This window comes from Cryptomeria japonica, chromosome 10 (genome assembly GCF_030272615.1).
Source record: "Cryptomeria japonica chromosome 10, Sugi_1.0, whole genome shotgun sequence".
Taxonomy (NCBI): domain Eukaryota; kingdom Viridiplantae; phylum Streptophyta; class Pinopsida; order Cupressales; family Cupressaceae; genus Cryptomeria; species Cryptomeria japonica.
This window is the reverse complement of record NC_081414.1, coordinates 629,297,544-629,369,632: the sequence shown is the minus strand read 5'-3', so window position 1 is coordinate 629,369,632 and position 72,089 is coordinate 629,297,544. Positions and strand designations below refer to the sequence as shown.

Genomic DNA, 72,089 nt, shown 5'->3' with positions numbered 1-72,089 from the left:
TGCCCCCACCCCCTCCACCTCCTCCTGCTCCTCCAAAACCTCCTCCACCACCTCCATCACCTCCCCCTACATCACTTCTACCTCCTCCTCCTCCTACTCCTCTGCCTCCTCTCCTCCTTTGTTGTTGTCTCCTATCATCCTCAAAAGATGGTACCGGCTCAGCTAGATCTGAAATGCGTGGAATAAGATGTGCAGTACGATACTGCATGTACTCCTTTATCACTCCTGCATCCACAATCCCTAGCCTCATATGCCATGGTCTTACCTATAAGGTCTGGAACTCATCTAAGGCCTGATCATACGGTAACATTGGCCCCCACTGGAATCTCTCCCGTACCGCCCGTGCATACTCCCCTAATCCCCTCGGCAATCCATGCCTCCAACCGAACTGCCTCATCACTCTACCTGGTACCTGTCTCTCTACATTGTAGGATGTCCTACCAATCAAAAACCATGTCATAAATACATACAGCAAAGCCTCTGCATCATCCTCCCATGGCTCGCACTCAATATATGGCCTCCATATCACCACATCAAAATCATCCAATGCCCACCGCCACCACTCCAACTTCCCCAAGTGGGGCTGACTCATCATCCCTCCATACATGTACACATAGGGCTGATCTGCCACCCTAAATCTCAGACACACCGGTCGTGTAAATGGCAGGTGCTCCCACGCCCAGATATGTAGCAAAGTAATGCCGACCCCCAGAGAACTCGTATCCTGGTATACCACCTCATGCAGATCCCTATATAAGTGTGACAACACGCATGGTCCCCATGCATAGTAGATCCCATCCGTCACCATGCACTCAATAACCTGGCCCCAACCCATGGCCATTCCATGCGATTGTCGATCAGGGCACAGCAAACCCCCGACAATGCCTGATAATACCGCTGGTAATTGCTCATATAAAGCTGCTATCTCCTCCCACGCAATCGAGCCATCATGAATATAGACATCCTCTGCGAACATCCGTTGTATAGTTGTTGTCCCTACACCTCGGTCATACGTCACCAGCTCCCCTTGGATATGGATGTGCAATATCTACCACACATCCTCCAGTGTAACAGTCATCTCTCCCATCGACAAATGGAATGTGCAGGTCTCATTGTGCCACCGCTCAACTAATGTTGTCACTAGTCCGTGATTTGTCTGAATCACAGGCATGTGCATCATGTCATATAACCCAATCACCGCGACACAATCGATCTCTACCTCAGTCAATTGATCTTGCAGTTGTTGCGTGGCCGGATGCCGCTCCCACATCTGTAAAATGGGAAGATCCTCCTACACACACACATCAACCTCATCATCAGTTGTTTTGTTTCAAACTTTCTTAAGTTTAAACCTAGACTATCAACAAATACTTTGATCAAGTATCCTCGGGTCTCAACAGGTAAGCGATCATGGCAAACCTAGACTACAACAAGCATTTATCCTAATGACCTAGTCTCAACGGGGCTGCTATGATTCAAAACAACTTATCCATCCGTCCACCCAACACCGGCATTAGGAGATCATTTTTCTAACACTGGGGCATCTTTTTTTTTGGACAATAGCGCTATTGTGCTGACAATCGCACTAAAACCACTACACACTAGCACTACAAGACTTACACGCGCACGCCATAACATGACGATAGTGCTACAAAATGACTCAATCGCGCTAAAAATACATTAGCGCTAATACTACTACACGACTGCACTACAACAACTGATAGCGCTAAAACCACTAGACAATAGCGCTATAGCGGCACAAAAGGGCTATTCTACGTGACAAGCACGCTAAAACACAGTTTTAGCACGATTATCTTGGTTGGACTTGGATGCTTGCAAAAACATATCAAAAATGCATGAAAAGAAAAAATTCAAATTTGCGTACTACTGGTCCGTAGTCATCTGGCCACTGGAATCAATAGATCCGCTCTAGCTGATGATCTGCTATAGGTACCGGCATGTTGACTGCTACTCACTCTTTCACCAAAAGTCACTATCAGAGCTCTGAATCGTTGTGGAGATGGATGCAAATGACCCTGGTTTTACCCCTTCCTCTCCATATATACCCTTAGCCCTAAACCTAATTTTACCCTACTCACCACTGTGGTCCCCGTGAACTTTCAGCGTCTCTCATTTCTTCATTTTAATCCCGATTTCTTCCATTCTTTCACCGTTATTTCTATTTTCTTCTCTTCTACCTCCCCGCCAATTCTCGTTCTTTTTCGAAAGATCACCCGATTTTTCAAAAAAATTCGGCCCATCTCTCGAGGGGGCATACCACCCACTAAATTAACATTTATGGGACATATTTCTTCACGTCTATTTTTTCTTTCTTTGAAACAACATGATAAGCCACACCATATCAAAGAGGGGCAAATGTAGTCACATAAATGTGTCCATTTAATTAAATGAATATTTACTATTTATTTGATTATCTAAACCATCAGTCACCAATTAATTAAATTAATATTTAATTAATTCATCCTCAATCCCTTCTCCTATTAATTAAATAAATTATTCAATTTATTTAAATTAATTCATTAAACCAAATTCACAATCAATTAAATGAATAAATCATAATTATTTAATTTAACCCCCCTTTCTTCTTTTAAATAAATAATAAAATATTTATTTAAATCACTAAACAATTCTCCCCTCACTTGCATTCTCCTACAAATGCAAGTTGCAACCACAATTGAAATAAATTAATTTTATTTTAATTAAAATCCTATTTTCCCCCACCCACCAAACCCACTTGCAATCCTAAATCCCCTTCTAGACCCTTCTAACCACTTTCTAAGTTCTTCTAATCATTTCCAATTAGCCTAATCCCATCTCCTAAATATAGTCACATTCCTAAGCAACTTGAAGTCACTTCTCAAAGCCTCCAAAGTCTTTGAAAAACATTTAATGCTTTATGTGTTCAACAAGCTAACCCCTAAAAGTCTTCCAAACCACTAATGGCTCTTACATGACCATTAATGGATCTTACATAACCATTTATGGTTAAATCCACTTTCCCCCATGGTCAGAGACTTTACCTCTAACTCAACCCTCATTTGACTCATGGGTCTCTTCAAACATTTATTGCTTTGACCATGGTTATCCTCACTAACTTTTCCACAAAAGTTTATCCATTGGATAAAGACATTATTTATTGGATAATGGCTTTATTTATTCAACTCAACATTAACCTTACCTCCCAAGTTAACCCTCAAGTCATGTCAAGCATTTAATGTGTATTCCCTCCCCTCTCAACCCATCTTTTGTTGACATTTATCATCCTAGGATTGGATTGAAAGTCCTCACATGGATCAGAAACCCATCAATCCTGGCCCTTGTTGAGATTACTCAATCTCAACCATCCATTGCTCCATTTTTCCTATAAATAGAGCTCACACTCCTCATTTTCAAATCCTCAAGCACATCTATAATCCTGAAATCTTGTATGCATCTAATTTATAGTGAAATTTAGAGAGCATTTAGCATAATAATCTACATTTGTCTTTTTGGCTAAAATTAACATTAAATAATTAGATAATATCTCATTTTAGCTTGTTCACATTTGTATTCTCATAAGCTTTCATTCTACAATCTTGAATCTCCATAAGACATCCAGAATAGTGCAAAAAGCTACTGAGAGCTACACTCATTTGGGAACTTGGAGAGGAGAGGAACCAGGGAGGACTAGCTACAAACATGGTGGAGGGTATTTGGAGATGTCTTATTGCATTTCTTAGATTTGTCAAGCTTTTTATCTTTTGTTTTGTGTCTCTCTTGATATGCTTGCTTAGGATAATATTTGATTTGTGATTTTTAACACTAACACTTGGTTTGTTGCTTGTGTGTTTGTGTTTGTCTTAACAATATCTTAACAATCTTTTCTGTAGAACATCATGTGTGTGTGTGTGTGTGTGTGTGTGTGTGTGTGTGTGTGTGTGTGTGTGTGTGTGTGTGTGTGTGTGTGTGTGTGTGTGTGTGTGTGTATCTATGTGTGTACATATATATATATATATATATGTGTGTATGTACATATATATCTACACACATACATATATGTTCATATGTACACATATATATACATACATATATATACATATAACCACACATATATATATACATACATATATACATATGTACATATATATATGTATATACATATGTACATATATGTATGTATATATGTATGTATATATACATACATATATATATACATATATGTATATATATATATATGTATATATGTGTGTGTGTGTATTGTATACATATGTATGTACGTGTATATATATGTATGTACGTGTATGTATATATATATGTGTGTATATATATATATATATATATATATATATATATGTATGTATGTACATGTACATATACATGGAAATGCATGTATATTTATACACATGTATATATAAACATGTACACACACACACACAAACACATATATATGCATGTATGTATGTATATATCATCATTAGGTAACCCATGTTACATCTATATTCATTTTTTAGTATTCAATCACAATAGGTTAGAATGAGGGATCATGATAGGTTGGCGCAAAGCAATCATCACATGAATCCCAAGAGAAAACGCACCCTCTTGGCCCCAAGTGACGGGCATATTGGATATCCAACATGGGGTGGTCTACCTAGTTAGGTGCTTGTATCTACCCTCCCTATTCATGTCTCCTTATTCATCTTCTTATGACTGTGATTTCTCCAATAATCAACCATCATAGAGGTTGGAAATGAAATTGCAATAGGGTACCCGAAAAATCCTCCCATCTAAGGCGCCCAAGAGTGGACACTCCCCCTATTGGCCCCAAGTTGTAGGCACATTGGACACCCATCATAGGGTGGTTACTTAGACGTTGACCTCATATCTACTCCCCTTTCTTGCACTTCCTCTTCTTTTCCACATGATTGCTTGTTGGGTTATAGATATATTAATTATTTAAAGCAATTTTCAGTCTATTGTGGTAATTTATATAGATTTTATTTGTTTCCCTCTTTGAATGCTAAACATAGCTCGAGTGGATAAGTGATATTGTCAAATGGTTCAATCTATATTTGATTGTTGAATATTATTTGCTCTCTTATGAGAATCGATGTCAATTGTATTGATTTCCTTGATTCTTTGATTGATTGCTGCAATAGACTAGATATTACATATTATTGCCTATATCTAATATATGAGAGGTTATGTAACAAATATGTTATCATACTAAGTACATATTATATATTGATCTGTGATCATTATGTATAAGACATTATCATGTTGCATATCACAAAGATGATTAGGAAACCAAATCGCTATATAGGATCGTTGATGATTTGATCTTAACTATTTTCAAAAGAGAGTAAAAACATGTAAGGTTGCTCTTATTTGATTGCCTAATTGAATCTTGCTTGGATTGAGTTCTTGATTAATGCAATAATTAGTATAATGCCTCCTTATTCCAAATCATAATTCTTATTTTAATTAATTTCCATGATTTGCTCATACATACATTCCCATTGACAATTCTACATATGCCTCCCTTTAAATATCTGCTTATAACATATTTATGCATTTGTGGTTATATTGAGAATTCTACTTCTAGAACGGATTGATATATCTTTTTTTTGTCTCCTCCCACTCTCATCTTATCTTCCTTTTATACCACTTCACTCCTCTTCAAGAGGGATGACTATTCAAAGGGGTTAGCCTCTCATTAATAATAACTTTGATTTAATTTGATTTGTTTAGTCGTCCCCTTGAATTAATCCAAGTCGGCCTACCATCTTAAAATGTGATTATATTTTATTTTTATTTTTATTATCTTTTTAGGTAGACCCTTCTTATAATTAATCACCCCAAAGATTCATTGTCTTTATCCTAGGTTGGCCTCTTGCATTTATTTAATCACCCATATTTAATTACATAGACCTGTGACTAATTTTCATGATTGTTGTGAAAAGGGTTTATGATTGTTGCAATTAGGGTTTAACATAGGGGTATGACAGTCTACCCTTCCCAAAATTTCTTGTCCTCAAGCAATTGGATTGATCATAAAAAGAGTGGTTCAAGATGACTTATATAGAAAAGGGTTTGATGTATGCAACTTATAACCTTTGTGGGATCCCAATTCATAACTCATCTTTCATTGTGCTAGTCTGATATTGTCACAAGTTGCAAATTTGATTCAATACATATATGTTTTTGCTTTTATTCCAAATGGGAGTTATTGGGAATTGATTAAGTTTGTAAAATTAAGACAAATTTTTCCACATATTAAGATAGCTATTAGAAGCATGACACATATTTATGACCTTACATAGAATAGCCATCTAGGGTGAAAGGGGAATACAAAATAGAGATCTTATGGTGTTATGAATATGTTTGCTAACCCTAATTGTTTTTGTAATAGTTGTACCTTAATATTGACATAGTGATAAATCACTATCTACAATCTGAATCTGTACTTTATTAGATATACTATTTTGACTTAGAGACTAAGATGCCTTGTTATGTAAACTTGTCACAGGTGTGCCCTAGAGGATGGTGTTGTTATTATAGACTACTTGTTACATGATTTCAAGACTATTGTCCTACGACTAGTGCATTGCTATTATTCATGTTTGACAACATAAGCATTAAGAGATCTTATACTAAGCATTTTCATAATTGTTAAGCATAAAGTAATCATAGATACACATGGAGTAGACATGTTGGGAACACATTCAGTATGAACCAAACATGGAGCATACACATAAATACACGTGAAACATGAAACATATATGCAAGACACAAATCATATATGCAAATACACATATTGTCATGTTCAACAATTTCTCATGTTGTCTTACCATTGTTATTTAGTCGTTGTCATATTTTTGGACTAAGTTAATAGATCCCTTCTCATTGACAAGAATGCATCCATTGCTTTATATTTATCCTATGTGCTGATAGGATCAATGCTCTGATACCAATTTTAATGTCCCCTTTTTGGGATTGCCCTAAATATGCCCTAGAATCGCAAATTCCATTAAAATAAAAATTGTAAAAGTGTTAAAGATATAACTTTACAAATTGAAATGCCTTTTAGGAAGTAACTCTTGATTTAGGTCCTACAATCATATCAGACAATGTTGTATATATATAGCCCATAAATCTAATTATTTTAATTAGGATTAGTAATCACACATATGAGTACCAACATGTATAATCATCATCATTAGATAAACCACATTACATCTATATACAGTTTTAGTATTCAATCACAATATGTTTGAATGAGGGATAATGATAGGTTGTCCTAAAGCAATCCTCGCACAAATCCGAAGAGGGGACACTCACCCTCCTTGCCCCAACTTGCAAGCATATTGGACATCTAGCATGATGTGGTCTATCTTAGTGAGGTGTTTGTATCTACCCTCCCTATTCGTGTCTCCTTATTCATCCTCTTGTGACTATAATTTCTCCAACAATCAACCATCATAGAGGTTTAATAGGAAATCACAATAGGGTGACTGGAAATCCTCCTATCTAAACCCAAGAGGGGACACTCACCCTCTTGGCCCCAAGTGGAAAGCATATTGTACATCTATCATGGGGTGGTCAACTTAGATGGTGATCTTGTATTTGCTCCCCTTTCTTGTACTTCCTCCTCTTGTCAACATGATTGCTTGTCAAGTTATAGGTAAATTAATGATTTAGAACAATTATTGATTCTACTATTGCATAGCACTATATTTGTAGAATATCATATTATTGTAGGTTATGTATTTTCATTTTGTTGAGGTAGTTTGCATAGATTCGATGTGATGTTGTTTCCCTCTTTGAATGTTGAACATTGATCTCTTGGATGAGTGTTATTGTTGAATGGTTCGATCTATTTTTATTGTTGAAGATTCTTTGCTCTCTTATGAGAATCAATTTTAATTATATTGATTTCTTTGACTCCTTGATTGATTACTACAATAGACTATATATTATATATTATTACTTATATCTAATAAATGAGAGGTTATGTAGCAAATATATTATAACGTTGCATGAATATTATATATTAATTTGTGATAATTATGTATAAGACATTATCATGCTACATGTCACAAAGATAATTAGGATACCAGATTGTTGTATAGGACTTTCGATGATGTAATCTAACTGTTTTCATATGCATGCAACTTACATGTAAGCTTTCTCCGACTCGATAGCCTAATTGGATCTTTCTTGGACTGATTGCTTGATTGATGCAATAACCAATATTATATCTCCTTATTCCATATCAAAATTCGTATTTTATTTTCATTCCATGATCGTCTCATACATACATTCCCTTTGACAATTTTGCATTTACTTCCCTTTAAAGATATGCTTATAACATATTTATGCATATGCAGCTATACTTTGAAATATGCTTTTAGAACGGATTGATATATCTTATTTTCTACCTCATCCCACTCCCATCTTATCTTCCTTTTACACCACTTCATTCCTCTTCAAGATGACTATTCAAAAGGGAGGCAACTATTCAAAGGGGTCGACCTCTCATTAATAATAACTTTTATTAACTTGATTTCCTTATTCAGCCCCTTGAATTAAACCAGGTTAGCCTCCCATCTTAAAGTGTGATTATATTTCATTTTTATGTTTATTATCCTTTTAGGTCGACCCTTCTTATAATTAGTCACCCCAAATATTCATTTCCTTTATCTTGTGTCGGCCTCTTGCATTTATTTAATCACCCATATTTAATTACATAAATCTATGAGTAGTTTTCATAACTGTCGTGTCTAGGGTTTATTATTATTGTGACTAGGATTTATGATTGTTGCGGTTAGGGTTTAAGACAGGGGCATTGACAAGCATTCTTCTTATTTCACAGGTCAGAAGCCTAGATGCTCAAATGGACACAAATATTCTCGTTGACTTTAGGTGAATTGGAGACTAGTGGGTACAAAGAGGTGAAAGATTGCTGAAGTTTTGCAAGTTCAATGGCTATTCTAGAGAAGGACCTTCAGGATGTTAGTTAAAGGGAACCCCACCTACATTCAGGCTATAACAAAAAACACTAAAAAGAGTGTTCTTGAGAAGAATCCTAAGGTGGGTAGGAAGAAAGACCAAGAAAAGGTGAAATTAATTGGTGAGACGTTTAGTTGAGTCTTGTTCAATGAAAATCATGATTCCCATTTCTCTACATCTCAAAAATGATCATTCTTTCATGGAATGTAAGGGGCATGAATAGCATCCCTAGACAAAAGGCTATTCAAATTTTGATCTGATTTCATTCTCCACATATTGTCTTCATCCAAAGAATAAGATGCCTGTGGAAGGCATGTTGAACTTAGCTTTGAAGATTTGAGCTAGAGGCCAATGCCAGTTCATTGAGGCTCAAGGCAATTTAGGTGGTGTAGCTTATCTTTAGGACCCACACATATTTATTCTTTTGTGGTGGAGTTCTAGTACATCTTTGATATCTATGGTTGCCTCAAGTTTGGAATCAAGTGAAGTTAATGTCGTCACCAATGTTTATGCTCCAACTAATCTCTTGTGAAAGAATTTACTATGGTCTCATATCATGATGGTTAGGTCCCTTGCCCCACATATTCCTTAATCCTTGCAACGGATTTCAATGTTGTTTCCAAGTATGGAGAAGAAGAGGGGATGTGTTGTCGGGCTTGAGAATTTTTCCAAGCTCTTGATAATATAAATCCGTTGAACTTGGTAGACATAAAGCCAATTAATGGAATATTTACTTAGAATAATAGGTGGGGTGTAAATGTTATCTCTGAGAGGTTAGACAGGTTCCTTATGTCTAATTTTTGGGTTGGAGAGTTGAACCACTAGCTCAGAGATTCTTGATTGGAAAGGCTTGAATCATTAGTCGATCAAACTTTCAACTACTTTCTTTAGAACCTCTTAAAATCCTTCTTTCAAATTATAACTTATGTGGCATCACTCTTCTTTCCAAGAGTTTATATTAGAATGGTGGGATGAAGGGAATCCTATGTTTCAGACAACATTGTTCTCATTTGCCAAGAGGTTCCAATATGTCAAGTGCATGCTGAAAAGATGGAATAGGCACTGCTATGGCAATGTTTCAATGGCTAAAGTGGTTGCACAATCTCATTTGGATAACATAAGTCGTGAAATCCAAGATCATGGTTTAAAAGAGGAATCCTTTTGTTTAAAAGCAACAATTGTGAAAGAATTGGAGGAATGAGAATTGCGTAAAGAAATCTTTTGGAAGAAGTTTCTTATTGACTGGTTTTTCCACAACTCTGTCAAGGATAGGAGGCAAAGGAATCCCATTACCTCTCTTAGGTCCTTAGAAGGGAATCAACTCTCTTTATTTAGGATGATTACGAGAGAGAACATTCATTACTATTCCACTCTATTCACTAAAGATACTCTTTTATTAAGGGAAGAAGAAAATCTTATTTTGGAGTGCATTCCCTCATTGATTTGTAATGAGATGAATGATTCTTTAAACAAACCCAACATTTGGAAAAATGTAAAGCCCCTAGACCTGATGGTTTTCCAATAGAGTTACCAATAATTTTGGGATATTGTCAAATTGGACCTTCTAGAAGTGGTTTTGGACATTACTTTCTCTTATTCCAAAATGAGGAGCTAATTCATTGGACGTATTTAGACTTATAGCCCTCTGCAATGTAGCCTACAAAAATGTCATTAAACAATTTAAATTCTTCTATGGAAACTTTATTCTATTTAATATCATTGGCATCAAATATCTTAACAATGAGGTTGTTTTTCTAAGTCTGCCAAAGAAATAGCTTGATTGGTTCTCTCCGACAAATTCATCCATAAGAGAGCGCAAGAGAGAACTAAGCTCCACTGGCTTTCCCCACTAACTGTATGACATTGGAGAGAGAGAGAGAGAGAGAGAGAGAGAGAGAGAGAGAGAGAGAGAGAGAGAGAGAGAGATGCACATGCACATATATATGTTTTTTGTACAAACAAATCCAACCCCCCAAAAAATTTGTCAAATCCATGTATTAGACCAACAACTTAGCACTATTAACTAATTACAAGATAGAGGACTAGTCAATGATTTTTTTAGTGGCTAATATTCAACAATTGGCTAATAGTTGAAATTTGAGAATCAAAATTTGGCCAATAGTTCAAGATTTTACAAAATTTTGTTTGTCTTATTTAAATCATCAAAGCATTTATTTTATTAAACTTTTTAACCCAAAAAATTGCCACAATATTTGAAACATGATTAGATCAGATTCGCCTAAATTTTATAAGTTACTATAAAAATCTAAATTAATTCACCAATAAAATATTATAATTATTAGTTTCTTTAGGGCCATATCACCAATATTTAGTTGCTACCATAGATTAAAATATAATCTAACATCCCTCATTTATTCTGTGAGTTAAAATGTACTTACAATTTGTAATGCTTATGGGGGCTGAAATTGATTTTGGGTTGTTGATCTCAATGGATATCAATGTTCTAAAAGCAATTTTGGGCCCCATGAGCATCAAAGACTATGGGTACATTTTATCTCTCAGCATACAATGAGGCTTGATATTTTAAATTAATGGTATCAACTAAATATTATAGAGTCTACCCCTTAAACCCATCAATGATTTCTACCTTTGGGCCTCTACTTTTCTATACAAATTTTACTTATTTTTAAATGGAAGGATTTGTCAATGTGATTATGAATTTTCCTATTATTTCTTAAGATTCGCCAAGATTTTCAACAAAATTTTGTAATGTAAAAAAATCACCAATAAAACTTTTTTTTTCCAAAAAATGAAAGATTCACCGAGATTTATATCTTTTGGGGGGTGGGGTTTCTTAAAGTTATCCCTAGGACCATCTTAGAATCTCCTACCATCTACAAAAGGTGGTTGACATTGAGTGAGGACACCACTCTTAAGGGCTAACGATTATGTGCAGATGTTGGTTGGGATCCCTATTTATCTAGAATAACCAAGTATAAGTTACTCTTACCATTTCTAATGGTACCAATTATGCCAACTTAGCCAGGGCTTTTTGCAGCTCCAAAATTTAATATGTAACTACCACAAGAGGAGTAACCTATTTATGAATGGGATGAATTTGAAAATATATGCATTCATAATGGACAATGTTCCACCTCCTAGCCACATCATAGTCAAACATACTATGATGCAAATGTCACGATCAACCTTGTCAAATCTCTTGATCAACTTGTGACTAAACTTTGCATATGAATGAATATGACGGTGCCCCAGAGTGATCAGCCCATGCTACCACCACGCACGTGCTACACACTCAAGATGAAGGTTAGCAAATCTTACGAACTCGTGTGGTACACTTATTTGAGATCCATCAAATGTGGGAAGGTCAACTTTCCCCATGCTTGTTTGAGATCTCATGGGTATTTTGTTGCCTTATCTCTATTGAAAAATAAAGAAAATACATAAGAGTCAGATGCTCAAACACCACAAATTAGCCAATCATCATCAACACCATGTGCTTTATATAGCCATACAACCTCAAATCTCATGGCCGACTCACCCCACCACTTTTTCCGCATGCAATGTCATCCATCCACTAGTTACTCCTCTTGCTCAGGTGGGGCGCCTGACCATTCGACGACTCACCCAGCTCCCATTAAATGGATTTGAATTATGACTGCCCTGCATAACCTAGCTATATTGTTGTTTCCTCTACAAAATTCCTATTATTGCACTCTTCTAGAGTGCCCATAGGATGAAAGTCAAAATTGTCTAAAAGAATTGCTTGAGAGATGGTATTTTTCTGTGATTTTAATAATGCATTTGAGGATTGTATTGTAGAGCTTGGAAAAGTTTGTGTTGAATCCTACTTCTTGAAGATTCTTGAAATTTATGTTTAGTTGTGCAAGAATTCAAGTGCCATTTGGCAACAAGCATTGGTGGAAGTTACATATTCAAATTTGGTTTTCCCTCCAAATATGGTGTGGGTTTTCTTGGGCACGCAAATTGGTTTTAATTTTTTATGTATTCTTGGCTGGAGGTTTCCTTTGGATTTTCTACCAATTATCTCTTCTTTCAAATTGTATGAGCACTTTTGTTTTGCATTATCTTCTTTGAACGAAAAGCCAAGGGCGATTTCAGCTTGTGGTTAAAACTCTATAAGTTGTAAAGGTCAGAGAACGAAACCCCTTTGGTTTTGAAGGGCATTCACATCCAAAGAGTGCAACTGAGCTTCCAACTATCAGCATTTTTAGTTACTTTGGTGTTGTGAGGCCCTACCCCGACCTATCCTATCTCTTCAGTTATTTTCATGTTAGAACTATTTTGGATGCTAGTTTTGACACACTATGGATATAGAACTTTTTACGATCCCACGATTTTTGGTAATATTGATATATATTTGATGCTCCATTTCTATGCCTTGTGGATTATAGAATATTATATGATTCCAGATTAGGGTAATATTGTGATGATGTATGTTATTATCTGAATTTCAGGATTTGTTATAATGTTAGAAATACGTTTGCATATCTTGTAGATAGATCAAATTTTGAGGATTATGATGAATTGCTTTGATTTGTGACAATCATATTTTATAATGACAAGTCTTTGCAGAATGGATGTATTGTATTCTGATTATGTATTTTATATTATATGAGGCTATTGGGAAGTACTAATGTTTAAATTGAGTTGTGCAGGAGATTATCCATGTGACCATGGAAATATTATGGAGAATCGAGCCTAGGCCTATGTGCGTTAGTAAAACCAGGGGTTGTCTATTTGGAGAGACAACACCCCGTATGTATTGTATTTTATTCGTAAATGTAAAATGTTGCATGAGTGTAAATTGTATTTATTGAATTGTTTAAATTGTTTAAGGGACAATTGCCACGTATGTAATTGTGATGTGGAATTATGTTGTAGTGTCACTTGACACCTATGTAGTATGTTGTGTTGGCAAATTGTCTTGTCACCTTTTTGGAAAGTTTTATTTTTTGTTAATTGTTATATCTCCTAATTAACCTTGAAGGAAACCAAGAAATCTAGGTTAGTGAGCCACAAGGAGGGTCAACTCAGAGTTGACCCGTAGGTTAACTTCAGGTGGACTTTCTGAGGGTCAAATCAACTCCTAGAGTCAATTTTAGAGCATTCCTATTAGGCCTCATGGGGTACCTATGGGTGAAGGCCAAAATTGGCCATGTGTCTTTCCCTTAGCACTTGTTTAACCACCCAAAAAAGTGGTTTTCCCAAGATGGACGAATTCCATCTATAGGAGTGCCCTCCTTGGTAGGATAACCTTCTTGAAGGGAGTAATCCCTCTTCCCCATTCCATTCCCCTTCTCTAGGTACCTAGGTTAGGGAGTGTGTAAGACCTAGGGAAGACCAATCCAATGGGGGATCCCTCACTCTATCCAAGAGGTTGGAAGGAGTGAGAGAGGCCTTCTTAGGCTAAGAATGGAAGCTTAGTGAGTTAATCACCCAATCTCCATCCTTGGAGATTTTTGGAAAATTTTGGAAGAAAATCAGTTTAGGGATAGCAGATTTGGGGGCTAAGGAATTGCAGAAAAGAATTAGAGGATTGGGCAGCTCTTCATCAAGCTTTCCCTTAGATTTCCCTTGGCAGGTCAAGGTTGGTGTTATCTTTTCCCCTCTTATGTAAATGTAAAAATGTGATAGAATGTTTGAATGGAAATTGCTGTAACTCTTTGTTGTGTTGTAATTGTAAAATTTATGTGTTTCTTGTTTATTGTTGTTTTATGTAATGTTGTGTTTGGGGAATGTTCAAGACCCTCCTTTCCTTGGGAGGAAAGATGGTCTTGGGGGTGGAAGGAGTTTGACAGCCCTTAGGGTGAGAGGCTCTCATTTTTTAGAGTGATCTCAAGGGTCTGTTCATGAGACCCTTGCTGCCTTTATTTTGTGTTATTTCTACTTGGGGGTCATAAGGGGTGCAAATATGGCATGGTTGCCTTTTTGGGGGTCATAAGGGTGTAGGGATTAAGGATGAATTCTGGTTATGCATTCATGGGTGCCATGAGTTGGCTGTAAGTTTTATTTAGCAGATTTCTCCCCTAGGGTACTTGGTCCACTTCCACCCTAGTAAGGCATCATATTTTGTGATGGAGTTTCAGCTTGGGAAAGGGTGTCTCTGTTGTGTTATTTTCTTTCCCCTTGTTTGTTGTATTGCTTGGTTGTTACCCCGTCTAGGTCTTGATTCTCCTAGCTCGGGGGTGGCTTCTGGTAAGCCTAGGCTGGGAGGTGAGCATCCCATGGTCACAACCCTATAATTTTACATGCAGGTTGCTTGGAGAAGAGACTAGGAGTTGCAGATTTGTTTGGTTGCAAATTTTTTATTCAGATTCCTATTTAGATGCAGAAAAGTAAAAAATGTAAATTATGAATTGTTGCAAGACAAGGAAAACAATGTAAACAAAGGGCTTAAGTTGATTCTTTTATTTCTATTTTAAGAAATGTATTCTTTTATTCAAGTCCTCATCACTAAGAATGAGTGACTAGTTAGGGTTACTTTCACCCATTGTAAATGTGTACCCTAGTATTCAAATATTCTGTATGCAAAATACCTTTTATTTAAATTCTGAACATTTATTAGATTGCTGTAAATTGTATCAAATTCTGTCTCAAAAAAAAAAAGATTCTGTTGTCATGTTTATTTTTGTAAATATAAGTTAGGGAAAAAAAAAGAAAAGAGCATGCATTATGTTGCTGTAGACTACATCTAAATCTGGTCTGTTAACTTGTTTATTTACTGCAATATTAAAGAAAAGAAAAAAAGAAAGAAATGTATTAGGCTTCATTATTTACTTGCATAGTTTAAATTACTGTTATTTTATGACTGTTAAAAAAAAGAGAACTAGTATTTATTTTTACATTGCTGTAGAGAGTATGATGTATGACTGTTAAAAAGAAGAAAAATAAGACCTATTCTTAATGCTGTTAAAAGACTAAGATCAGAATGTTTAGATGTTAGAATCTCAAAACAATATAAGGGTTTTTAGCCCTACTATTTTAACATTTAATTATATATATCTATAAATATATAAGTATATATATTGAAAAATATATACCTATATATATATGAATATATACATAAACTTCTATATGTGCATACCCCTGCAACAACAAAAAAAAAGGAGACATATTCTGAACTGTGTAACCCTGTTATATATATATATATATATATATTCTGCATTTGAAAACATACTCTGTGAATACCATTAGAAAAATATATATACATATATGTTATGTTCTGATCATAGCAGTGTTTATATATATATATATATATATATATATATATATATATATATATATATATATATATATATATATATATATATATATATATATATATATATATATATATATATATATATATATATATATATATATATATGGTATATATATATATATATATATATATATTTGATATGTTAAAAAAAAAAAACACATCATATAAAATTTAAAACGCAAAAAAAAAATGAAATATTAAAATATTTAAAAAAAAAAGAAACCACGGGCACCGAGCCGCGGGCCACTGCGTGTTAACACAGTGGACGGCCACGGCCGAGCCACTGTGCTACACACAGTGGGCGGCGCCGAAGGGCACCGCACTGTGTGTAACACAGTGGAGCGGTCGCGGCCGCCACTGTGCTACGCACAATGAGCGGCGCCCGCCACTGTGTGTATACACAGTGGGTGGCGGTTACGCCGTCCGCCACTGTGTGTGCACACAGTGGGCGGCGCTGCCGCCACTGTGTGTACGCACAGCGGCGCTCGGATGAACCCCCGCACCAAACTCTCCGCCTCTCCCTACTTCGAAACCCTCCGTCGTACCTGCAATCTCTCACACTCAAAAAAAAATCAATAAAAAAAAAGGGTTTAATAAACCCTAACCCATTTCGGGTTAGGGCATAAAATAGTAAGAAAATAAAAACAAGTGAGATTATATAGAAATGCAACCCTAACCCAATTTTGGGTTAGGGTTAGCATTTTAGGGATTTTATATATATATATAAAATCCCAGTTTTAATTAGGGATGGGAAATTTAAATTGGAATTTTAAACTTTGATTTTAATATATATTTGGGGTTAATTTAATAATTGAATTATTATATGTCTTTTTATTTTTTTTAGGGAATTAAAATTTTAATATAGTAAAATTAAAGGGGTTGAAAAATGAAGAGTTATTATAGTTGGGGATACACCATACATTAAATCGATTAATTCATTTAGTTAATCAATAGATTTTCCTCAACTCATTTGGGCGTTAGGTTATATTGTAAATGGGGAAAATTTAAAAAGGAGAAATTTGTAAATTAATGAACCTTAAGCTCTTGAGTCCGATTTTAGCCGGATCGAAACTAAATCGTCAAAATTAAGGGTTTAGGGAAAATTAGAATTGGCTTTAGCTTATTGTCAGTTTTAGTGGGCAAAGGACATTATAGTAATTTGAACCCCTATCGGTTGGATTTAATAATGAATTCACGCGTGCATCAATTACCTTATAACATTATCATTTTATGATCAGAAATGATTTAATACATTCAGATATCCCATTTATCCCTCGTTTCTATTTACGACAACTTAGTTAAGGTAATTGAGCTAGCTAACTAATCTGTGACACTGATTAATCCACCAAATAAAGTCGCTCGTTCGAGTTGGTTAATTAACCCAACCTTAGTAAACAATTTTATTTTCACACTAGATAAGACAAAACTCTAATAAAGTTATTACAATTGTAGGATATATTGCGAGTTCATGTGCTCAAAAAAAAATTTGTTGTTCCATTTTTTTTTTGTGCCCAAAAGTTTGGGCATGACAGGTGTGTTTTGGGTTCGCAAGTGCACATTTCAATTTGCTATTAATTTTGTTGTGGGTTGATGTGTATGTTTGCAGAGAACATTAATATTTGGTTTTCAAGTTATCTTGTTGCAATTCTGATGTATCCAGTCATGTTCTCCAGGAGTACTATTCCAGAAGTGTTGTCTCTTGGAGTTCTATTCAATGTTGTTGTTGAGTTCATGTGTGAATTCTTTGTGTTTGTGGTTGTTCATCCTTCTCAAGAGTTGCTTCTATGTAAATCAATGTTTTAGACTTGATTTTTGTTGTCATACCAAAAAATCAAATAAAAATATCTTGTGGTATTTTCTCCTTTTCTGGTTTAGTTCCTTTGATCTATAGTGAAGATTTTTTAGTGAAATTGAAAGGAAATACAAGAGCACGGAAAGAAAAACAAAATCCAAGTAAGTTTATTGATGAAGTAAATGTTACCAAGAGAAATGCAAAAACCTTGGAGCAATCACCCAAATGTGAAGGAGGCACAAGAAAACAAAGAAAATCTCCTTGTGTTATTATGAATGAGGCAATGCCTAAAATGAGTGTGTGTGTGTGTGTGTGTGTGTGTGTGTGTGTGTGTGTGTGTGTGAGTGAGAGAGAGAGCGAGAGAGAGAGAGAGAGAGAGAGAGAGAGAGAGAGAGAGAGAGGCTCTTTACAATAATGTCATTAAGAAGAAATGAGAGAGGAGACATCTCTTAAATAGAGATGAGGAGAGGAGTTACAAAGTAATTCTCAAATCTATGAATGCCACCATTCATAAAATGTGTGTGTCATGTGTCCACATCCTCTTAAGGAGGAAATCTAAAATTCTTTAATAAAGAAAAAATAAAGAAATGACATGTCCTCACACATGTACAAGAAGACAAATTACATGTAGGGATTCCAAAGGAATATCCCAAATTAAATACAACCAAGTAAAGATTAACTATTCTAACACCCCCCCTTAAGCTTTACTTGGAGAGTTTACATCAAACCCTTCAATGGGTTGCAAACCAAGATTTTTACAATGAAATTGGAACTTCTCTTTACAAAGTGGCTTGGTCAAAATATCTACAACTTGGTCTTCTTCCTTGCAATAGAGGAGTAAAACTTGCTTGTCTTCAATTTGTTCTCTAATAAAGTGGTGTTGGAGAGCAATGTGTTTTGTCCTTGCATGGAAAACTGGATTTTTAGCCAAGGCAATGGCACTTTAGTTGTCACAATACAATGGAGTTGGTTCGTATTGGGGTAGACCCAAATCGTCAAGTAGTCTTCTAAGCCACAAGGCTTCTTTGGAAGCATTAGTACATCCTTTGTACTCAGCTTCAGTGGATCCAAGAGAGGTAGATTGTTGTTTTTTACTATTCCAAGAAATTGCTCCCTAACCAACAAAAAAACAATAACCACAAGTAGATTTCCCATCATTGGGATCTCCACCTAGATCGGAATCAGTAAAATCGTTTAAAGTAAAATCAGAATTTGCATCATAAAACAAACCTACATTAATAGTTCCTTTAATATATCTTAAAATTATTTTAGCAACTTTAAAGTGTGTTTGTTGAGGTTTAGACATGAATCTTGAAACCAAACCAACACTATAAGCAATATATGGCCTAGTAAGAGTTAAATAATTCAAACTTCCAACTAATTGTCTATACAAAGTAGGATCAACAAGTGGAGTTTGCATATCAAGCATTAACTTAATGCCTAATTCAATAGGAATGGAAACATGGTTAGCATCATTCATTTTAAACTTATATATGAGATCTTGAGCATATTTACTTTGAGATAAAAAAATTCCTTGAGAGGTTTGCCAAATTTGCATTCCTAAGAAATAATGTAAAAGACCTAAATCATTCATTTGAAATTTTTGATTGAGTTGAAACTTAATTTCAGATCAAATTATTGGACCTTGAAGTTAAAATTAAATCATCTACATATAAAATAATAATCACAATGTCATCTTCACTATGTTTAATATACAAATTTGGATCATTTTGACTTCTAATGAAACCTTGAGAAAGAAAGAATGCATTAATCTTAGAATACCATTCCCTAGGAGATTGCTTCAAACCATAAATTGATTTCTTTAACTTGCAAACTAAATTTTCATTACCTTCTTTAATAAAACTAGGAGGTTGAGACATGTAAATTTCCTCGTGTAAAACACCATTAAGAAAAGCACTGTTAACATCCATTTGGTGAATAGGCCAATTCATTCTAGAAGCTAAAGCAAGAACAAGTTTAATAGTAGGCATTTTAGCAACAGGAGCAAAAATTTTAGTATAATCTAAGCCTTCAATTTGAGAAAAACCTCTAGCAACTAATCTAGCTTTAAATTTACTAACTTGATTATTAGCATTCAATTTAGTTTTATAAAGCCACTTGCAAGAAACAAGATTTTTACCCTGAGGCAAGGGAACTAAATCCTAAGTTTGGTTAGAAATTAAAGTATCATATTCTTCGTTCATTGCTTTTTGCCAATATGGTTGATTTTTAGCTTGATCAAAAGTTTTAGGATCATTAAAATTCATAATAGTAGACATTAAAGCATTATTACAATAATTAACTCTTCTAGCTTGAAGTCTATCCATTCTAGCTAAGTATTCATCACTATCTTGAATTAAAGATTTAAACCATTTAGGTCTTCTTTTAGAAGTAATGGATTCATCACTAGAAGAAGAGTCATGAGTAGAGTTATTATTATCATCGTCACTATCACTAGAAGGAATAGAAAGAGATGCATTAGGAGTAGAGTTAAGAGAAGGAGGTTGGTCCTCCACAAGAACAACTTTGCTTTGAGCAAGTTCATCATCCTCCACTTTAGAACAATCATGAATACCTTTTTCTGCAATGCAAACATCTCTTGCAACTTTTACCTTGTTAGTAATAGGATTGTAAACTCTATAACCTTTAATGTTTTCATCATAACCAACAAAAATAAAAGGAGAAGATTTAGCATCTAATTTTTGTCTTTTCTCCTTAGGTTTGTGAACATAAGTCGTGGAACCAAAAATTCTTTAATTCTGCAAATTGGGCTTTCTACCAGACCAAGCTTCTTCAGGAGTTTTATCCTTTAAGGCTTTGGTAGGTGTTCTATTAATTAAATAAGTTGCACAAGCCATAACTTCAGCCCAAAACTTGTAATCCATATTTTTTGCATGCAATAAACATCTTGCCATTCCACAATGGTCCTATGCTTCTGTTCCGCCACACCATTTTGTTGTGGTGTATAAGGAATGGAAAGCTCATGTTTAATTCCTAAAGATTTCAAATAAGCATTAAATGCATTATTGACATATTCTCTTCCATTGTCAGTACGAAGAATCTTAATTTTAGAACCAGATTGTCTTTCTACAAACATATGAAATTCAATAAACACATCAAGCACTTGATCCTTACTATGAAGGAAATATATCCATGTTCTCCTTGAAAAATCATCAACAAAGGTAAAAGCATACCTTGAACCTTGGATGGAGGGATTCTCTATGGGACCCAAGAGATCACTATGAACTAGATGCAATTTAGTATATGCCCTCCAAGATTGACCATGAGGAAAGGGTTCCCTATGCATCTTACCACTCATGCAACCATTGCAAACAATTTGAGAAGGAACAATAGTAGGCAATCCATCAACCATATTTGCTTTTTGCATCAATGAAATATAATCAAAATTGAGATGGCCAAGTCTTTCATGCCATATAGTAAAATCAACAGTAGTAAGCAAGGAATACTTTGTAAGAGAAAATTCATAGAACTTGAATAAGTTATCAGTATCCATTTTAGCAGTAGCAATAACATGATTAGTTTTTGGATCAATGATATAACACATGCCCCTATAAAATTTAATCATATAATCTTGACGAAGTTTAGGAATTGAAAGCAAATTTGATTTTAATTCGGGAACATAAAGAACATCATGTAATTTCCTATTAGGGACATTCACATCACCGATAGCTTCAACTTTGCAACTATGATTATTAGCTAATTGAACAGGAATATTGGAAGTATCAGGATGCAAAGATTCAAAACATTCTTTATGAGAAGTAACATGTTGAGATGCACCAGAATCAATAATCCACTCAAGTGGTTGAGAAACATTATAAGTACATGTAAATGCATGACGAGATGAATTACCATTATTATTACCTTTCTTATAATGAGGTCTATGTCGTTGATTATTTTGATTATTTTGGTTCATGGGCTTTTTACCATTTTGCTTCTTAAAACAATTATTAGTAATATGTCCATCTTTTCCACAATATGTGCAATGGGATCTTGTATGAAAATTATTCATTTGATTATTGTACGTATTATTATGATTATTATTATGAGAATTGTTATGATGGGATTTAGAATGAGATTGATAATTAGAAGATTTGTGATTATTATTATGATTATGATTATTATTATTAGATCTAAAATTATTATTATGATTTTGATTTTTAGACATAAAAGCATGTTCACTACTTTTAAAAGTACCAAATTGAAATTAATTTAGCTTCCTCTTGACGTAATAAATTGCGAAAAATATCATGTTAATTGAGTAGCTAAACTAGGAATAGCAAGTTGAGCATGAATATTCGTAATAAATTGTTGAAATTGACGATGAAGACATTTTTTAAGAATAAGATGAATTAAACGTAAATCAGCTAATGTAACTCCTAAACCAGTTAATTAACTATTAATAGAATCAAACTTTAATAAGAATTCATCCATGGTTTTAAAATCTGTATACCTGAGATCTTCGAGTTGATCTTGAAGCTGAATTTTTCGAGATTCATTTAAATTATCATAAGTTGTTTTTATTATTTTCCAAGTTTCATACGCTTTTGTACAATTTCCAATTAGAACATACAAATCAAGAACCATTGAAATACCAATTAAACCAAGTGCTTCCTCATTTTGAATCTTCCAGCTGTCTTGGTCAGCTTGAGGAGCAGTTGTAGCAGGCTCAGAGGTTTTATCAGTAGCAACATCCAAAATGAGCTTGAAACGAAAAATAAAAGAAATGTGTTTTTCATGAATGATAATTAGTGCTATTTAATTTAATTTCAGGAATTAATGTAGACATGATAACAAAAAACAACGTGAACAAGTGATGGTTAGTATTGAATAAAAATAAAAATAAAAAATTACCCCTTTGTTTAAAAAAATAACCTCCTTGATTAAAAAATTGAACAAAATTTTAATAATAACAAAAAAAAATGTTAAAGAGGTTGTTTATCAAAAATATTAATTTCAAATAACAAATTTACAGCTTTTTTTTTAAAAAAAACTTTATAAAAAAAATTAATATTTTAAAGTAAAGTTTTTAAATCTTTATTAAAAATTTTATTAAAAGCACTTTATAGGTTAAGTAAACTTTATTATTAAGAAAGGTTTATAAGCTTTATAAACTTTCTTACACGTATGAAAAAGAAAATAAATTTAACTTTTATGAACTTTACTTTTAAACTTCTAAAGCTTTTAAATCTTTTAATATAAACTTTTAAAAAACCTTAAACCTTTTTTATAATAAAATGTTTATCAACGTTTGAACTTAGGTATACACGTGAGTGGTAATAAAAGATCAAAAAAACTTACCATGCATGAAAATGAAACGTGGACAAGCCAATACGATATATAATCTAATGACTGAAATATGTTACAAATAGAAGCAGAGACAAAATGACAAGAAATACGTTACTAAACAAATAAGCAACTGATGCAGAAAGATATGTTGTACAGGTGAAAGACGTTATACGAATGATTCATATATATATATATATATATATATATATATATATATATATAATGTGAATTAAACTCTTTATCGATACCAACCTGCACAGAGACTTTTATGACAGAGATGCTATTGATATTTCTGAAATATTAATAAGACAAGTGAAAAGATAGAGAACCAGAAATTGAAACAAGATAGAAAAACTGTATATGTAATATAAGAATGCTAATATTAAATAAACTATCAGTATGAAGCCTCAAAAGAGATGTTAGAACCACTAAGTGAAATAAAATGTAAGAACCTGCAAACAAACAGAGAATGTCTTGGTGGCAAGCCTTCCAAAATAAGTTAGACAAAATGGGTTTGGCGGCAAGCCTTCCAAAACCAAAAACTTAAACCAGAAAAAAAAAAACTTTGGCGGCAAGCCTTCCAAAGCCACAACTTTAAACCAAAAAGAATAAACTTTGGTGGCAAGCCTTCCAAAGTTTTGTTTTTTTAAAAACTAGAATCTAAGAAGATTAAACCTACAGGCAAAATTGTTAACAAGTTTGAAAAAAAAAAAAAAAAAATCTAAAATAAAAACCTACACAGTAGAAAATATTAGAGAAAGAACTTCTTCTTCTCTAAAAAAAAAAATGTTTCCAAGAAAGGTGAGCTCCACAAAATGGTAACCTTCATCAATCTCAACTTGAAACAAGAATTAAAACCTGCTCTGATACCATGAAAGGAAATACAAAAGCAAGGAAAGAAAAACAAAATCCAAGTAAGTTTATTGATGAAGTAAATGTTACCAAGAGAAATGTAGAAACCTTGGAGCAATCACTCAAATGTGAAGGAGGCACAAGAACTTTTGAAAGGGAAAAAACAAAGAAAAACCCCTTGTGTTATTATGAATGAGGCAATGCCTAAAATGTGAGAGTGACAGAGTGAGAGAGAGAGAGAGAGAGAGAGAGAGAGAGAGAGGGGAGGGGGGGGCTCTTTATAATAATGTCATTAAAAAGAAATGAGAGAGGAGACATCTCTTAAATAGAGATGAAGAGAGGAGTTACAAAGTAACTCCCAAATCTATGAATGTCACCATTCATAAAAAGTGTGTGTTGTGTGTCCACATCCTCTTAAGGAGGAAATCTAAAATTCTTTAATAAAGGAAAAATAAAGAAATGACATGTCCTCACACATGTACAAAAGGATAAATTACATGTAGGGATTCCAAAGAAATATCCCAAATTAAATACAACCAAGTAAAGATTAACTATTCTAACAAAAATCAATCCCAAAACTTTAATAATACATTGATGATGGATAATTAATGATTTGGGAAGCTTATGATAAATATAGGGAATTATATGATATAAACTAGCCACCTAGTTACTGTAATTTTCTGAGCAGTTTATGGAATGAATGTCTGCATTTGTTGCTTTTGGAATTTTTTTTATTTAGGGACATTACATGTGACAGCCTTGGAAGAGGGTTTCACTTCAGTTTGGGCAAGTTTCATTCACATTTGTTGTTGTTGAGAGGTGATTTTGGAGATTTACCAGCATTTACAGTGGTTCATCCTTCAGTTCCAGCCTTGACAAATTCATTGCAACCATCTTTCATCTCCTTTCACTATTTTCCATCATCATAGGAGATTGCAATATCAGATTTGGGCAAGTTTGGGACCTTATGCAAGTACAAAGAAGCCACAATGCAAGATGAATATGGTTCATTCATGAAGAACCAGACTTGGGAATTGTGTTAGCTCACCTCTCAAGCAGAGGTTGAGAAATACAAAGCTAGATTGTAGTCAAGGATTACTCACAAACTGAAGTAATTGATTACACATAAATGTTTGTGCCAATTGCAAGGTTCACTACAGTGAGGACGGTGATTGCAATTGCAGCAAAATATAAGTGGCATGTGCAATAATTGGATGTAAAGAGTTCATTTCTTCATGGTGATTTGAAGGAAGAGATCTTCATGTAGTTACCTCTTGGGTTTGTGAAGGAATGTGAAAAACAGTTAGTTTCTAGTATAAGTTAGTCATTATATGGCTTAAAGCAAGTGCATCTAGTATGAAATGGGAAGATTGGAAGAATTGGGTTTCAAAAACTTTGCTACTATCTATCTACGTATGGTTAATCCACTTATCAAACTAATTTACCACATGTTGGAACTAGAAAGCACATTATCCTTCCTTCAAAAGTAGACCCAAGTCTTCATGGTAAAATCATTGACCAAGACTAAAGCATACTTCATGCCACCATTCAAATTTATTGGCTTTAAACCCATCAAATCATTATGCATCAACTCTAATTTCTATTATGCTTCCCATACACACAACCTTCATAAACATCCTTAGTGAGACATGGAACTCCATGTGCCATATTATGTATCTTCAAGAAAGCAATACCCTAGTAGTTTTGGTGTCCCAGCTTCTCATGTCACAAACAACTAGCAGCATCATTGAGGCAATGTGTGTCTTATTCTCTAGACCACAAAATTGCTCAAAGATCCACCCACTGTCTTTTTAAGTGCCAGTTGCAACAAAAAAATAATTTGTTTATTGGATTAATGATCCAACATTTGTTTGCTAGAAAGTAGAAACTCAATCTTATATCCTTCTAGGGCAAGTTGTCACATCAACAAAAGATTCTTCACATTCCCAAAAGCAAACAAAACATTATCCAAAACACCATTCTTGAACTTCATAACCCCCACACTAAGCATTGGCACCGAATGACCATCACCAACCACAACATTCTAACCATTGCTCCCTATTTCTAGGATATGGGCTCAGGAATCCATTATGATGCCTTTTTAGTAGCAATAACCAACAGTCTCATGCCACCAACATCAACATCACTGGAAGTTGATGTTTCTAATTTTTTTGCAATAAAATCATCCACTCACTTTTTTTTGCTTCTTATTGTTTTGCAAGTCAAACCAAACATTCAAATTTCCTATGACCTATGTTTTTCTTGCATCCAAAACAAATGGCCTTAAACTTCAACACATCTTTCTTCTTGATTTTCATAGAAAATTAACTTGTGTTCTAATCCACAATCTTGTATCCTTTCTCTTGTCTCTCGTTCATCTCATTCTTTTTCTAAAAGGTATTCTGCTTCCAATGAGTTGGGCCCTTTGATGCAAACACAAGGGCTTGTAGGGATGTCATGCCAAGAAGATTCAACTACTTCAACTTATATTCTTGCACTAATACTTGTTGCTTGAGATCCTCTCATGATGTAGTTTTTGAACATGGTATCAAATTTTAGGTTCATGCATGAAGGCAAAGTTTGTGTCTACTAAGTACAAAGATATACTCCAAGGGTTCAATTTATTGGCCATTTTGCATGTGTTAAGGTGTTTGGCATTGTTTTGGTTGCATGGTTTCATGTCATTTTTTGTCCACAACTTCTTGATCTTCTTACCAAACTAGTTCTCTACTTTCACATTGACAATTTTTAAGGTAGAAAGCACCTCATCATTCTTTGAAAAAGTAAACCCACATCTTCCTCATAATGTCTTACCTTATTATCTTGACCACAATCAATGTCTAACTCAACTAAAACAATCAGTGCCTAATTCTCTTCACCGCAAAATTTGTCAAAGATCAACCAATTATCCTTCGACATACCAATTGCAACACTTCAAGTTTTGCTACTTGGATCTTTAATCCAACATCAATTTCCCAACTTAATCTTATATCCTTTTAAGGCAAGTTGTCGCATCAACAAAAGATTCTTCACCATGCTAGGAGGATGCAAAGCATTATTAAAGAAATTTTTCTTGAACTTTACATTCCCCACACAAAGCATTGGTACTAAATGACCATCACCAACCACAATATCCAAACCACTAGCTTCTTGCTTTAGGGAATGAATCTATCCTTTTCATGGCCAACATGCTTATGGTTACCCATTTCAAGAATCCAATATGATGTTTTCTCAATAGAAGTAACTAAAATTGTCATGTCATTAACTTCATCATCACCAAAAGTCAATGTGTCTTGCAATTTTCACAAAAAAAACATGCATCCACTTTCTTTCTTCTTTCTATTTTGCAAGCCAAACAAACCATTCACAAATCCTATGACCTACATATTTCTTGCAATTAAAACAAATGCTCTTAAACTCTAGCTCTTCATGATCAAAACTTATCTGAGAGACCACTTTGGAGGCAAAATTTCCAAGAAGTGATTTTGTTTAGCATCTAAAGAGCTTTATTTGAGTCATTTTTTTAAATTGCATATTTTTTCAAGCTCTATGCTTTAGTGCAATTAAAATTCAATTTCGATGCTCTCCAAATTTAGTTTTCAATCCTTTTTGTTGATGTTCCTTTCTTGCTTTCAAGGCATTCTTTTACAAATTATTTTTAATTATTTGATGTATTTAGTTTTGTTTTTATAAAATCTGTGCTATTCTTGCTAATTTTTAAAAGCAAAAACCCGTAAAACTCAAAAACACATTCTTCTTTTTTGGTCTCCTCTCTCTTTTTCTTCCAATGATTTGTCATTTTTGGTTATGTTAGATACCCTGTGAAGGCTCCAATGAAGTGAGAGGTGTTATAACCCCAGTTCCCAAGCCACAAACATACTCATCTTTTTTCCATACCATTTTTATCAATGTCACTCTATTCTCACATACCATCACTCTTCCACATACCAACAAGTATAGAGGGAGGTGTGGTATATTGAAAACTTATCTAATCACAAAAATAAGTATATCAAAAGGCAAGAGTGATAAAGTTGGAGCAATATATGTTTCTTGTAGGAATGACAAAAGAAAACCTTGCAAATCCAGAAACATGTCACACTTTGTATATAGCACCAAAAATCAATTGGTTCTCATTGGTAGTGAGAACTCGTTCAAGTGAAAACCATAGTTCCACAGACTATCCTAACGGGGGGCATGGGGACACGAAGACACGAGGACCAATGGCCTAAATTTGGGGATGGCGAGAGGCAACACTAATATACAAATTGAGGTGAATTGAAATCTTCAAGGCAAATCTGCAATTTAACATCTATGCAAGTGCCCCATGAAAGGCAAACTAGTTTTCAAAAAGTTAAAGGTTGCAATCAATATGTAATGGCATGTGCCATATAGCAAGCAGCCCAACAACGACCCTGGCGAAGGTGGCAGAGGTGGTGATGTTGTGGGGGGATGTTTCCCCCAAGTCCCCAAGTCTTGGAAACGTCCCCATACAGGGGATGCTGAGTTTTTTGGGGGGGATGCATCCCCATGGAATAATGGTAGAAACACAACATTACCACTCTTCTACTAAAAGCATGACTTTGAGAAATCATTTGTTAAGATCCAACTATAATCCTATTGTTGAATGACAACATGGCATAGTTTTGACATGGGTTGAATTGTCAAAAAGCAAGTGGAATGTTGTTGATGAATGGCATTGCTCCAATAACAATGCAGTTAATTAAGTGTGACACCTCATACCAGATTTAGGAGAAATTGAAAAAAGTTTATGAGATTAATGACACAAGTCCATTGGTGAACCTAACAATGTGACACCCCATACCAAATTTATGAGAAATTGCAAAAGATGTATGAGAATAGTGGCACATTTCAATTGGTGAATCTAATAATGGCACTAGGTAGTCTCAAGGTCGAGGATGGGCATTATGTCCTCATTTATCCAATTAAGTTGGAAGAGTATAAGACCACACTTGTGGCTCTAGGAAAAGACTCTTGGAAGGATGACAAACAGATGTTCGCCCTTCTTTTGGAGAAACTTTTGGTGCCACACAATAATTTCTTAACTCTCATGCAAGATAATTTTAACATAAAGAATGTCATTGTAGGGGAATCTCAAGAAATAGGTATTGGCATAAGAGTGGAAGTTGAAACAATTGAATCTGCTTGACATACATGCAAGCCTGTGTCTACATCAAAGGAAATAGCTCATTAGAAACAAATACATTTTAGAGAAACAATGAGAGAAACGAAAATATGTGATAGGCCAAGAACATAGATAACAGAAAAAGTCAATCTTCCAAGCAAGTTGATAAACAAGAAAAGATGAAGTTCAAGGGCAATTGTTTTGGATGCAAAAAACACACAAATCATATGAAATATGAATATCCAATTTGGCTTCTAAAACAAAAAGAAGCAAGAAAGCAAGAGGATGGATTTCTTGCAAAAATTGGAGAAACTTCTACTTTTGGTGATGATGATGCTCATGGGTGACAACTTTGGCTACTACTAAGAAAGCATCATATTGGATCCTTAATAGCCCATAAGCACAAATTAGCCATGACAAGGAGGCAGCGATCAAAATGTTGTGGTTGGTAATAGTTGTTTAGTAGCAATGCTTGGTGTGGGAACTATTAAATTCAAGAATAACTTCTTTGATAATATATTGTATGCTCCTAGCATGGTGAAGAAAATTTTTTGTCAATGTGACAACTTTGCCTTAAAAGGATATAAGATTGAGTTTCTCCTAAAATTAACATTGGATTAAAGATCCAAGGAACAAATTTTATGTTGCTGCAAATGGTACTTAAAAGCATAACTAGTGGATCCTTGACAAATTTTGTGGTTAGGAGAATCACACATTCATTGCCTCATTAGAGGATGCTTGTCATTTGTGACATCAAGGGCTAGGACGTCTCAACTACCAAAATATTACTTTCTTAAAAAGGCATTATATGGTGGCATGGTGTTCCAAGTGTCATGGGTTTATGAAGGGTGTGTGTGGCAAGCATCATACGAAACCCTTCGATAAGAATACTACATTGAGACCATCAAGGAAATTTGAGTTGGTGCACAACAATTGATGGGTCCCCAACTAATTACTTTGCATGGTGAGTAAAGTATATTTTATAATTGATCAATTACTCAACCAAGAAGACTTGGGTTTACTTTTTGAAGGAGGATAGGTGATTTCTACCTTCAAAATCTTAGAGGTAGAACCAATCTACTAAGAAGATCAAACAGTGGTAGGTAAATAATGGCGTGGAAATGTCAACAAGATGATAACAAATTTATGTGACCAACATGGCATTGAAAGGGAACTGACATTTCCTCATAATCCATGACATAATGGAGTAACTAAGAGGAATAATAATATACTCATGGAGACAGCCAAGCATTTGCTAAAATCTCAAAAATTGCTAAGGTTTTTTGGGCAGAAGTTGTAAACTATGCTTGCTACACCAACAGAGGTTGTGAAGGAGACGACTCATAAGGAGAAATGAAGTGGAACGAAGCCTTGCTTGTCTCACCTGAAATTCTTTGGGTGTGTTGTTTATGCACACATTCCTGATCAAAACAAGTAGAAACTCCATGTTAAGAGTTACAAGCGCATCTTTGTTGAATATAATGCAACATCTAAAACCTGGAGACTATGGGATCCAATGCTAAAATAATTGTGCTCATTCACAAGGACATACTATTTGATGAAGAAAACAGTGGATTTGATGATAAGCATACTACAATTCTCATTCCACCTGTTCCCAATGCATCTTTTCTCACTAAGGGTTCCTTGATGCAAAATTTGAGGAATACAAATGAAGGGGAGAACAAAAACAAGCAGCAAGTTGCAAAAAGGGGACAAGCTACAGAGGAGAGTCCAAAAGCCTCTACCAATGTCAATAAAATGTCTCTTTGGGCCAGGAAAATAATTTGAGATGTTTACGTAGAAGTAGTTGTGTCAAATAAATGAAAAACAAGAAGTCATTTTGCACAAATTGCTTTGATGGCTAAGGAATAGGATTGGAATGATTCATAGAGGCCAACAACCTCTATATCGCTGCACAAATTCAGATTGGGCAAGAGATCATGATAACAAGAGGTCTACATCTCGTTAACCCCATTGCTTCATGCAACACTTGAGCTATTCTAATGTACTTCGCCTGTACTATATATTTTGTAACACTATTTTGCTTTTTGGAAGAACATGAGATTAGTGAATCTTTCAACATAAAGACAAATATGTTGAAAGATTCACTAATCTCATGTTCTTCCAAAAAGCAAAATAGTGCTACAAAATATACAGTACATGCAAAGTACATTAGAATAACTCAAGTGTTGCAAGAAGCATTGTGGTTAACAAGATGCCAGATTGCTTGCAAAAGGCCAGAGAGATGTCAATGATTCGTTAGGGTAATCAAAGTGCCCTTTTGATTGCCACAACTCATGTCTTTGATATAAGAACCAAGCATATCAAGATTAAATCAAACAAAGTTCATGAAATATTGGAGTTTTACAAGATTTCAATTGCCTATGTTGGGACAAATGACCAACTAAAGGATATCCTCACAAATCCTTCAAGTTATTATGTCTCAAAGAGCCTGTGATGCTAGAAGGATTATTATCATCACATTCCTTTCCCTTGCCAAATGAACTAAATGTGATTGTAAGTCCTTAAATTTCATATTACAAGGGATTATGTGATGGTTTATATGATTCAACTATTTGAGTCAATCTCATTGACCCATATTTCATGAGCAAATGTGCTTTAGTCGAAGCAATACTAAGATGGGTGACCTTCCATGAGTCTCAATGGTTCACCCCTATGTGCATTACCTAAATGTAATGAGTGCTAAGTGGACCATTCATGGTCATGAAATATGGACCAACGAGATTGACTTAAACTACATAGTTGAATCTTAATAAAACGTCACATAATTTGATACATTGCTAAAAAAACCACCTACTTGTCAAGGGGGTATGTTAAAATGTGTTTATATTACAATGTACTAAATTATCCCATGTGCAAAAAATGAGGTTTTAATAATGTAATCAGTTTGTATTGAGTGTGTGATGGTTATAACTCATAGGCCACTAGTCAAGCAACACTTTATAATTAGGTTGTTTATATACTGTAATCATCTAAAAGTTGTTTCATCTTGAAAGTGAAGTCAATCAAAAAGAAGGGCACCCAATATACCCATTTTGAATTGCTAGTTTGTCTTCTATATTGCATCTCATCCTTCAACAATGCAATCAGATGAACGTGTTCTATGTGTTTTTAAAACACCCATCTTACTCAACTAACAATTTAAAATATAATTATCAGATTTATATAGATTTGTTTGCAATTTATTTATAATATACAAAAACATATATCATTAATTATTAAAATAAACAGTACCTGCACCTTTATTTATATCAGTGTATTGGACACTGCCCAACTTCATGCACTGTGAAGGGCAATAATCGAAAACAACTGTCATGACAAAATTGTTGAATGTCAAAGTTATCTAATGAGGGTTCTTGAAGAGAGGAATGGGCGCATCAGTTTGGCTTCATAACTCATTTTTTCCTTCCCTTGTAAACTTAACTCACTATTATCAATAAAAAGCTAAATAGGAATAGTGATTCTATACAATTAATGAGAATATACCGACACAATATGTTACCAAGATTTGCTTACTGGCTTGTTAATAAGCTTCAACAATAATAAACTACCACTTCACTATGTTTTCTTCTTTACCAAATTTGCATTCTCTTCTTTAAGCACCTATATTTCTTAGAGTTACTCGAGAACCACCTAATTTTGGCTCATTCATATTTTTTGCAAGTTATAAAAGGTAAATTTGTTCTAATTTAGTCAACAAATCACGGTCAAACAAAAATTTGAGGACAAAAATGCAAAATGGATACAAAGCTTACAATGCCCCATTCTACTTTGACAGGCTGTTGACTAGAAGAGAAAAAGCTTATCTCACATAATTCAAAGTGAAGAGCCAGAAGACCATCAGGAATAATTTTGTCTGCAAAGAATGAGACTTAAAAACAATTTAATACAAACACCAGAACACTGTCAAAAGAAAACATTCACTTGGTAATGCTGCTTGATCCATATCTGATATTGTGTTAAGACTAATAAATCAACCCCTCATACATTCTTGTACCCAAAACCAACTAATATGAAAACTAATTCCAGATATTTTGGACAGAAATATAGAACTAATAGTAATAAGTGATACACTACGTTCCAACCAAGTCCCCTTTTCAAGGAGATGGGAAGAGGAAATGAGAAGGAGGACCCCAAACATCTTAAGTAAAAGGAAAGGTAAGATGATGGTTGTACCGAATCAATTATAAACAATTAAAAAGAAAACTACACATTTAAAATCAATAATGATTCATAACTATAGCAAAATCCAAAGTGTCAAATGATAGTACAATGTTATTCATACTACATGCAATGTCACAAGAAAATACGAACCAAATATTAAAAATTGCATCATTATAAAATTATCACAGATTTCATTGTATGATTTATTTTATAAGATCTTTTTTCATTTTTCTTATTAGAAGGGATGACAAATAAGCTTGGGATTGTCCCCACCATGTGCCCTATTCCTGTGTACCTGGAAAATACATAATCCATCCCACAAACTTCTTATCATATACATTTTTAGCTAACACACAAACTGAAAACAGAGATCAACACTAGGAAAATCACGGGCCTTCCTAACAGAAATTGGATAACTTATTGAGGAAAGAGAACACATTCACATCAGTGTCTCAGATTATCTCCAAACTCCCATATCTCCGACCAGTGACAATCAGGGGAAAAGCCATCACACCACTCAAGCTGGTAAACAAGTTCTATAATTTCAGGGCTATGAGCATGAGAGCAGTTAGGAAAGTACTTTGTCTATTAGTTGTAATGTCCCTTACTAAGAGTAAGCCTGTTTCCCATAATTAAACTGTATATCACCACACTTATCATGCCTTCAATCATATTATTAAAACTACAGAACAATTAATTATTCATAATACAATCAATAATTATTATATTTAGGCACCATCCTTACTTCCTTCCTAACCCTACTGGAAGATGGAGATTTACTGTCATAGGGCACTTGGAAACTAGTCTACAAGTAGGCTCCCTCAAGGTTTCAGGACACCATCCATACTCTTGGGCTTACCTATCTTGTGAGGATTTACTCTGCCTCTCCCTACACACACCAACCTATCCTCTCACAGGCAATAGCGAATAAATAAAGACTAGGCCATTGATATGATAGTTTTTCATGCATTATGAATGTATGTAATGTCCCTTCTGGATTCTCTTAGGGCTTTGGCTATTATTGAAAAGATTCTTTGATCTGCTGGTCGGCACCCAAGGATCAATAGTGTCTATACTCTTTAAGGTCTTGCTTGAAATAGTATGATTTAGAGATGGATGTGTAAGACTTCAACAATCCTTGGGATATCTCTTAAGAGATAGATAAGGCTGTTAGAGATTGGCCAAATTGTTATATTCTCTCCAATTATCACCAGTGTTATAATCCTTCTAACACTACCATGACTGAGTCTATGATCTCCATTCTATAGATTAGTTTTCCAAGTGGATTACGTAAATGACCTAGTTGTGGTTGTAAATTCAGTGATTTGGTAGGCACAAGTAAGAGATTGTTGTGTGAATAGAAATTAAAGATCTCTATAATGCCAAGAACAAATAAGGTTCTGATCTGTGTAAGAGAGATTATAATTCTGATTTTTACATTGATCTGATTGCTACCTCTGATTATTGTCTTCATAAGCCATTCAGTGAATGGCACTATGGTATCACTGTTACAGAATATAAGCCTGCTGATCAGGTGGTCTGCATGTCTTCGCATGTAAAAGATATGAAATAGATGCTATATAAAATGGATCTGCCGATACATTAATATGAACGTGATTAGTGGTTTGACAATTCTTGTTCGCTGTCCCAGAGTTTATACATTGTATTTCCTGTGATTTGCAACTTAGAACGCCTTCCCAGTTCACAATTGTCTTTTATTTATGTGTGTAAGTTTCCATAGGTCTGCAGCTCTCCAAGCCTTTGAAATCCAAATTCAATATTCAATCATAAATTCCTCTCCCTTTGTGGAGTCCCACGTTTGCCTTTTAATATACATTGGATGGATATACACCAAAGGTTGTGCCTCTTCCATGGGACGGGTTTCTCAAATAGCCACATCCTTTACCTTGAGCGCTCCACTTGGATTTATTCCTTTGCAATGTTTATTAATTATAATTTGACTTATGTTTATTCTCCCTTTAAGCGGACCCTTCTTTCATATTCATTTCATGTGATTAACTAAAATTATAACATGATTTCATCTTGATAAGTGTTTAATGCACCCACTGCCTTCAGTTATTATAAATATCGCTACCTATTTGTCTTCTATGATCATAATCTATAGTTTTATGAAGCGCCCCCTTCTCATGACATAATCACTGTTATTGATATAAGCCAATCACTGCCTTCAATCAATCACATGCTTTTCTAATTGCTCTTTTTTCTTTAATAATTTCTATCGCTATCTTAACATAATCGCTTCCTTTGTAGTTGTTGTCTTTCCATATGCTAAGAGCTGCATATATAACTCACTGCATAACAATTATTGCAATCTTCATGATCGCTGCTTCTCAGACTTGTTCAAAACAGATCGCTACCTTTTATAAACTATTAAGTCACTTCTAGTGTTTCTGTGATCTCTGATATTAATGTGAATCACAACTTTGTCTATCATGATCGCTGTCTATGGTAATTGTTGTACATAAGCACAGCACAATGACTGTTAATTGCTTCTTCAAATAGATCCTCTCTAAGATTCACTTACAATGGTCTTCTTGCACTGTTGTGGATTGACGTGGCAATGCATCCACCCATGCTACTATTTATAATGTATGGCTTTCCTCTTCCTCTAATGGCTATCTCCTTAATGTTAGCTATTTCATTATTTATGAAATGATCTTGCTTCTTTATTAACTCTAGTCATAAATAAGGTATATGAATCATTGATCAACAATGACATTCTTCCTTACATGTATCGAATGAATTAGCTTGAAATATCATCATCTATAAAGATAATACAAGGAGGTTTCTCAGGTTAGCAACGAAATATCTTGTATTTCGAATTTGGATGGGGATATCACAATGTAGAAGAAATTAAGTATAAATCTGATCTATTATTATGATCAAATGTAATCATATTGACAATGCATCTTTGTATGCATTTATAACAAAATATGCAATAACTTGTATTACATTTATATATAGAAATGCAGACATAACACGACATAAATGAACAAGTATATGATCATAAGCACGATACAGCATACCAGTCTGCTGCTGATAATATTTTAATCCTGATTTCCTCTTTGTGCAGACTCCACATCTTTTATCTTTTTCCCCTTCGATGATGATCTGCCAGTAAAATACGATATATTTCTTCCATGCCCCTTGTTTGCTGGGGCGAAACTCTTTTATATCCCTTCTTCCTAGAGAGTCATGCTTCTTCCCACTGCTGGCTGGGTTGATCGGGAGGAGATACCTCCCTACATCAGACCGCTGTCTCTTCATAATCTCCCTTGGATTAATAGTGCCCAGATTTGACCAATCAAACCGTTCCAATTAACCTTTGCTAACTAGCTAATAGTTTGCATATTCAGGCCTTTTCCAAGGTATAATATATATGTAAAATGTGTAATCAGTTCTTGATTCTGTGGTCAAAGAATACTTTTCCAGATCTTTTGGAAAATTTGTAGAGCTGTCATGTAATTTTCATACAAAATGGACTGGGGTACTTTAAAAGGAAGAACCAGTTTGAGGTAGCAAAGATTACAAAATCTCAAACCATGGTTGAAATGCATGACTGGACCAATCTGCAAATTTCCATCTTCCCAACCAATGACAAGAAAGTGTGGTTATAATATTGCTTAATGTGAGAATTTGCCTATAGCAACCCAAGATCTAGAGGCCAAATGAAATTTGTATTCCCATAAATGATGCAATAAGATAGATTTGATCAATCAACTAGACTGGATTGGATAACATACAATGTAAATGAGTCTGCTTATAAAGGCAAGGCTATGAGAGCACACAATCATGACATGTGGTCTAATGAGATACAAGGGTAGTGTTGTGACCTTTTCACAAATTGCCCCATTGCAAACGGGGACCCCCTGTTTTATCTTTTTAGGGTTTTGCCTTGGCATCACAACTGCTAATCAGTTGATGTGTTTTTTAAGCACATGCAAACACAGAATAAAATACCCAAAAGTATCATATCCTCTCTTGATCAAAGTTTCTCAAATGCTGAAGATTCGCACAAGGATCACTTGAGATAACTCCAAGGTTCATCTATGTCGAGTCACAATGCATGGATAAGCACAGTTAGTCGTTGTGATTTGTTGTTTCATTAAGGGGCCTTACATACTCTTAGGACATGGATGCTTCTAAGGAATGGTTTCAAATGATATGAAAAGAAGCTCACTTACTACTACTACTAGATGTTTATCAAAAAAAATGCAAAAGATGAGGGTTGAGAGGAACTAAACTACACCTAAGAATGCAAGAGTGAAGGATGACTTTAGTGAAACTCAACTAGTCTTAGCATTGCCATACAAGAACAACTCCACCAAAACTAGTGCAATCTTCTAAGGAGATTAAATGAATTTTCCAATTATCATCAAACATAGATACCATCAATTGAATGCATATCAATGATCAAATAACAATTTGGACTTGAGCACAATCATGAATTCCAGTTGACCACACAAGGCAAATTTGCAATCAACAAATTGTTGGTGGTATGGATTAAAGTTTCACCATAAATCATTCATAACATTCCATCATTCAATTTTTAACACCACACATAACAAAATTCTAAAGCTTAGATTGAGAAGATGAATAACCATGCATATGCTCCCAAGATTGAATAGAAAACACCACACTTCAATGTCTTTATTAATCTAGTAGCAAAGTAGCAACAATTGTTCAATTCTTTCTCATCTATCTCTCTATCTCTATTCTATTCTTATTCTTATTCTTATTCTATATATCTACAAAATACAGAGTGGCAGCTTATATAGAGCTCCAATTTGAAATAGAGGGCCAAGATTGACCTGAAATGAGCGGCTGAGATCAAAACCCTAATTAGGGTTAGTTGTAGCTAGCTAACCAATTACATAATCAACCAATAGAAATCTAGCATGTTTCTTGGCACGAACTTTGAGGAAATTTCCTTCAATGAGAAAATGAACCCCACATGCAGCTCATAACAGACTTTCTTCTAGAAGCTTGTTCCCTTGGTCCTCTCTGATGGCGAATGCAATGAATCTGGACATCATTGCGTTGAGCTCTTCCATGGACAAACTAGGCAAGTTATCGAGTTTGAATTCAATCACCTCCAATGTATTAGAACAAGTAGCAAAGATCCTTTGCCATTCCATTTCCTGCTTCCGAAACATCCCCATGAAAGCCATGAATGAACATACTCCAATCAAAACCACATCTGAGAAACCTGTGGTTGGCAAGAAGATAGATTTTATCTTATTATGTAGCTCATCAACACTAAAGCCATATTCATCAAGCATATCTTGAAGGAACATTTCTCTGGTTGAAATAATGAATTGTTCTTGAATTCCTTTGAATGCCTCTTCCATCTTGATGCAGTCATCCTTTGTCTTATCAATGGTTTCTTTCTTGGTCACCAAAATGCAATACCATCTGTTGAAGTCATAAATTGCTTCTGCATTCATCACTCCACCATCAATTAACACCTACATGGGAATTTATTTCAATGCTTGTAAACGTGGAATGGTTTTAACTCGGATGAATTGAAACTCATCCCATATCTCCATAATGTTCTGGATTCTACACAAGAAAGTGGTGACTCTATCATAAGTTTGTAAATACTCATGAGTGAATGCACTAGCCTATTGGAAAGCCTTTTCAATCCATGCCTTAGTGGTTTGAGCTATTACTCTTGTTTCCTCTACTCCTTCAACTCCTTCCTTAGAGAGTATCTGAGGTGGGGAAGTTGCCTCTTCTTCCTGTTGGGACGACATACGGTGGATGTAGTCTATCAATTGCTTGTTTTCCTCTTTCAATTGCTTCTTCTTTCTTACCTCAATCTCCAATCGTTCTTCCAAGTTAGAGGTTGATCCTCTAAATTCTTCAACAACCTAAGTGCGAGTGAGAGGACCAATATCTATCTCCCTTATGTCATAATCTTCTGATGTAGTTTGATCCCTTGGTTTATCAAATTTGGGGACAGCTATATGTACTTTCCGAGATCCAGAGGCATCATTCACAATCCTGGAATACTTCTTAGGATTCTTTTCTTTATTCTATTCTACTCTAGCCAGCAAAGTATCCAAATCTCTAACTTCATCTACTATCGTTACCGGTTTCTTCTTCATTCTTTCTCTCAACCATTCGAGTGCTTGGTCATCCACTTCTTCTAGATCAGATTGCTGCTGATTGCCTTTGTGGGCCATGAATGTGTCTTCATGAGGCTCTTGATCCTGATTATCATCATTCATATCTTGTACTTCTTCATTTGCATTGATTTGCTGATCATAGATAGGTTCCTCATCATGAGGTGGTGAATTAACTTCTTGTTCTTCTTGCTGATTGGTATCATTAGATTCATTGACACTCCTCCTATCTTGTGTATTATGAATAACTCCTCCATCTTCTAGTAAGATGTTCTTCCCTTTCAAAGTCGTATTCATGTCTACAAATATGTTCACTTCTCCCCCAGAAGGACCACTAGTGGTAGAGGGAGTCTTTGCTGACTTTTGCTTCTTTTGCAGGGCTGAGTTATCCTTTTCTCTTTTTCTTTTCTTTGCTTGAGCGTGTGAACTTTCAGGAATGTCCTGCTGACTACTCTCCCTTTGTGTGTCCACTTCATTTCCTGTGCTTTCATCTTTGAACTCTTCCGAATTCTCATATTGATAGGATGATGACTCTTCATTGTCCATTCGATCATATGTTGAAGTGATACCTTTTGCTCTCAATTTATCAGTTTGATACAATATCCACTTCTTAGTGTTGTCCAACACTATTTGATTTATGACTTCTGGTTCCTATAATGTGGCAATATCAAATCTTCATCTCCTTCTATCTGATCCAGTACCCTCAATACTCTTATGTGTCTAATCAATTTGAGAGAGTCTTGAGTATGCTCTTTCTCTTATTTCAAAGTCATCGGTTGCATTAGCCCAATGATCTTCAACATGCATGAAGTGGTGAAACTTCTCTTTATTCACTGTCTCGATGTTATGATAGGGATCAAAGTTGCTCCTAGAGGTGTGAGTCTTGAGATTGTGGTGTTGTAACACTTCCTCCACTCCTTGTGCTGCCAAAAGAGTAACGCATGTTTCAAGTGATTTTCCCACCATGATTGGGAATGTCGTCTTTGCTTTCTTCCTCCTTTTCTTGATTGCATCAAATTCTAGCAGTTGCCTGGATACTTCTAACAACACCATCCTGTCAATAGGATATCTTGGCAGTCGGTAGGCATATGAAGAACATCCTTGTATCCTCAAATATGTGAATTTTGGGAATTGAGTATACCAACAACCATACTTCTTTACCAGGTTCATTGATACCTTAGATGGTCTAATATGAGTACCCCCTTGTAGTGTTCTCACAATATGCATGGTGAACGCATCATTCACCCTCCGGAAATGAGCAACACTATTGTTCAAGTGCAATTGTGGATATGCATCATATGAAAGCATTTGTCCTTCTGCTGGTCCAACAGGTGCTCTACAATTCAAACCTTTGTATTTCCCATATCTTGCCAAAATGTAGATTAAGTATGAGCTCATATAGAATGTTTTAGTTTGTTCTACATTTTTCAATTGCTCATGTAGATTATCACTGACCATCTTTGCCCAATTGATTATGTTGGCACCTTTAGTCACTTCTTCTATGTAGTACCACATCCAAAAGTCGTATGATGCAAACTGTGGGGATCCCATGACCCTGTTCAGCATCATTATGAGCTTAGTTATTCCTTCCTTGAAATCAGATTTGAGGAGCATCTTCTTGGGCACTCTCTTAGTACGACTCCATGGTTCTACAAACCAATTCTTGTTGAGGATATCATCGCATACGTTTGGTTTGCTTTGGTATAGTGCTAACGCATCCTCCTTACTCTTGTAAATGAGCTTGTCATATGTAGGCACATTGAACACTTCAGCTATAGACAGCTCCGTGAGGTATGCTATCTTGCTTCCATCTGGTGCTACTATAATTCTTCTTTCTAGGTTATAATGCTTTGCGCATTCTAGAACCAATTCACTACATTCTACTACCGGTGGGAAGCTTGCAATGTGAGCAATGAAATTCCTTGTGAACTTCTTCCCCATCTTTGAAGCGGTGTATTTGCCTCTCCCGAACACTCGATCTCAAAAATCTTCCATATCAGTGTGCCCGAAGTTGGTGTCGTCAATCTTCCGCCATTTGGAGATGAGTTTGGTTTCATAGAGTGTATCTTTGAATTCATTCTTCATTTGGACCTGCCTCTTGTTCCCTCGTGCCTTCGCTTCAGTCATTGGCCTGTACACAAAATAATTTTGTCACCAAATTGATGTGGTTCTTGGAGTTTAGAAGGATGAAATATGATAGATAAGAATGCTTTTGATGTTTAACTTGATCAACACCCTATCTTACCTTTGCTAAGGTTAACAAAAACTTTGACAAAACTTGAAAGCTACAGCTCTATGACAAAATCAGACCTGAAAATAATAAAATGAGCCTAAACTTTCAATCCTTTATTGCAATTTATCAAAACATTAGGGTTTGTAAAGGTGTTTTGCATAGAAGTACGTTCTTACAAATGACAATCCACCAAATGTTAAGGTCTGATTTGACCTTATTTCACCTTTTAAATGCAGATGTATGGTTGATTACACACAGATTCTGATCTGAAAATGCTTTTAAAATCAGAATAAAGATCTTCAAATTGATTCCACTCTCCTTGTCAATGTGTGTTTGATCAATGAGATAATCAAATCTGCTATCCAAAATCACCAATATAGGTGAATTCGCCCCTTCTAACAAATGTGTTTTGATCAAGCCTTCTATTGAAATTGCTGATGTAGACAAATTTGCCTTCTTAATCGTGATTTCAGAGATGAAATCTGAACGTTGACCTTCAAATTGATGTCTCTTCCCTTATCACAATCGCTGATGTAGAGAGAATTCGCCCTTCTTAATACTATTTGGAGACGATACAAATCAGAAAATTCACCTTGTGTAGTTCGCTAATCTCCTTAAACTGCAGAGCAGATTGTTGCATTTGGTTTGAATGATGTCTTTGGATAAGAATCAACACCCCCTTATATAGGAGTTGGAGATTAGGGGTGTGTCTCTTCATTTCAAATCCCCCTAGGCCGACTTTCATATATAAAAAAAACTTTTGATTACTAGAAGGCCGACTTTGCATTTTGCTCATGATTTTTTTTTTTTTTTCTTTACAACTTTGGCGGCTTTTTTGGAAGATCTTTGCCACTCTTAGCATCATGGCAGGATTTGGATGACCTTTGCCATCTTTGCTAGTGGTGGCATTTTGAGGTACCTTTACCATATTTTGCTTGAAGGCGGAAATTTGAGGTACCTTTGCCACATTTGATGTGATCAGTCTTTTAGAGCACCTTTGCCATATTTGATTGAGGGCGGCATTTAAGGAGACCCTTGCCACATTTGATTGAGGACAGCATTTAAGGAGACCTTTGCCACATTTGATAGAAGGCGGTAATTTAAGGGAGCTTTGCGATATTTGCTCAAATCGGCTTTTTGAGACCCCTTTGCCATTGTTGATCAAGGCGGCCTTTTGAGACCCCTTTTCCACTCTTTCCACTTGGCGACATTTGGAGATAGCTTTGCCATCATAGCTTGGGCGGCAATTTGAAAGACCTTTGCCACTCAATTTCCAAGTCGGATTTTCTTGACACCTTTTCAACTTTACACCATAATCGGCCAGTTTGAATGTTTTTGCAACTTTTGAATTTGATCGGCCGAATCAACTCCTTTTGCACTTCTCCACTTGATTGGCTAACTTAGATAGCTTTGCAAACATGATCGGCCAAATTAGGGGACCTTTGCAATCCATTTGCTTTCCAAAGTTTTTCAAGATTTTGAAACTGAATTTACCAAATTTTCGTCCTTAGGGCAAATCTTGATTCAAAACTTCATCTCTTATTGTCAAAACATTCTTCACCAAATTGCCCACCTTAGATCCCTTCACACTAAGTGTTGACATTTCACCATAGTTGATTCAAATCTTCATTCACGCTCCTCATGCTCTCTCTTCAAACCCTAATTGACCTAAGCTAAGAGACTTTGATGATCTAAACCTTCATTACATATCTCTCAACTTATGAATTGCATCTTCAGTTATTAAGATTGACAATGCTCTAGAACAAAGGAATCTTCATTTTGGAGCCTACTCTCAGAATGCTAACCACTTGACCAATTGACTGCTACCACTGGAAAGCGAAAAGAGGGGGTCCCCATCTTTGATGGGGTGATGTGTGAAATGGTCACAACACTAATCACCAGTATTTTTGCAATGAGGAATTAGAGTTTTTAGATGGTCATCTAGGTCAAGTAGGGAAATCATGCTCAGAACAGTGTCTAGACATCATCAAAGTGCTCAGAAGGCCCGAAGGACGAAAAATGCAATTGCTTAGGGTTAGTTCTGACACCTTCCTATTTTTGAGGGATTCTGCTTTTTTGCTTTTTTTATTTTTGGCACTTTGGGACCAATCCGGGAAGCAGCTTTTTCACCTGTTTTTTGCTTTTTTTGTTTTTTTCAGCTTTTTTGAAAGTTGACCTAGGATTGGGTCCCTCAGGTCATGGTAATAGCATTCCTATCTTTAGAGTCAAAAATTTGTCTTCAAGTACAAAAAGCAGAGTGAAATCTCTAGACAGGGTATTGTTTCAAATGTTCTAGACAAACATGAAAAATTCATCCAAGTGTTCATGGCAAAAAATTGAGAAGACCATGTCTCAGGCTGGTTCAAAATGTGTCATCAATGGAGTTGGCCATGTCCAAGAAAACATCCAAGCCATCACGAAGTCCGCCCAAAGGTTTAGAAGTTTCCAACGTCCAAGCCATCATGAAGTCCGCTCAAGGTAGGAGTTTCCAATGTCCAAGACATGGTAAACTCCTCCCATCATGGAGATGGCAACGTCTTGGACAAGTGCAAAGTCTGCCAAGGAAAAATTTCAGAAAATTAGCTGTGTTGATACCTTGGAGAATAAAATTTCAAAATTTGGTTGTGTTAAGGAAATTCCCTAAGCAAGCTGCAAAGTCCACCCAACCTTGGCTTGAAAACCATGAAGTCTGCCCACCTTTTGGCATGCTGATATTGAAGTCCGCCCACCTTTTGGCATGTTGATATTGAAGTCCGCCCAAAAGGGATGGCAAATGAAGAGTAAACTCTGCCAAGAAGTGGCAAAACAAGTGCCAACTCCGCCTAGACCCTTGGTGAAGAATGTCCAACATGAAGTCAAGTCTGCCAAGGAAAGGAAGAGGGGAGATGGCAAGGGAAGTACAAAGTCTGCCATGCTTTGGCATGATATTGCCAAAATCCAACCTAGCACAAACATGGCATAAAGAATGCAAAGTCCACCCAGCTAGAAAGAAAGATGGCCAACACACTACGCAAGCAAACCTCAAAGTCCGCCCAAGGTCAATGCAAGTCAAATGCCAAGTCCGCCCAAGGATGGCAAAGAACACTCCAAGTCCGCCATGCCAAAGGTGAAGATGGCAAAACAATGCTCAAGTTCGCCACAAAATGGTTAACAATCTTGAACTCTGCCATGCCAATGTAAATGTTATTGCAATTTCCAATTTAATGAACAAGTTATATGCAAGATGGTGTATTTAAGATTTTGGTATTATGACTATGACAATAATATTGTTGTCTTTCTTTTGCTGCAGGTATGGAGGATGAACATGTATCGATTTCAATGTCATCCCCTTTCTTTTGAATGATGCATATATAGTAAGGTAGTCACAATCAAGTGGCACCTTGATCGGACATGTCTTTTAGACATGTCCGACCAAGAGGTCACTTGGTCGTGAGACTTACAAATGTCAACCGATCCACTCGGTGTCTCTGATAACTAATCGGTGCCATTGTAAATGCTAACGGATCGATATAAACACACCCGATAATGAATCGGTATCAAAGCAAACAAGCCCGATAACTAATAGCATTACATATGCTATCGGGTTAATACCCCGATAGTATATTAATGCCGATTCATAAATGAATCGACATTAAAATGCTATCGGGTTACTAGCCCGATAGCATTTAGATCGACACTTAACTATGTTAAGCAAGTCGTCGATCTAATCCATCTTTATCCAATGTCAATATCATAATCATGATCAATGTTACAGTCTGATAAACATATTCAGTTCGGAAAGCATAAATCAGATAATCTAATAGCATAGATGAGTAAACCAAAACAGAATAGAGGAGATTAACGGGTTAGGAAAGTCTTATCTTGCAGAAGCTACTAATGCATTAACACTCCCTCTTAGCTTTGGAAGATAGATAAAGTAACCTGCATCACATTTCTTTTCCATAATGTCAATCTCCAAGAATATATATCATCTATACATATGATATTAAGTACCATCAGGACATAAGATACAAATATAAAACATCACTCTAAGTATGTGACATAGAGTATCACCTAACCATGTGATATAAAAGATTCATCATTTCATTATGACAAGATATCACCTGAACACGTGATATCAGTATTGCCTAAACACGCAATACTAAGGATAAACATATGAGGATGGTTAGATTCTCATCTTATCCAGGTTGTGATATGTGCACAAACATTTTATACAAATGTTTTATCACAACACCATCATGGCACATCCATGACATACCAGAGATCCAACATGATAACTGGTTTAGAGAATCATAAGATCGTCACCTTATGATGTCTGCATACTAGTGTTCATAATCTGAGAGATCGTCACCTCTTAGATATGAACACAGGGGGTGAAACCCAGAATGTCTCAACATGACAAAAGAAGTTTACACATTAAACATCTTATTTACAAAGCAGATTACCTTTCTATCATACCTAAACCTTTTCTGAAGTGATCAAACCTTCACTCTGAAAAGTGGTTTGGCCAGAATATCTGCAGTCTGATCTCCTGTACTAACATATTCCAATTTGATCACATTTTTGTCTACCATGTCTCGTACATAATGGTATGGAATCTCAATATGCTTAGATCTGTCATGAAATACTAGATTTATAGAAAGCTTTATGCAGCTCTGGTTGTCACAGTGGATGACAGTGGGTTTCATGGGTTCACCAAATAGTCCCACAAGCAACTTCCTAAGCCATACTGCCTCTCGAGCAGCCATGGAAGCTGCAATGTACTCGGCCTCAGTGGAACTCTGTGCTATAGAAGACTGTTTTCTGCTGATCCAAGAAATCATGGCTGATCCTAAACTGAAGCAACACCCTGAAGTGCTTTTCCTGTCAGTCACACTCCCAGCCCAATCTGAGTCTGTAAATCCGTGTAGGTATAGATCGACTTTCTCATATTTGAGACCAAGGTTTAGAGTACCTTGTAAGTATCTCATAATGTGTTTCACTGCAATCAAGTGGATTTCCTTAGGCTCACACATGAACTGACTTAAGGCATTGACCGCATAATAGATATCTGGCCTTGTATTCACCGGATACATCAGGGACCCAATCATCTGTCTGTAGAGAGTAGGGTTAGTGGATTGTGACTCTGCTGATGCTTCCTTAAGTTTATGTAAATTTGTTTCCATGGGAGAGGTCATAGGTCTGCAGTTATGCATTCTGAATCTCTTCAAAATGTCCAAGGTATACTTTCCTTGGTTTAGTATAATATTTTCAGAATTTTGCCATATTTCCAAACCTAGGAAGTAATGAAGGAGTCCCAAGTCCTTCATATCAAATTCTTTAGATAAATCTTTCTTACATTGATCTATGAGGTGATCTTCTCCTGTGATTAGTAAGTCATCAACATATAGAATCAATATTAACATATCACCTTTATTTTGTTTGTAGTAGAGATTTGGATCTGCATCATTTTTAGAGAAGCCTAGTTTAAAGAGATAGGTGTCAATTCTTTCATACCAAGCCCTGGGGGCCTGTTTAAGCCCATAGAGAGCTTTCTTGAGTCTGCACACATGAGACTCTGCACCCTGAATTTCAAATCCTTCAGGTTGCTCTAGGTAGACTTCTTCTGAGATCTCACCATTAAGAAATGTTGTCTTAACATCCATCTGGTGCACCTTCCACCCTTTTGCTACTACAATGGCTAGTATTGTTCTTACTGAGGTATATCTGGCTACAGGTGCAAAGGTTTCTTCATAATCTATTCCTTCCCTTTGAAAGAACCCTCTAGCTACAAATCTGGCCTTGTGCTTTTCAATACTACCATCTGCAGCATGTTTGATTTTAAAAAGTCATTTAGATGAAACAACATATTTCTTAGTAGGCCTAGGAACGATCTCCCAAACATCATTCTTCATAATGGACTGATACTCTTCAGACATGGCATCCTTCCATACTTGATGTTTAAGTTCATCTGATACATTGTTTGGTTCAGCTTTAGAGAGATCATTCATAAGAGCAACATAGCTAATGAATTTATTAGGTCTTTTGCTTTCCCTGAAGGTTCCTGAAGGAGCAGCAAACTTCTGAGCTTCTGCTACAGTCTTGGTGGCCCATAGAGGTCTTTTCTTGAGGTTTTCTCTGGGTAGGATTGGAGTTTCACCTATAGTTTCCTCAAGATTCTCCCTCTGAAGCTCAGGAGTAGGATCTTCTTCTATGTTAGGAGTGGGGATATAGATTTCAGGCTCTATTGTATTTGGGCTCTTTTGAAGGCTAAATCTTCTTCAAAGATTACATCCCTACTAAGTTCAATATTTCTCTGACCATGTATATATATTCTATAGGCCTTGGATGTTTCACTATATCCTACAAGTACTCCCCTTTTTCTAGAAGGTTCTAGTTTTAGTCTTTTCTCTTTAGGTACATGTATATAGACAGGACACCCAAATATCCTAAGGTGGCCGATATCTGGTTTTAGTTTGGTAAATACTTCTTCAGGAGTTTTATCTTCAAGATATGAGTGAGGACATCTGTTTTGTATATACACAGCAGTGTTAGTTGCTTTTGCCCAAAGATTGATATTTAGATTCTGATCAAGAATCATGGCTTTGGCAGCTTCTACAATTGTCCTATTTTTCTTCTCAGCTACCCCATTTTGTTGAGGATTATAAGGTATTGTTAGCTCCCTCTTAATCCCTAAGTTTTTACAAAAATCTTTAAATAATTCTGATGTGTATTCCCCCCCATTATCAGTCCTTAGGATTTTAATTTTATTTCCTGAGTAGTTCTCTGTCAGTGATTTAAACTCTTTAAACCTACTAAGGATCTCTTCTGATTCTTTACACTTCAGAAAGTAGATCCAAGTTTTCCTAGAGTAGTCATCAACAAATATTACATAATACAAACATCCTCCTAGAGAGGGAACGGACATTGGTCCACATACATCAGATTGAACTAACTCTAAAACTTTGCTTGTCTTCCTAGTACTATTATGGAAGGCACCCTTGATATTTTTACCTAGGGCACATCCCTTGCATGCCTCTGAATGATATTGTTGCAACTTAGGTAAACCTGTGACAAGGTTTCCCATAGATGATAAAGCTCTATAATTCAAGTGGCCTAGTCTTCTATGCCAAACCTCATTTGCATTTGTTGCTTCATGAATTAGGGCTAGGTTGGGCTCTGTGCACAGCTCATACAAATAGCCTTGTCTTTGACCAATGACTTTAGCTTTCTTGATGGAAGAATTTCTTGGCCAAGCCAACACCTTGTTCTCCATGAAGGTTACTCTATATCCGTTATCTTCTAGGGCTGATATGGAGACTAGATTTCTCTTGATACCGGGGACATATAGTACTCCTTCGAGTTGCAATGATATGCCTGTCTTCAGTTTGATGGTGCAGGAACCAATTCCTCTAACTGGATGTGAGGAATCATCTCCGATGGTTACTTCCTCATCATTATCCTTTGTTATGGAGTCTAGCACTTCTCTAAACCCTGCAATGTGTCTGGATGAGCCACTGTCGATCACCCAGGAGTTAGCCATGCATTTATTTGATGCATGGCTTGTAAGTATTGAGTAGAGGACATAGTTCTGGGATTCTTCTCTTTTAGATTTTCCTGCTCTGGCAAATGTGGCTTGTTTGGCTCTCTCTGGACATTTTGCAACAAAGTGCCCGAACTTATCGCACCTATAGCATTGAATATGTGATAGGTCTCTCTTTGAAGTGTTCTTACCTTGATGACCCTTCCTCTTCCTAAATTGCTTCTTCTTGGTTGTCTTATTTGTGTTAGTATTTAGAACTTGAAGGTCTTCGTCTATGTTCTTTTGTTTTATTCCCATCTTGTTCAATCTTGATTCTTCTTGGAGACAATCGTCCCTTAATCTTTCAAACTTAGGATACTTGGACCTTGCACTGATGCCTTGGACGAATGTACTCCATCCACTAGGCAACCCATCTAGAGCAATGAGTGTTAACTCTTTGCTTTGGATCTCGTAATCCAGAGTTGCTAGTTCATCTCTTAGAATTGATATCCGCATAAAGTAGGCGTTGATTGTCTCCCCCTTGTTCATGGTGATATGATTTATTTCTCGTTTTAATGCCAGAGTTCGACTTGCATTTGATATCTCAAATGTGCTTTCAAGTGCTTTGAACATTTTATAGGCTATCTGATGTTTTCTTATGATGGCCATTATGTTGTTTCTCACCCCATCAACTATTATTTTTATGGCCTTTTCACTTCCCTCAATCCATGTTGTTTTGTCAGGTTCATTTTCAGGTTGGTCATTTTTTATTTGAACAAATGAATCCACTTTGTTCTCCTTTAAGATCATCTGGATTCTGAACTTCTAGGCTGAAAAATCATCGCCACCTCCGAGTCTGTCTTCGAATCTGATAGCGCTGGCCATTGGAGAAATGTGATGTAGTATATAACCTTGTTCTTAAATTATTCACAAAATTGAATAGCCTCAAGTTCGATCAACATGGCTCTGATACCATGTAAATGTTATTGCAATTTCCAATTTAATGAACAAGTTATATGCAAGATGGTGTATTTAAGATTTTGGTATTATGACTGTGTTGTGACCATTTCACACATCGCCCCATTGCAAATGGGGACCCCTGCTTTTTGCTTTTTAGGGTTTGTTTTCTAGGTCTTTTAGGGTTTTGTCTGTTAGCCTTTGCATTTTGAGTGTCGCCAAGGGGATCACCTGGATAGCAGGTTCTACTTGAGTTAGGTCAAGTTGGTTTGAAAGTCCTGGTCCTGAAATTTGGCTAAGTCTGAAAGTCCTGATCCTAAAATTTGGCTAAGTCTAGAATGTCCTGATCCTGAAATTTGACTAAGTCCGGAAACTGAAAAACCTCCAAAAACTAGATTTTGCAATATGGCTCCTGGAGGTCTGAAACCACTCTCAAACATCCTGAAAGTATATATGCAATATAACTTAAAGTATAAGTGCTTTCTTATACTTAAATGTTATATTCCATAAAATTATCCTGACAGAGAGTTCAAAAAGTCAAATTTCGCTCCTGACCCTTCCTGAGGGTCCAAAGCGAATTTCGCTCCTGACCCTCTCAGGAGGTCCAAGGCGAATCTCGCCCCTGACCCTTCCAGAGGGTCCAAGGCGAAAATCAACCTAGGACTCATTCCTGGCCTTATTTGACCAAATTTTGATTTGCAAAGCATTTTGTTTGGACTTTGGAATTGATTGAACACCTTGTAGAAAATGATAAATTTTGGCCAAGATTAGGAATTTCGCTCCTGACCCTTGCTGAGGGTCCAAAGCGAAATTCATTATAAACTTCATTTGCCACCTTGTTTGAGCTTGAAACCTTGTTCCTGGCCTTGAAAATGATCTTACCTTGCCCTGTGAAGTGATTTGAAACTAAAAGATTGAGCAATTTAGCCTAGATTGTAAATTTCACTCCTGACCCTTGTTGAAGGTCCAGGGCGAAAATGTGGTTCAAGTTTATTTCTCGCTAATTTTGGCTAACTTGTTTTGTGCAGGGTTTCCCGGAGAGAAGATTGGACGTTACTGGATGCATTTGAAAGTTTGAAAGTTTGAAAATTGTTGAATTTTGGGCAACAAAGATAATTTCGCCCCTGACCCTTACTGAAGGCCCAGGGCGAAATTCTCCATGAAGGTCATTTTTAGCATTGTTGTGATCAAGATGAGGTATTAAAGGCAAGAAGAGCGGTGGAATGAGCATGATGAAGCCCCAAACCCGTTTGAAGACCAAAGGATGAAGGAGTTTTGCCTAGAGAAGGCAAATTCGCTCCTGACCCTCTCTGAGGGTCCAGGGCGAATTTCTTGTGGACACACTATTTTATCCCTTGTTGGATATAAAAACCTATTCATAGCATGAAACAAGATAACATCTTCCTTAGCCAAGGAATTTCGAGATGAAAAGTGAAACAATTTGATCATGATGGCAAAAAGCGCTCCTGACCCTCACTGAAGGTCCGGAGCTTGATTTTCAAATTTGCACTGTTCTTGCAGGATCAAAGTGATTTTATGATTGGAAGAGATCAAGGAAAGCATGTTCTATCCGTTGAATATAATTTGAGTGGTCAACAAAGGAGGAAATCAACCCAAAAAACAAAAGGCGCTCCTGACCCTCACTGAAGGTCCAGAGCGATTTTCTTGAAGGAAACATTATTTTATCACTTGTTGGGCTTAAAGATTTATTCATAGCATGAAAAAGGAAAGTTCTTCCTTATCAAGGTGATTTCAAAGGGAAAGGTGAGAGAAAATAGCTTAAATTTGCAAAAGCGCTCCTGACCCTCACTGAAGGTCCAGAGCTAGATTCTAAAAGTACAATTTTCTTGCAAGGACAAAACAAGTTTTGTGATTAAAATAAATGGAAGAGGGTGTGTTCTATCCGTTGAAGATAATTTGGAGAAACAACAAGGCATTGATAAGCTTAAATTTGCAAAAGCGCTCCTGACCCTCTCTGAAGGCCCAGAGCGAAATTCTCAAAAGTTCATTTTTCTTGCAAGGTCAAAGCAATTTTTTGGTTGGAATGGATGCGTAGAGGTATGTTTTACCCATTGAAGAAAATTTGGAGGACTAACAAAAGATGGATAAGCTTGAATTTGCAAAATCGCTCCTGACCCTCTCTAAGGGTCCAGGGCGAAAAAGGAATAAATACACTTTCCTCCTAAATATCAAATGAAATCAAACTCAAAATTCCAGTTAAAAATGCCATTTAAATGTCTAGATGAGGTTTTGGGCGGGAAAAAGGAGGTATGCAAGGTCTAGATTGAAAAATCGCTCCTGCCCTTCACCAAGGGTCCAGGGCGAAATTGATGATATCCTTCATTTTTTGCATTAATTGAACGTTGACATTCCTTGAAATTCACCAAAATTTGCTAACTTTGGGGCATTTGAAAAAATTAAAATTAAATTGGCATTAAATAAAGACATTTTGGCATTTAATAAATTGATTTCAGGCCTTAAAAAATCGAACTTTTATTGTGAAGGCATTTAAAATTAATTTTTATTAAATTAAAATTAAATGTGGAGCGCACAAGGCCTTATTTTCACTTATTTTGCCAAGTCGGCCCCCCTTTTTTTTGGAAATTTATTTATTTTTAACCTCTTTTTGCCAAGTCCGCCTAGAGGGAGCAAAGGGGTGAGCGCTCTATATATTGGAGGTGTTTTTTCACAATTCAAATCATTCAATCATCCTTTCAAGTGCGAATTTGGAGAGCTAATTGAAAGTGCGAAATCTAGCTGGAGTGGAGCGAATTTCTACTAAGTGTGGAGACTAAGGAGGGCGAAATTCATCTTGAAGGCTATTGGAGAGGCGAATTTCTTGCTAGATTGGAGGATAATTTCCAAATGTTTTGAAGGTATTTGAAGGCGAATTTCCAGATTTTTGAAGAGGCTAGTGGAGTGTATTCTTTTCCAAGCTAGAGGAGGCGTAATTCACCCAAGGGAGGACTATAATCTAAGTTTGTCCATCAAAATCGAGTTTTCTTTCATCTTTTGCCAAGGTTTTGTAGTTAAGCAATCAAAGAGGAGGTATGAAGAATCATTTTTGAAGTTCTTATTCAAGACTTATTGTGATCCCATTGCAATTTTGTAAAATCTAAGTCTTGAAGATCCAAATTCCATTCATAATTAATTTGAAAATGTATAGTTCTGGATTTATCATGACTTTTTTTCAAATTAATATCTTAAGTTTTACCTTTGAAAGGTCTTAAATTTCATGCTTTAAGGTTTGATGCTCAAAAGACTAACTTTAATATTTTGTGTAGGCATCAAATGGAGATCCCGGAGTTGGAAAATCAAGCCGGATCAAGGACGGTCTCCTCCAAGAAGATCCGGCATCATTAGGAATAACTTCTTCCAATCCAGCATTCCAAGGCAAGATACATCATCATCCTGCACATCAAAGACAAAGGAAGTCAGAGCAAGGGTTCGTTGAAGAAGCAGATAGTTTCAGAAGAGTTAATTAAAGCTAGCTTCTCAGCAACATCAAATTGAATATCAACCAAGTGTCAAACGAGTTGGCATCCCAGTCATCACTCCTCCAGTCGGATTGGTCCACCTCCGCATGTCCAGATTCAATGTACCTAACTCATGGAAGGTGGCACAAACTTCGATGTACCTACCTCAGCTATCCATTGGTCGATTTTTCCAAAGAAGACATGTGTCCAATTAATACAATTTTATCATTGGTCAAGCATTAAATGTTATGTAATGGTTGTAACAAACCCTAATTAGGGTTTTCATTGTTGAATCTTGGCCATTGATCTCAAATTGATCTTAGCCATCGAATTGTATTGTGGGCACTATATAAGCCCCGGCTCTTCATTTGTAAAGGAAGTTAGAAGCAGTTAATAGAAGACAGATAGAGAGTAGTTAGAAGGTGACTAGCTAGTGGATAGAATAACAATTAGAGTAGAGTAGAGAGAGAAGGCAAAGATTGTTGCCAAGATGTTGTTGTAAAAGACTTGTAAAACTTCATTGAAGAAATGGTGAAATTTATGGGTCGATTCGACAATTTGCATGGTCTTTATACTTCTCATATTTGATTTCATGTTATTAGATGAGTGGAAGAAATGTGCTTGATTGATGGTGAAATTCGTATATTTATACTACTAGCAGTTTGTTGATTGCAGACTTGCCTTGTGTAGTCAACTGGAATCATTCAGCTTAAGCTTAACTTCAATTGTCGCTTCTTCATTGATATGCATCAGCCTGATGGTGTCTATGCCTGCAGTGATGATTTGAACATCATAAAGCTTTCCTTCGAAGATCGCACTAACCTTGTGGAGATGATCCTGGGATGTCAAAACAAGACTTAGTTAGAATTTCATCAAAGATCATTCATTGCTCTTACATTCTTAGTGTTAGGATTAGATCCTTTCCTCGCCCTCATCTTTTTTCCTTTTTTCAAATCAAAGCTAGTAAAATCCTGTGTTCCAGCAATATTCAAAGCAAATCAGAAGTTCAGTCATAAAGTGTAAGTCCCCTTGTGATTCCAGCAAATCACATCATACCACAGAGAGCTTATCCACACGTAGAGATCCTACATACAAAGAACCTTGAAGTCATCCCGATTGATCATTTTCACGACATCTTCAGCATTCGGAGACTTTATTCAAGAGAGGATAAGGTACCTTTAGGTATTTTATTCTGTGTTCGCATGTGCATAAAAAACACATCAACACTATGACAAAAATATTGTTGTCTTTCTTTTGCTGCAGGTATGGAGGATGAACATGTATCGATTTCAATGCCATCCCCTTTCTTTTGAATGATGCATATATAGTAAGGTAGTCACAATCAAGTGGCACCTTGATCAGACATGTCTTTTAGACATGTCCGACCAAGATGTCACTTGGTCGTGACTCTTACAAATGTCAACCGATCCACTCGGTGTCTATGATAACTAATCGGTGCCATTGTAAATGGTAACAGATCGATATAAACACACCCGATAATGAATCGGTATCAAAGCAAACAAGCCCGATAACTAATAGCATTACAAATGCTATCAGGTTAATACCCCGATAGTATATTAATGCCGATTCATAAATGAATCAACATTAATATGCTATCGGGTTACTAGCCCGATAGCATTTAGATCGATGCTTAACTATGTTAAGCAAGTCGTCGATCTAATCCATCTTTATCCAATGTCAATATCATAATCATGATCAACTTCTTAAACTTATATCAATTTCAACTTGCCATTTTCTTTCTCAAAGTTGAAAGGTCTCTCTCTCCAAGTTCAAGGAAGGAAAAAGAATTTCCAAAGTCCGACCCAAGTTTTCGAATTTGCCGAGGGAAAACAAGGAAGAAAAAATATTAAAAAATGGCTAAGTGTCGAGTTTTCCACAACAAAAGAATCAAATTTTGACTAAGTGTTGGAAAGGAAATAAGAAGAATGAAGAGGAATAAAGAGGAAAAGTAAAGAGAAAGTGAATAAAATCCTTGTCCAAGGATGGAGTCTGCCAAACTTAACACAAACCAAATTCAGAATTGAAGGCAAATCCACTAGTAAAGTTCATTCGAGAATAGAGATGGCCAAAATCTTGGCTAAGAGTTGAAAGGTCCACATGAAGGTGTTACAAAATGAAATTGAATAGCCATAATTTGGCGCTGTATGGGAAATACTTCATAGAGAAAATTCCAGTTTCCTCCATTGTGGCGAAAGAACAAAGTAATTTTCTCCGAATTCCAAGCATCTTGAAAGAATTTCAAGACAATCAGCAAAGAAAATTTTAATAACTTCTAGTGTAGACATCTGCTCCAAGGGGAGACTTCCAGACTTCAAAGATTCAAATGCAAGTAAGAAGAAGAGATCAAAATCTTGAAAGGAATCCAAGATCGAAGCTAGGAAGAAGCAAGCACCGGCAAAAAAAGATATTCTAAGGCAAGTACGTGGAGGAAGAACAAAGTGACCAAGGAAGGCATCCAACACGCTGAGGTGGTGCCTCGTCCTCTTCCAACCAATCAGATTGTTCCAAGTCAACATGTCCAAGTTCAATGAACCTGACTTATCCACAAAGGCTTCTAGAAGGCACATTCCACAATGCAACAACTTTCTATTTTATTATTGGTTTATATTTAGCAGAAGGACAAGTGCCCCCAAATGTAATTTTCTCATTGCTCGAGAGGGAGGTAGTTGTAACAAACCCTAATTAGGGTTTTATTTTGTAATCTCGGACGTTGATTTGAAATCAATCCTGGCCACTAAATTGTAATCGAAGAGCCTATAAATTGAGTTCGACCCTCATTTGTAAAACATGGGAGCATGTTGCAAAACATGTTGAGATAAGTAAATTGTTGTTTACGACTGCCAAAGTAATAAGTAATGCATTGTTCAAATTGATGGTGATTACTTCTCTTATTTTGGAGTTTGCATGGTGCTTATCCCTCATCACAGTTTAGATTTTATTTCATGTATGTTAGACAAATGCAGGATCTGAGAAGTATTGATTTATGGTGAATCTTCTGCTAATACTTTTGATGAGCAGATGATTTTTGTTCATTGTGTAAAGTTAGTTTGAGCCTACTTTGTGGATGCTTAGCTTCTGTCTGGATGAATATTGGTCGATTTGATGGTAGTTTTATTCGCGAAGTGAAAATCATAAGCACACCCCCTTGAAGATTGCACCCACTTTGTGTAGTTGTCCTAGCATGGAAGCAAAGCGTGATTATTGGTTTCACCTAGTCAATACTGTCTCTTGAATTCTTAGGAGTAGATTAGAACTTCTAAACCCTTGTCTCCTTTTCAGATTTCTTGAAGTCCATGATCCAAGACCCAATCGATAGAGCTTCATTGTCTAGAACTTCATTGTGAATTGAACGAGCCAAGCGTAAGTCCCCCTTGTATTTCAACATACATAACCAAGGAAGATACCCAACATAAAGTCGCTCATTCGCACATATAAACCTTGGAGTCGCCATGTGGTCTTTCTTTGCAATAATGCCACACATAGTGATTTTGTTCAAGAGAGGGTAGAGTGTCCTTGACATTTTATTCTAATGTTCGGTGAATGATAAAAGGTACACCAACAGGTAGGTGAGGTTAGGTAGGAGAAATAATAAAATATTCCACAAGAAGTGGATCACCCAACGAAGGTGGAATGTGACAAGATAAGACCACAAAAGGTGGAATTTCTCCTACAAGCAACTTCCCTATGTGCACACTTCCTTAAGTGTCTCATATGCAAACTAGTATGAGATGCATTATCCTAAGTCAACTTAAGTGTAATTATGAAACATAATTTACACCAACACCCCTCCTTAAGTGCAACTTAAGGGAATGTAGGCTTAAGCTAACAATGCAAGATGGATCCCGGCTACAAGGCCATGTTAGGTAACCATGTACAAATGCAATGCTATCTCTCACAAACGGAGAAAGAGAGAAAAACCCAATGGGAAAAAACTCTCCCCCAAAAGAGAGATGAAAGCACACAATGCTCTCAATGATGAATGAGAAGAACAAAACCTCATGTGAGGAAAAAGTCCCCCCATAAGAGAGAAGAGGAAAGACCATGAAGCCCCCCCTCAATGTAGAATCTCCTACAAAGATGGTCCAATGATGTTGACCAAAATTCCTCCCCATTAGGAAGAAATAGGGGTAATGTTGCACCAAGAATGTCAAAGTGTGACAAAACCAAGTATCAATGTCGATGAAGAATGACCGATGAATCACTCACTGCAACAAAATGAAGATCAGGCAGGGAGACAACTACTTTGAACATCAACTAAATACTCATCAATGGCAAATTGGTACAATCTAAGTCTCACTGGAGCCATGCACAAATGTGTACAATCTAAGTCTCAACAAAATATTTCCTAATCTACGGAGTACAAGAGGATTACATCAATTATATCATCAATGACAAAGTACAAAGTAGAATGCCACTTTATATTAATGTGTTACAACATAGCTCATGGAAGAGAATACAACATGATGATGCAAATCTGGAAACATGAAGATGATGCCACCAAAGAGATACCCTGTAGAAGATTGCAAATGAAGATGCCTCGGATTGGGATAATGCCAAAAAAAATGTAGGACCAAAACTAACCAGCTCCCCCTTGGCTACCGGTTGGAAAATGCTACAAGACAAGTATGACAAGTGGACAAAAAAAAAATTGTTCCTAATTTGCCTTATTTATGAAAATTTTGTTTTTAAAAACTTATTAAAAATTTTAATAAAAACATTTTATTAAAAGCCCAAAAAAATTTATTAAAATTAATAAAGAAAAATTTAACAATTTTTTTTATTTTTGAAAAAAACTTTATTAAAAGTAAAGGAAAAAAAAAAATGCATTTTTTTTTATTTTTTGAAAAAAACTTTATTAAGAAAATAAAGAAAAACATATTATTATTTTTTTCAACTTGCACTGACGGAGGAGATTTCGACGAATGAACGAGTGATCTTGGGGTTTTTGGACGTTCTAAACACGATGGTCTAAGTTGCCAGATTCTTTGAAAAATCTGTTGGGTCTGAGTTCAGTTCGCTGTAAATACTAGTCCATTAGAAATTCGCTCCAACTTCTGTCAGGGTTTTCTTTTAGCCCTGTAAATTCACTCAAAAGAACCCGGGAGGAATTTAGGCGAATTTGGGCACTAGCAACAGAACCCGGGAAGAATCTGGGCAAATATGCCAATTTCTTTAACTTTTTTAAAGTTTTTTTTTTGCCTAATTAAGTCTATTTGACCCTCCAACCCTAAATTAGACCACTAAAAAAGGTCAAAAGGGTAAAGCCTATCTCATTTGTGCATTTGTGAATGAAAAAGAAAACTTCTTGGTTCCATTTCTAAACTTTCTTGTTTGCTTGCCATAGCTGAAGGAATGTTGAAGGGTGATTGTTGCATGCTCTAAGCTAGTTTGTGAGCTATTCCTACGTGGTTGCAAGTGTTGAGAACTCCTCAAAGACATCGAAGAGGAAGATTTCAACAAAAGAGGTAGGTTTTTGATGATTTTGTTTGTTTTTTTAATTTTTCTTTGCATTTGTTTTACAAAATGAAATGATTTCTCTAGTTTTACCAGTGCTCCACGGGGACGCGTCCCCCCCCTTTTTGGGCGCGTCCCCCCGTCAGAGACGTCTCGGGGACGGGGGGACAGGGACGCGACGTCCCTCGCCATCCCGCCACCGCCACCCAAACGCCGTCGGGACGTGGAGACGTCTGGGCGTCTCCCCGTCCCTCAAGAGACGTCCAGGCATCTCTCGAGGGACGGGGAGACGCCCAGGCGTCTCCCGCGTTCCCACGCGAAAAAAGACACTTTTTTAAGTTTTTTTAAAACATGTGCCTTTTGGGGGGGGTTAAGGGGTAACCCTAATTGGACGTGGGCCCCACCCTACCCCCCAAAACAACACAAAAGCATGTTTATTTTAGATTTCACTCTCATTTTGGAAAACTGATTTTTTTTCCAGCAACTTGAAGAGGAGGAAATACTTGAAGAAGATTGATTGAAGGGGTGAGAAAAGTGACTGCAAGCGTGATAAGAGCTAGAAGAAGCAAGAAGAAGAGTAAGAAGAAGATTCTTCTACATTTTGGAGAGATTTTTCAAGCACAAGGTAGGGTTTTTCAACTTCTTCTTGTTTTTTTTTTGTTTTACTTTCTGATTTTCATTGTTCTATGTCATTTTTGGTTTTTTTTTTCCCTATTCATCTCAAGACTCAAAATGAGATTTGATGTTGAATCTTGAGGGCAAAATGATTCATCATTTTGCCCTCAAGATTCAACATCAAATCTCATTTTGAGATGAATAGGAAAAAAATTTAAAAATATATTGTTAAACAAGGCTGATTTTATTTTTATTTTTATTTTGTGAAATGCAGTGTCAATTTCACAATGAGCTCCCCAAGGCACGAGTGAAGATGACATGGAAATCCATTCTCATAGTGAGAATGATTCAGAATATGAACCTGAAAATGAGGGGGGTGACCATGGGGCTGATCCTGGAGCCCAATCTAGTTCTATGGCAAGTGCACCAGCTAGTACAAGTTGCCCTTCAGAGTTGTTGGCACCATATGCTAGGGGTCATTTTGATCCTAAGTCTCCTCTAAAACAGTTTGCTTCACAAATATCAGTACAAGGCACTGCATCACATTCAAGTGGGGGAACAAGGAAGCGGAAGTGCAATATTTGTGATAGAGAATGGTTCGGTAGCATTAGCAGGGTGAATGCACACTTTCTGTTTTGGAGAGGAAAAGGCGTGAAACATTGTAAGTTTTTGGAGGAACCCAAAAATATACAGTACAGAATTGAGTTTAACAGGCTTTGGGGGGTTCCAGAGGACACAAATATTTCAATGCCTACTACTTTGTCTGCTAGGGCATCACTTCACGACAACCAGAATGTGCCAGTGCCACATACTTCTCATGCTTCGCAGGCGGGAGGAATGATGTTTGGATCTCCATCTACTTCCACTTCTACTGCTGCCAGGGCTGGGAAACGTAGGTTGCATACACCACAGAGCAACCCCATTGCTGATATGTTTAATGTGCAGCTGAGAGATGAGATAGATGAATCCATTGGCAATTTCTTCTTTGCCAATGGCATTCCATTTCATGTTACACGGTCTCCTTATTATAGGAAGATGATGGATATGGTGGCCAAGGGAGGACCATCTTATGTGCCACCAGGGGAGACGAAAATGAGGACCTCGATCTTGGATAAAAGCTATTCCAAGATCAATATTTTGATGGAGAAGATGAAGGCATGTTGGGCGACATCGGGGTGCAGCATAGTTATGGATGGGTGGACGAACATTAGCCATCGTCCACTCATCAACGTCATGGTCACATGTGCAGAGGGCCCATACTTCCTTAGAGCAGTTGATTGTATAGGGCATCGTAAAGATGCTGATTTCCAGTTTCAGGTCCTCAGAGAGGCTATTGAGGAGGTTGGGCCACAAAATGTGGTCCAAGTAGTGACAGATGCAGCCTATGTGTGTAGAGCAGCAGGGAGACTCATTGAGGCAGCCTATAGACACATTTGGTGGACCCCATGTTGTGTGCATGCCATGAACAATGCACTCAAGGACATGGGGAAGATTGACTGGATTAGAGGAGTGGTCACCGATGCGAGAGATGTGCAGATGTTTATCTGCAACCACCACACTTCACATGCACTCTTCAGGACCTTCGCGAAGAAGGAGTTCTTGAAACCAGTTGAGACTAGATATGCATCCTATTTCATTCTCTTGGAGAGAATGATTGAGTTGCAAGAGGCATTGCAACTCATGGTTATGACTAATGAGTGGAATAGGTGGGCTGAGGCCAAGACAGAGCAGGGGAGAAGGGTGAAGGAGATAGTGAAGAGTGATGTGTTTTGGACTGATGCGAAATACATTGTCTCCATCATTTCTCCAGTATTCCAGGTGATCAGATATGGGGATGGGGATGCACCTAACCTTGGAGAGGTGTATGAGTGCATTGACTCTATGCTTGACCAGATGAGGGTTGCTGTGCGAGTGAAGGACCCCTCTCTAGCATTCTACAATGAGCAAATCCGGCCTATCATTCAGAGTAGATGGGACAAGTTGAACACTCCTTTGCATATGGCTGCCTTTGCCTTGAATCCTAAGTGGTACAAGGCTAAACCGGGTAGAATGACACCGATTGAGGATGATGAGGTGAAGGCGGGTTTCTTTAGGTGCATAGAGAAGATGTTTGATTCCAGAGATGCCGGCACAATGCGCACTGAGTGGGGAAGATTTGCCACTCTTAGAGGTTATTCAGATGCGGCAAAGATGGATATAGACACTATGGCACAGGAGGACCCACTTTTGTGGTGGACTTGTCATGGCCCGAAATCTTTGACCACCACTCTAGCCATCCGTCTGCTATCCCAGGTTTCTAGTTCTTCAGCTGCTGAGAGGAACTGGTCTACATATAGCTTCATCCACTCTCTTAAGAGGAACAGACTTACCTCTAAGAGAGCAGAGAAGCTTGTGGTTGTACACAGTGCTTTGCGTCTCATAGACCGCAAGACACTCGTGTACAAGGAGAGTCTAGCGGCACGATGGGATGTAGAGCCAGAGGAGCCTTCACAGATTGATGAGGATGATCCTACCACTTCAGATACAGGGCTAGTTGGTGTGAGCTTGAGGGACCTTGATCTTCAAGAGTCCAGCAGTTCCAGTGAGGAGGAGTTCGCAGATGATTAGAGGCCTCCATTAGCTACATTTTGAGTTTTGTCATTTTGTCTTTGACTCTAGTCTCTTTTGTAATGCTATTGCTACACGTATTTGTATTTGGCTACTCATTGTAATGATGAATTATGTAATCATCTTTATTATTATAGACTTTGCAATGGCATCAGATATTCGTATTTTCGTTTTCCTTTTTCGATATTCATATGATAGAAATGAGAAATCTCCAATTTGACAATTTCATTTGTCAAATTTTATTTAGCATTTAGCAATTAGTATTACTAATCTAAGTAATCTTGGTATTTCCTATAGTTTCATTTGAAATCTAATTCTTATACTGTTATACTGTTATACATCTTTTCAAGACTAGTTTTTCAAGTACTATATGTATATATATGAGCACCACCACCCCGCCACCCCCCCGCCGTCCCCCCGCCGTCCCCAAATTTAGGCCCTTGGTCCCCCCGTCCCGGAAACGTGTCCCCCTCGTCCCCCCATCCCCCTGTCCCCAACGCCCGTGGAACACTGAGTTTTACTTTTATTTTATTTTTTTATTTTGGTTTATGGCTTTGTATGTTGTTTATATTTTATAGATTCAACATTCATAGAATGGCAAGAATGAAATGATTTCTCTAGTTTTACTTTTATTTTATTTTTTCATTTTGGTTTATGGCTTTGTATGTTGTTTAATGTTTATAGATTCAACATTCATAGAATGGCAAGTGCTTCTAGCACTGGGAACTCCCAATTCAAAACAGAGTCAGGCTCTCCACTATGGAAATATGTGGAAATGGTTCAACAACTACCAGGTGGAGGAGGTTTCCTTTGGATTTGCAGCCATTGCAAAGAGGAATATAAAAGCTCTTATAGTAGAGTGAAAGCACATTTGTGCTTTATCCCTCAAAAAGGCATCAAGTTTTGTCCAGGCAAGCCAAAAGTTCCAGGTCAGCCTGCACCTAAAACCTTGCTTGCAAACTCTACTGTACTAAAATATATTGAAGAGAAAAGGCAAGCAGATGAAGCAGTTGGGAATGCAGTTACTCATACTTTGGAAAGGTCTAGAAGTAAAAAAGCAACAAAGGCCTCTATGTCTTCAACTTCCAATGAAAAATCCATAGAGGGCCATCCATTCTTGAATCTTCTTGAACAACCAACAACAAATAAAAGAGCAAAGGGGCCCTTGGAAATATCATTTTAGAATGAGGCTAGAGACATTGTCGAGGAAGACATAGGTAGATGCATCTATGCAAATGCATTGGCATTTAATGTTGTTTGCTCATCGTATTGGCAAAAAATGGTGAGATCAATTAATGAGGCTCCAAGGGGGTTCAAGGGCCCAGGTTATGAGAAGGTGTGCACTGCTTTATTAGACAAAGAGGTGAAACATGTAAAGAATTCCTTGCAACCTATAAAGGATTCATGGATCGAAACAGGTGTGTCCATAGTATCAGATGGATGGAAAGATGCAAGAAATCACCCTTTGGTCAATGTTCTAAAAATGTCCACAGGAGGTGCAATGTTTTTGAGAGCAGTGGATTGTGTGAAGGACGGTCCATTCATTGCAAACATTCTTTTCCAAGCCATTGAGCAAGTTAGCCCTCAAAATGTTGTTCAGGTGATAACAGACAATGCAAAAAATTGTAGGGCTGTCGGGTTATTGGTTGAGGAGCGCTATAAACACATTTTTTGGACACCTTGTGCTGTCCACTCACTCAACCTAATGCTACAAAAAATTGGCAATAAAATTGAGTGGATCAAACAAATGTATGGTGATGCCCAAGAGATCCAAATGTTCATCACGAACCACCATATGTCGCAAGCCATATTTAGACAATTCCCAAGATTGGAGCTCTTGAAGGTAAGTTAAATTATTTAAAATTTAAATATGTTTTAGACTTTAGTATTTACTATTTAGTAAACTTTCTAAGTTTTTAATTTTAATTTTGATTTTTAATTTTTTATTGTTTTGATTTTGAAAAAGGTGGCTGAGACCCATTTTGCCTCCAACACTATTGTTTTGAAACTTCTTGTGAAGGTTTGTTAAAGAGGCATTGTCTAGAATGGTAACCAGTGCTAATTGGAGCATATGGAGGCAATCTAGTGGTACAAGGGCAGCCACCATTAAGGCAATGATACTAGATGACTCTTGGTGGGATCGTGCTGAGTACCTCCTGAGATTTATTGAGCCCATATTGAGCATGATCTGATACACTAACATGGACAGACCTTGCTTGGGTGAGGTGCATGATGGCATTGACTCCATGATTGAGGATATGAAAAAAATCATAAATGAGAAAGAGCAAGATCCTAAAGAAAAATTCTTCAAGGAATTACAAAAAATCATGGTGGAGGGATGGAACAAAATGACTACCCCTTTGCATCTCCTTGCCTTTGCATTGAACCCCAAATACTATAGTCGGGAGGTCCTCAATAAGAGTAGCACTAGAGTTGCCCCATATAGAGATCATGAAGTTGCTATTGGGTACAAGGCAGCCCTTCGTAGACTCTTTCCAGATTCATTACGGGCTGTGGTGAGGGCTGAAGTCATGAGTTTCGCAAGCACGGATGATTGTGGTATTGAGGCTCTTGAAGACAAGGCAAATGTTGATGCTGATAAATGGTGGTACTTCCATGGAGAAATATACCAGCACCTACAACCCATTGCCATCAAAATTTTGTCACATGTAAGCCCTTAACTCTTAAGGTTCTAATTTCTAATTTCTCCATTCTTAAAATTTGTATTCATAACTAATAACTCTTAACTCTCTGATTTCAAAATTGAAAATCTTGATAGGTTGCTAATTCATCATCATCTGAGAGGAATTGGAGCACATACTCCTTCATCCACTCAATAAAACGCAATAAACTACATTCCAAGAAGGCGGAAGACTTGGTCTATGTGCATTCAAACTTGAGGCTCCTAACACACAAAGACAATACCTACAAACAAGGGGATGCAAAGCATTGGGATGTTGAACCAAAGCATGCAGAGTTGGATGATTCAATTGCCCGCCTTAATGCACTTGGAGTTGATGATGATGATGATGAGACACCTAGTGATCATGAGGCTGCTCCCGAGGCTGAGATTGCTAGTACCACTGCCAGTGGCACTATTTGTGCTTCTAATTTGCCACACGAGGATGATGATGATATGTTTGATGACTTTTGATGATATTCAATCAGTGATGGCTGATTGTTAATGTTGACATTATTATTTTTGAACTTAAACATTGATATGGTCGTGTATTTTGGCATTTTGCTATGTTATTTGCCATTTGGACTAAAAGTCTACAACATTAATATATATGTTGGTGTATTTTGCTATATATTTTTATTTTTTTATTTCTATATGTTTTTGTACGGACGAACCCAAAGCGAACCCGAACCCACCCCCCAAAAAAATGAACGAATTTACGAACCCAAATCTCGATCCAAAATCCGAATCCAAATCCGGCAACTTAGACGATGGTGATGTCAAATTTGACCCAAAGTGCTCCAAAATTTGTAGTGTCCCCTTATGGTCTATCTTGGTAAGTGGGGACAATTATCTTGATTCCTATCAAATGATTGAGATTTAAACCAAGTGAAGGGTATTACACAGATTATCAATTGTTATCTCTTACCCAAATACGTCAGAATTGATGTAGAACTGATAGCATGGTCTGATATATAATTATGAGATATACTATAAATGAGATTACTTAATTACTTATTGTGATAAAGGAATAAGACTGGTCTGATGTACGATATGCCTCCCAATTGATATATTCATATATATGGCTTTTTGGCAATGGTTTACTCTCTCTGATATATCAGTTTCTTATACCCACGTCTATGTATTTCTAACAGCGATATGTAACTATCCTCTAATGATCCCCTGTGACAGAAGTGGAAATGCCTTCTTATACCTTGTGCGTTCGAATGGTAAGTTATGTGGCAAGGGACATGACTATTCATCATCCCTTAATCGCCTCCTTTCACGATAATTATTATTATCGATTTGATTTTACTGATGGTAGCCTTCATACATAATCGATGTCTGCTTGTTATGATCGCTGACCCTAATTAATATTGTGCCTCTTCATAACGATATCAATTAGTTTATAATTGATATCGTTCGGCATGCTCATCGACATAATTAATTATTTTGCTTACATCGGCTTGGATAGCAATCCAATCATCATTGGTCTTATCTCACTACTGACTTCTATTAACACGTAATCGACATCTGTCCACGCCTAGGATCATATTCAATCCTTCTTACTGTAATGTCCCATTTATTGAAGGACTCCTTCAAGTGGCGACTCTTCATTTAACATTCTTAATCATTAGCTTTAAAGGAGAGCATCGACATTACCCAGAGTAACTACATTAATACTCATTAGTATATACATATATAAGACGACGTTATAAATAATGTTATTCTTGCATATACGTATATCGTCACTATTTATTCCTATGCGGAAGATGATCAATTCTCAGACTGATGCACATCCATCAGATGGCCATTAAAGTATTCTGGATTGTTTATGAAATCGTGAAGTCTTACTTTGTAAGACGATCTCATATTAGATCAGGACCATGACAGCCCGCTCCTCCCGAACTCTTGTGGTGGAATCATCGTTGTCATCCTTGTGCACTTATTAATACCTTGATCCTAACTACACCATGATTAGTCATCAATATTAATAATACTGAACTGGGTCTTGTTTGGTGGTTATTTATAAATATTTCATATTTTTAATTGTACTATTATTTAGTTTTTAAATTCTATTCTAGAGTGACATCATCGTGTTTTGATTGTCATGATGGGAACATCACAAAATTGCAGATTGCTCATGGTCAGGTATGTTGGATTATTTGTCATTGATGTCAAAGGGTTAATTGAGCTTAATTATGAATTTTCATTGAGCTCCTTGTGTGCCCGCCTGCTTGACCTGCTTGAGAGCTACTTGAGCTGTTTGAGTCGGTTGCCTGCTTGCTTGAGGTGTCTGCCTACTTGTTTGAGTTGCCTATGTGCTTGCTTGAGCTATGTGTGTGTCTGCATCAGCAGTGTGGATGTCTACTTGTCACTTTGTCAGCAACTTTGTCCGTTTCCTTGCCATGTCATCATGTGAATACATCTTAGAGATCGAATGTTTATTTTAGGTGAAGACAATTCTCCCTAGCTGCCATGGAAGGTTGAGATAAGTATTGTAACGTTTTTTTTAATTGGTGGTGGTTAAGAGAAACATGTGTCATGAACTGCTCCATATATAATTTGGGGGATATCAAATTTATTCCGCCAGCTGGCTTAAATATTTCGTGACTCTATCCTTGGGTGTGTCCGAGAATATGTGGGTCATGGTTTTTGTCTTTTTCAACAGCATGTGGGTTGACGTATCTATATAGAGCATAACATATTTATTTTCTTGAGGTTGTGCTGGGCCATACTCAATGAGCCTGATATTTTTTAAAGGAGGGCGTATTAAATGAAGAGGTTTTTTTTAATTTTCTATAAGACGTTTTTGAGGTCGTGGAAAATTATTCTTGTGGAGTTCATGGATATTGAAAGCAAGTTTTAAAAAATTGTGGTGTTAGTGGTAAATTGTAATTAACCTCAATCAGATTTGGTGTTCGAAAAAATAGGAAATAACGCCTGCCTTCAATGATGTTTTCAAAAAAAAAAGGGTATCGATTTTCTAAAGGCAGAAGAAAAAAAAAAATTGAAAGTGGCGGCAATAACTGGCTGACGGGCTGGACAATTTTCTTTAGTATGTCCTCGTTTGTAACGGAACGGTTTCTTTTGACTTTTAGTAATATGCGTTGATTTTTGAAAACTGGTGGAGGCGTTTGAAAAATCATTGCTGGTGTTTGTTCTTGATTGAAGTTTATCTCTTACGAATTTACTGTGTTGAAAGTGATTGTTTTTTTTTTAAAAAAGGAGAAGTGTGGAGGGTAATATGGTGGAAAATGGAGCTTCCTGAATTTGATATGAGGTGACATACGTATGGGTGAAAGAGAAGTTGGAAGATTTATTTCGGATGGAAAGTATGCGTCACTGAATATATACCCAGCAATATTTGTTCATCAATTGCTCTTTTAAAAAATGCGGTCTGTGGTATAACTGATGCGTAGTGTTATTAAAATAAAAAAAATTGGATATTAAATTAAAAGGTTTGTGAATCTGCTCTTGAAAAGTCAGTGTGAACTATATTAGTTTCTTATGTTTATTTTTTGAAGAAGGTTGTTCACAGCATATACTGGTTTTGAAAGTGGGGTTAGAGCCTCTGTTGTTCACAGTTGGTGCTATGAGGAGAGCTGGAGCTCTCTTTTAATTATTGCTTTGTATTCTGGGTTGGTCCGAGAATATGTGGGTCATGGTTTTTGTCTTTTTCAACAGCATGTGGGTTGACGTATCTATATAAAGCATAGGTCATGCTGGGCCATACTCAATGAGCCTGATATTTTTTAAACGAGGGCGTATTAAATGAAAGAGGTTTTTTTTAATTTTCTATAAGACGTTTTTGAGGTCGTGGAAAATTATTCTTGTGGAGTTCATGCATATTGAAAGCAAGTTTAAAAAAATTGTGGTGTTAGTGGTAAATTGTAATTAACCTCAATCAGATTTTGTGTTCGAAAAAATAGGAAATAACGCCTGCCTTCAATGATGTTTTCTTTCAAACAAGGAAGATAGAAGAACTTTGTGGGCAATAATTCTTGGGCAGAGGTTGTGTATTGGTGTGGATTCAAAAAAAAGGGTATCGATTTTCTAAATGCAGAAGAAAAAAAAATTGAAAGTGGCGGCAATAACATGGCTGATGGGCTGGACGATTTTCTTTAGTATGTCCTCGTTTGTAACGGCACAGTTTCGTTTAGTAGTATGCGTTGATTTTTAAAAACTGGTGGAGGCGTTTGAAAAATCATTGCTGGTTTTCGTTCTTGATTTAAAGTTTATCTCTTACAAATTTACTGTGTTGAAAGTGAGTGTTTTTTTTAAAAAAAAGGAGAAGTGTGGGGGGTAATATGGTGGAAAATGGAGCTTCCTGAATTTGATATGAGGTGACATACGTATGGGTGAAAGAGAAGTTGGGGGATTTATTTCGGATGGAAAGTATGCATCACTGAATATATACCCAGCAATATTTGTTCATCAATTGCTCTTTTAAAAATGTGGTCTGTGGTATAACTAATGCGTAGTGTTATTAAAATTAAAAAAATTGGATATTAAATTAAAAGGTTTGTGAAGCTGCTCTTGAAAAGTCAGTGTGAACTATGTTAGTTTCTTATGTTTATTTTTTGAAGAAGGTTGTTCACAGCATATACTGGTTTTGAAAGTAAGTGTTTCAATAGTAAGAGATTGGAGTCTTATATATATTCGGAGTTGGTGCTCTCTTTTGAACAGGGGTTAGAGCCTCTGTTGTTCACAGTTGGTGTTAAATTTTATGATCAGATTATAACAAAAACAAAAAATTCTCCACAAATGAACAGTATGAACACTAAGTTACCCTGGGAAAACCTTTCTTATTAAGGTGAAAAACCCAGCCACAAAAATCTCAGTTATATTTAATCAGGTTTGAATATGATTTACAAAGAATGGCTTCACTGCTTGAAGCTTTATGCACACAACAGTATAACACACAAGATAATAAATTAGACTGCTGTAGAAGATCGGTCTGCTGTAGTAAATAACGTGATCTGCCAGATGTGTGATTGCTTCGAACTGCTGAAGATAATAGTTGATTTGCTGATCAAGTAATACAGTCTAATAGATAAATATCCGATATCTTTTTCGGTAATAATGTCTCGATGCATATACCATACATATACCCGATTATAGGTTCCTCCAACCAACACGACTTCTCTAACAAGTCGGTCATAGCATCAATCATCACGTCTCTTCATTGTAATCAATCACGTCCTTAAGGGTGGCGGGATATATATTAGACTACTTTAACAAATCATTTCATTTAACTACGAACTTGGAAGTATAACGGTTTCATTAATTAAAAACTCGGAAATATATATAGAAGTCGAATATAAATGTGTAAGGCCAAAGGCCCTTCACACATTTTATAGTGAAGTCGGGTTTTGGGGATCCAACCGAAGCTATTCATCAACACTCCCTCTTTCAACACTCCCTCTTAGCTAGGGAGGAATCCTTTTGGCCATCTGAGTTACATAGTCATGGCCACTCCCAGAGGGTGAGTGCACACAAATGCTAAGTCATGGAGTCTCTCACATGACATTCACCATACCTACTCGTAGAGGGTGAATCCACCATACCTACTTGCAAAGGGTGGAACAAGGGCTGGAACCTCAAACTTCTCTCGCAGAGAAGAATGCAACACAAGGGCTGATACCTCAAACTCCTCTCACGGAGAAGAATGCACAACAAGGGTTGATACCTCAAACTTCTCTCACAGAGAAGAATGCTCAACAAGGGCCGATACCTCAAACTTCTCTCATAGAGAAGAATGCATGACAAGGGCTTGCACCTCAAACTTCTCTCACAGGGAAGAATGCATTATAATACATATCAAGTAATTACTGATGCTGAGACTCCCTCTCAGCAAGAGCTTCATTTTCCACAATTCCAAGCTTGTCTCAAAAATGCACAAATTTCACTTTCGCAAGAGGCTTGGTGAAAATGTCAGCCGTTTGTTCCTCAATACAAATGTATCTTAACTAAACAGCATTCCTTTGTACCATATCTCCGATATAGTGGTATTGAATCTCTACATGCTTCGTTCTGTCATGAAATACTGGATTGACTGATAGCTTTACACAGCTTTGGTTATCACAATGTATGATGGTAGGCTCCAATGATTGACCAAACAATCCTGCAAGGAGCTTACGAAGCAACACTGCTTCGTGAGTTGCTACGCATGCTGCAATGTATTCTGCCTCTGCAGTGCTCAGAGCTACTGAGGATTGCTTCCTACTACACCAGGAAATCATAGCAGATCTCAAGTTGAAGCAACAACCAGAAGTGCTCTTTCAATCAGTAACACTCCCTCCCCAATCAGAATCAAAATATCCTTCAAGAATCAAGTCCTTACTACAAGAGCATTTCAAGCCATATCCAACTGTGCCACGCAAGTACCTCAAAATATGCTTGACTGCAACTAGATGAATCTGTCTAGGTTCACTCATGAACTGACTGAGTGCACTTACTGCATAACAAATATTTGGTATAGTGTTAACTAGATACATCAGGGACCCAATCAATTGGTTGTACATAGTAGGGTCCACAAGATCTGAACTAGTTGTAGCTTCCCTTAGTTTCTTTAAGTTAGTTTCCATTGGTGTGGACATAGGTTTACAATCTGTCATTCCAAATCTCTTCAAGATATCGATGGTGTATTTTCCTTGACTTAGGATAATCCCATTGGGCCTCTGCCACATCTCCAGCCCTAGAAAGAAGTGCATAAGTCCTAAGTCCTTCATCTCAAATTCGGAAGTCAAATCCTTCTTACATCTATCAATGAGATGATCTTCTCCGGTAACAAATAGGTCATCAACATAAAGTACCAAGATCAACATATCACCATTGAATA

At 36.4% G+C, this 72,089-nt stretch overlaps 1 protein-coding gene across 1 annotated transcript; it reads right to left on the bottom strand.

Annotated features, from left to right (window-relative positions):
- Nucleotides 1-39,611: 39,611 nt before the first annotated feature.
- LOC131036141 (uncharacterized) lies at nt 39,612-40,247 on the bottom strand. The gene has a single exon (XM_057967956.1). The coding sequence runs from the start codon at nt 40,245-40,247 to the stop codon at nt 39,612-39,614; it is 636 nt and encodes a 211-aa protein (XP_057823939.1).
- Nucleotides 40,248-72,089: the final 31,842 nt, after the last annotated feature.

What these genes read in the sequence shown, in the direction of transcription:
- LOC131036141 (XM_057967956.1), bottom strand. Translation starts at nt 40,247, where the DNA reads ATGGACAATGAAGAGTCATCATCCTATCAATATGAGAATTCGGAAGAG.